Genomic DNA, 60,948 nt, shown 5'->3' on the forward strand with positions numbered 1-60,948 from the left:
CGTCGCGTGACTGTTGTCGTCGCGAGCACCAAGTATGTCCGCCGCGGCCAAGAGGTCACGGCTGACTACGGCGATGATCTGTGGTTCGTCTGCAAATGCCAGTCGGCTAGGTGTCGCCATCGCGATATTCAAGACGAGGAGGACCCTTGAACAGAACAGCGAGAGGGATGGAAAGGTAGTTGTTTGTATAGGTGCATGCGTGAGGTAAATCGCGCTCAAAGACATTGAAGTGCCATATTCATCAATTTAACTGATGTTCCGTATTGAAACTTATCGAATAAGGCGATATGCCGCAGTGTTGACGTGGATACTGGCGTGCGGCTCCTCCTCAAGTAGATTCGAAGTGTTGGCGCGAAGGCTTGCCGCCAAACATCTCGCTTTATGTAGGCGTGCCGCTCTGCGTTTTGCGCGCGTAGATTTCGCGCGCAACACGTTAAAGCTTCAGTTATAGTGGATGTGTGCATGGCTCTCTATCCGTGGCTTTGTTGCGCTGGCGCCGAAGTGAGGACGACTGCGACGATCATTTTTCCTTTCGCCACGCGACAAGCACTCCACTACTCCGACCTACAAGCGGTACGGCTTCACCACGCTCGAACCTGCATCGGACACGCTAACTTACCCTTCGTTTTTCGATGCTATCGCTACTATAGATGGTTAGGAACACGGGTACAAGCAAATACTCCATGGGCGACATCGAACGGTTGTTGCTCCTCGTTGAGAAGACGCTCCCGTCATGAAAGGACGAGTAAGAGCGTCTTGCGCTATCCTACAACGCGAACCGGCCCCGAGGTGCACCCGAGAGAGACTTTGAGAGTTTGAGACGCAAGCTCACAGTCTTGTACGGTACTAGGAAGCCCACAGGTGTGCCGGACATGCCGCCACACATCAAGAGGGCGAAAGAGGTCAGGCAAGCCATCGACGAGAAGGCGAGCGTGGTCGAGCTGGACGACGGCGTTGACGACGACCATCGCGGCATCGAAACCAACTTTTGCTTCGAGGTGGATCCCGACGACACATTCTATTAGGACGACGAGAGGGAGGACTTGCCTGCACCTGCTGATCCTGGTGCTGCTGGCTCCGAGCGTCGTTGAGAATCTTCCATAACCAATGGCTCTGGTGACACGGAGTCAGCGGTTTCCGGTCGCTCGCCCAGCCGAGGGAAGTTCCAGGAGCTTCTCGAAGCTTCGCTGAGCTCCAATGAGCTGGACGATATTACACTAAGCTCATCACGAGCCACAACACCGCCTCCAGGGCCACTTCCATCGTCGTAGAACTGTCGTCGCACAGGTTCGGGAGGTCTCCCGCAGACCGCTGTCAACTACACAGCCAGTGACGCAGCAACACTGACGCACCAACCCTCGGATCAGGGGCGCACCGGCTCGAATCGTGACGAACACGAAGAGGCAAAGTATCCAAAACTGCTGCACTATTCAAACCGCCTTGGTGAATCAGATTTGACCGTTTTACGTGATACGGTGGGGGCCAAGCGATCGAGTGAAGATGACAAAGAGGTGCTCGAGGCTAGCTACGCAAAAGAGGACCCGCGCCATGAAAACCAAGAGGACCCGCGCCATGAAAACCACCACCGCACTCAAGACGAACCTTGACGGGATCGAGAAAGCTTCCAACTCAGCGGGTAGCAGCATTCTTGAAACCCTTTTATTTCTACGCGAAGGAAACGAGCGTAAAGCGGAGATCCATTGTGTGGATGATGAACAGCGCCGCCGAGACGAGCTGGTAGCCCAAGAAGCACGTCGGCTTGTAGAGAAGGCCGATTCCGACGAGCGCCGCCGCGCTGAAAGACTCGAAATGGAGGAACGGCCCGCCGTGACCGCAACGAAGCCCGATCCCGCACCCAGGAGCTTGTCGTGCTAATTTATGCGCTTATAAAGAAGGCTTAAAGCTGAGCAAGCTGAGCGACAAGCCCAGAGTTAATTACGAAGTGTTGAGGGTGGGTGATTTTAGAGCAAAATTCGCCGGATGGAAAAGCCTCGTTTATATTCCAAGCTCCCACTTGTCTCACTTCTGAAGAATTTGAAGAACGAGGGGGCATGCTCAGGGCTGATAGACGTAGCGATCGCAACCGACGGCGCCGGCGATGGCTCGCAATTGCCTTAGTGTTGCAGGAGGAGGAGGAAAGAAACCGTCGAACGCAGCAGTCTCGCTTAAGACTGGGATGGAATCTGGAGATGGAACGGCTCTTGTACGAGGGAGAGTTTAAACGTACGTACCGAATGTCGTCTGCCTCTTTTGAGCGACTGTGTGGCTTGCTCGTTGAGTTAGATCGCCCTGCACGCGCTTGGACGAATCGAAGTCCTGTAAGCGTGGAGAACAAGCTTCAGATGACGATCCGCTTCCTCTGTGGAGGCTTGGTTGACGATTTACGGAGGGCTGGCGGTGTTGATCGATCCTACTGCTATCGAATAATCAAGGATGTGATGCGCGCAATTATCGGGGTTCCAGCGCTGCAAATATCATTTCCCACGGCTCCAACCGAACGAGAATCTGCAGCGGCTGCTTTTTCGGCTAGGAGCAACGAACAAGTCATGAATGGCTGCGTGGTCGCTATGGACGGATGGCTTTGTAATATTCAGGCACCATCCGATAATGATGCTGGCAGCGCAGCGGGGGCGCGCCGGTATTTCAGTGGCCACTACATGCGTCCCGGAATTAACGTACAGGCATGCTGTGATGCCTTCAGCCGCTTCGTCTTTGTGGAAGCATCACATCCCGGCGGAGTGAACGACTCGAGAGCTTACGATGACAGCGGGCTTCCTCGCGTGATTGAAACCTTGGAGCGGGGCTTGTACGTTGTTGCTATTGCTGCGTATACAGCCACGAACCACCTCTTGACACCATTTACAGCGCTTCAACCGGATGAGATATACAAGGACTCCTTTAACTATCATCTATCCCAGATCCGCATTCGCATCGAAATGGCATTCGGGTTGTTAACTCGCAAATGGGGCATATTTCATCGCCCACTGCAACTTCGTTTGGCTACGGCTACGCTAGTGATCAAATGTGCAGCAACTTTACACAATTTCTGCATTAACGAGCGTCTGGAAGGTACGCGAGACCCAGTTTTGGAGGAGCTTCGCAAGATGCAACGCGATCAACGATGCTCTCTTAGGTCTTTGCTTACATTTGACCACGACGACACTATTGAAAGACCGACAACTAGCTTCGTTCGAGATGGATTAGTTGAAAAACTCCGTAGACGACACTTGCTACGAGCAAACTAGAACATTTGCATGTTCCCATCACTAACTTAGTTTTTATCCATCTCCGCCATCCAACGTTGAACGAGTCCATTGACCTTTTGCTCGAGCGTTTGCAACATTTCGTCACTGGCATTGCTCTCCTTGAGCATTTTCAATGTTGCTAAAGCACTTTGAACCGCAGTAGATGCCCTGGTTACTGAATTGTAGCCTGACGCTCGCTCCTCCAGCTCTTCTTTATGCTCGGACTCCAGCATGTTTACGATGCGATCGACTGGGCTAAGAAGACGGCGCTTCTTTCCACTGGAACTTCCGCTGCTTGACGATGAATCGACGTCACTCTCCACGGATCCAGGCAACGTGGACATTTGAGCCCTCTTTGCAATTTGACCTCTCACCCCTTCCAATTGATTCGGCCGCAGCTGAAGCCAATCGTGCAGATAGAGAAGGTCGATGCGACCCTGGCAATAACTGAAGAAATCCTGCTCGTTATGTCCCGAAAGTTTCGACTTACCACGAACTACCGTGTAGCGTGCAGTAAGCTTCTTCCACATATCCAACAGCTTAGCGCTTGAGTGGTTGACGGCTTGTGATGGCTGGATACCCTGATATTGTGGCCGCTCCTTCTGCTCCAAACCATTGTAATTCTCCCTGTCCTCGTTGTAAGCCCGAGCTACATCCAACCAATACTGGCTGTTTTCGTTGATGGAGTGCTTGTCGACGTTCGCTCTGTCTTGGTTTCGGTCCGCCTCAAACATGCGATCAACAAATTGGGGGCTAAACAAAACATTTATCAATCGAAAAGCATCATGCCGCTCCACGCGAGGCTCACGCTGCGACGTCTCCGGGTCATCTGCCTTAGTTTCTCCTTCCTTGCTAGGCCCTATGAGCGCGGCGAACTCCCCTTCCGCTTTATTCGAGCGATACTTGCACAGTAGGTCGATGTAGCCGGCCTTGTTGTCCACGGCGGACGAGCGGCGTTGCGGGTTAAGCTACAGCTTAACACACGCGGAGCGCAACTGCTTCGAGAGGTATGGCTCGAGAAGTGCACGCAAAGCCCCATCCTCGCCGTCTGCAGGAAACACATTGACGAGATCGATAATGACCTTGTCCATCCGCTTGAACTCTTGGAAGTCAGTTTGGAGACTGCGAAAATCGAGCCGCCTCGACGAGGCCCTCGTCCTGCCTGCGGGGAGATGTGCAGTCTGCAGGATGCCGAATGTTCCAGCATCCCACCTGTTTTGGCAGGATGTCTTACTCCAGTTCCCGCCGGACGGCAGGACAAATCCGCGGCGCTGATTGGTGGAGAGGCCAAGATCCTGCTGGATCCGGCGGATCTAGCACTAAAACCACCCACCCACTTTCTTTTAGTAGTGCTACTTTAGGAATTTACAATTCACAACCAGTCATTGTCAACTCGGTGTATTTCATCTTCTCGTTCATATCATGGCTCAGGATGTATTTATAATTTTGTTATCAGCTCGTGCATTCATACAAGTTATATTACATTCGATTCTCAGTACTTGTTCAAGTATCAGTACCCGTGCAGATCTCAAAGTTCATGTTCATTCACTAAGACCTCAGATTCCTACGTAATCTCAATCGGCAGTTCCATGTCTCCCTTAAATGTCGTCCGAATTTGCGAGATGCCGACCGTGCGAACGCGGTAGTTGGTCATCCGAAATAGATTGTTACGTCTGAGCCCTCGGAGCTCTGGATCGTAGGGTAAAGGGAGGTTGAGACGGCTGTACACCTTTTTAACACTTCCCATTCCCCATTCAGCTGCCTGCCGCGCAGACGCTATGGTGTTGTGTATCGTCCGTGCCGCGCTCCTGAGGGACGGTAAGATGCGCTCGAGATCGCCGTCTTTTAAGGGCGTCAGAATGCAGCCAGCCATAGTTGTAGAGCACGGGAAAGTAGAGTCCGATACGACGTTCATTCTCGTATCCGGACAGTCCATGGGATCTAATAACTTGGTGCGGAGCCCGAGTGATGTGTCCGAGTCTTTCCACGACGCGAGACAGCTGTGCTTACACCAAATAATGCAGCCGTCCGCTGCAAAGCAGAGCGCCCCCGTGACGAAGATATGCAACCAACCGTTGTATATTGCCTTTTGCAGTAGCCTTGAATCCTTCTCGCAGAAATATATAGTTTCTTAGATTCTTACCATCTATAAAGCCGAACTTATGCTTTAAAGGGGCTCTCGACCCTCAACGAGTATGGCGAGCTCGGCCTGACGAGGAGGAGATGGCCACGCGATCCTTGCCAGAGAGTAGCCCGTCAGGGCCCTGGACAGCGCTTTCTCTGCACGCCGAAGGATTCTCGACAGTGTGCTTGGTGGTACTTCGAACACCAAGCAAAGGGTACTCTGCTCCGTCGAGCCTACGTAAAAGGACAAGACGAGACCCAGAATCTGGTGGAGGCATCTTAGCTTAGGCGGCCGACCGCGAGACGTGTGATGAGAAATGTAGTAGTAGCGACTGAATTGTCGAAGGAGCTGTTGGAACGCCGATCTGAGAGTTAGAACTTTGCGAAAGGGCTTAGCTGTAACAACGACTAACCTGTTCAAGTTTGTAGTATTTAAGAAGTTAGCGTCATTGTACAGCACAATCCACGCCGAGGGACCCGACGTGTCAAGGCACTGCGTAGTTATGTAGTGTCTACTCCGCATGGCGGTCTTCCATGCCTCCTCCACTAGCAGCTGGTATACCTCTCGTCGGACCTCGTTCAGTGCCTTGCCATGACTCAAGAAAGCTTCGGTCAGCACCAGCGCGACGTCCGACTGGTCGTCCGCCATCACTTGAGCAAGACGCGCGCAAATTCGGAAGTGAACGTGAGCGCGTCTGGTGATGTCCGAAAAAAAATGACGGATACATTTGCTAATACAGCAAATTGTTAGAGTTACTACCTGATTCAATGCAATAGCATTCCGTCACAGAAATCAGAGGTATATTATTTGTGGTGGATCACTTTAGCGAAAAGTCAGCATTTATCTTCTTAAACTCTGACATATCTGCTGCAGATAAGTCACCCGTTTACTCTATAATTAGCAGGCGCTCACTGTACCGGTAAGATTTTTTTAAATTAAAAAGAGGAAGATAAATCTGCATGACTATAATAACTAACGATTACCCAAGTATCTATCCTATGAGAAAAAAAGACGCGCCTAGTTCTTCTTCGAATTAGTTAGATATCGATTAAGAAAAAGGCACGTATTGCTGTGCCCAACTGAGAATCTTTGTCAAAGTAAACTCAAGGTAAATTGCTCATCACTATTACAATTTAAAGATAAAGAGGACGGATGTCATTGGGATCTTTATAATTTGCTCCCGATACAAAGACTCTCTCATCTGGAGCGTGCAATGCTCGGCTCGCTGGAAAGCTCGGCGCTGAGCTTACCTTCGCAAATCGCATAGCTGCGGCTGCGCATCTGCCCTCCGTTCACTATATTTAACCCTCTTAATAAATCGCTAAACGAAGGAAAGAATTGTCCAAGAGCACTGCAAGCTGATGCACCACTATTCGCTACAGTCCTTGCACAGCATCAGAAAGGAAAAGCTTATTAATAAGTATTACGCTACCTGTATTGTAGCTCTTAATACATAAAACTTTAGGGGCACTGGATTATAAATTTGCTTCAATTCGCCAGTGCTTTGCATAATTTTACGCGCTGCAACGCACAACGGATGACAGTTTTGAATATCTTACGCAAAATACGGCATGTGTAGATAGATCGGATAGTACACAGCAGGGTTCCTCAAAATATTATTTATATGGATTTCTTTGTCTAATGAAAAGAGATACCTGCATGGTAGATCGGAAATCTGCAAAAAAAATAACCTGTGCTGTGACTTGTGGAGAATAAATATCTGCATCAAAACGTGATCACGTTACAAAATTAATGGATTCGGGGAGAGCTTACTCCTCGAGCGTTGGAAAGGCGAAATTATTGTGGCTGCCCAACAAGGACGATAAATTTCGTGAAGGGATGCACAAAATCCATAAATAAAAGTTCAAATTGTGCCAGCCCATAAAGTAAATTATTTTCTTAATGAATTTATATATACTTTCAGTATTTATTTTTTGAGGATCCCTGGTACACAGAACCCTCTTCCTTACCCAAAGAAACAAGCAAACATGAATTTACTATTTTAGTAGGTACTGCTTTCGCTGCGTTTTATAAATCACATTTTTTATATTTAGTGATCTGAAACGTCGTATGTGTATGTAAACGTAGAAACTACCTTGCATTCTTCGTCGAGCGTTTTCACTATTCGCGCGCTGCGCGATGCGCCACCGCTATCGTCGCGGTATGACGAGGAAGATCGATACGATAGCAACGTCATTACGAATGACTTGGACGAGGCCCAAGGCCGTCAGCTGTCCAATGAGCAGTGCTCGTCGTCGTTCCGACCCGTGGTCCGACCACTTGTTCTAACGTCACGCCGTGACTACGGCTTCCAGCCGCGGAACCCTGCCGAAGCGGCCCGCCTTGCGGCACAGCAGCCGCTGAACACGTACACGTGTGGGCCTGCGGCCTCAACTGCTGATGAGCAAGTGCAGTGGCACCGGCTCCGAGAGCGATATCTGACTCCACAAGTCACAACTCCTCAGGAGTATCAGGCGCGCCTACAAGTGCAGCTCAACCGCCAGCCGGCTCCCTCTATGCGAACCATTCCGGTTGTTCTCAGCCCTGGGGAATCCCAGCGTGCTTATGAAGCACAAATTCGAAGAGAGCTCGACGGCTCCCCTCCTACAATGATCTTCAATCAACTTTCTCTGAAACTGATGCTCGTCTAGAGAGACGTTTGCGCTTAGACTTCGCTAAGTCGAAAGCACGCCGACAAACACTGGCCTGATCACCACGAAGCGTCCCCACCTCTCGCTCATGCTGCGAGAGCCGCTCATTTCTATGAGCCAGCTGCTACAGCCACTGGTCGGAGCTTGAGCTCAGTCACCGATCTGTCATCCCCGCGCTCTAGCGGCGGGAAGCGCTCGGCGCCTGACGACGCGATCGTACGCCGTAGCGGCGGGGCAGTGGGTGTGCCCGATCAAAAGCGTCGACGACGTCAGGGCAGTCCTGCCGGAGGACAACCTCAAACTCCCAAGCGTTTTGTGAGCGAGGATAACCCCTCCATTTCACAAGGAGCTGCGTACGACCCTGGCGCCTGTGCGTTGCCACCAGGCGTTCCACATGCTCGCTGTGCTCGGCGAGCAGAGCAGGAGAAGGCCGAGCCTCAGCTGGACTCTCGCGTCGCGAGTCGCAGCGACGTGTTCGCGCTGGAGCAGCGTGTGGGCTCTTTGAACCAGTATCTTCATGATACGACTGACTCTCTGAGTCGCCTTGCGGATGGTCTCGATGAGACGAACCACCGTGGGGACTGGTTTGAACGACCACAGTCGGCTCAAACCGAGACGCGGACCTTGAGCGTCAAGTCGCTCAGCTGCAAGGTCAGATCGACTTGCTGTTGCGTCTTGTGGCCCCGCCACCTGCTGTCGTTCAGCCTGCCGTGGTTCGGCCTCCCGCAATTGCGCAGCCTGTCTTGGCCCAACCACCGTTGGCGCCAACGCCTCCGCGCTCACCTGAGCAGGGTCTTGATATGGCTTAAGCAAGCCAACATAGAAGACCGGATGCGTGCGCATCTTCTTCGGAAGGTTGAGCGTATACGCTAGGCCCTTCCTGGCCACGACCTTGAGCGGTCCTATGAACCGAGGTCTTAACTTCGTCTTGAAGACTGCAGACACTGCACGAGTAGGTAGGTTTTTCGCGTTTAATAAAACTTGCTCACCGACCTCAAAGCTCTCAACATTGCTTCTGCCCTTGGCATCTGCATGTTCCTTCTGCGTGTATTGGCTTTCGGCCATTGCGTCGCGTACCTGACGCATTACGCTCAATCTCAAAGAGACAAAGTCATCGACTTGCTCGCGAACCGCAACAGGGCTGACATCAGATAGCCGCTCGGCTATCCCTTTCCCATCAAGCCCTGAGCCACTGCGTGGCGGCGTCAGTGGAACGCGAGGGTTCACCAAGCCGTTCACATAGAACGGAGTGTAGCCTGGCGGAAGGTGCACTGCATTATTTAATGCGAACTCAACGAGTGGGAGCATCTGGCTCCAGCGTTTTGGCGCCTCAGCGCATACGCTTCGGAGGATATCCTCCACAACGCGATTCACGCGTTCAGTTTGACCATGGGTCTGGGGATGGTCCGCTGTGGACATGTCCAAACGAGTGCCGAGCACTCTGAAGAGGGCCATCCAGAACTTCGCGGTGAAGCGCGGGTCTCGATCCGAGACAGTTGCCTCAGGCAAGCCATGTTGGCGAAAGACTCGGTCTAAAAACAGCAAAGCTGTACCTTCATCATCAATGGTGTCCGACACCGCCGCTAAATGAGCCATCTTGCTCAATCGGTCTACAAAGACCACAATACCCGTGTTTCCTGCCTTATCATTGGGAAGGCCAAACACAAAGGCCATACTCATGGACTGCCAACATCCCTTGGGGACAGGCAAACTCGCCAATGGCGCTGCCGTGCTCGGCGCGGACTTCGTCCGTTGACACTTCTCACACGTGCGTACATAGGTGCCGACCTGCTTATACATCTTGGGCCACCAGTACATCGTGCTCGTCGAGCGATAGGTCTTCTCCTGACCTAAGCGCCTGCCCATGGGCGTATCATGAACCTCATAGATGATTCGATACTTTAGATCCTCATCATGAGGAACGACTACACGAGGGTTATTCTCAGAGTCGGTGCTGTAGTACAGCAGGCCGCCATCGAGCGAGAATCGATGCAGCCTCGCGCGTAAGCGCCCAGACAGTTCCTTGTCAGGGTCTTTAAGCTCTTCGCTACCAAGATCCCGTAGCAGCGCTACGCACATGCCGTCTTGTGCATACGCTCCGCGTATCAAGTCAGGCACTGACGACGTCACTGTCGTGACATGAGCTAGCTCGTAGTTTGGTCTGCGCGAGAGCGCATCGGCCACTACATTAAGCCGCCCCGGCTTGTACTTCACTCGAAGTTATATTTGGCAAAGAAGGAAAGCCATCTTGCCATTCTCTGAGAGGGATGAGGCGACTGTGTCGCAGTGCGTAACGACGCAGGATAAGTAGAGATCACAAAAGGCTTAGAGCCTAGCAGGTGTACCCTGAATTTGACTAGATCATACTTCATTGCGAGTAGCTCTTTGTCATTACTGGATAGTTCTTCTCTGCAGCTTTGAGCTGGCGAGACTCATACGCAATCAAGCATTCACGCCATTCGGCGTCTGCTTGTAGTAAAGCACAGCCGATTGCAAAACCGGAGGCGTCACAGACGACGCTAAACAAACTATTCGGGTCCGGTAGCGCAAGGATCGGAGCCTGGAGAAGGCTCTTCTTCAACGCCTCAAAGGCTCCGACGTTCCAGCACCATGGTGCGTCCTTCTTAAGGAGATCTGATAATGGCCGAGCCATCTCCGCGTAGTTCGCGCTGTACTTGGGCAAGTAATTGGCTAAGCCTAGCCACTTGCGTAAGTCTTTCTGGTTCTTGGGAACCATCCAGTCCACAATGGCCTTGACTTTGGCAGGATCTGCCCTTAAGCCTCGCTTCCCAATGAAGCACCCGAGGAAAGGTATTTCCTCAGCGCCAAAGACGCACTTGTCCAAGTTGGCATACAACTTATTAGTGCGCATGCACTCGAGCACCGCTCGCAAGTGGTCAATGTGGTTCTCCACGTCTGACTTTCCGTGCTCAGCACGACTATGGACAAATATATCGTCAAAGTACGTTTGAGCGTACGGTGGGGCCTAAGCAACTGCGTCACTAGACGATTGAACGTTGCTGGTGCGCTCGACAGCCCCTGGGGCATGACCAGACACTCCTAGAGCATATCGCTCGGAGTACACACCGCTGTCAGCGGAATGTCTATCGCTCTCATGAGCAATTGGTAGTAACCATCAGCCAAGTCGAGTGCGCTGTACAACGTACGGCCTACCATGTTGTTCTGCAGAACATCCTTGCGAGAAATCGGCGTTTGCGCCGGGATGGTGGCCGCATTTAGCTTGTTAAAAGCATGAACAATGCGCCACTTGCCGTTCGGCTTTCTGACATAGAACATGGGGTATCGAGTGCGGAGACTTACTCTCACGCACCACCCCTGCCTCGTGCTTCGCACGGAAGAATGTGTCAATGACGTCATACTGCTCTCTTGGCAAAGGCCATTGCCTTTTTATGCAGTATTTGGTTCCAGGAACCAGGTCAATCTCATGACACACGCCTCGATCCGGAGGCAGGCCCGGCGGTGGGTCTTTCGAGACAACGTCTCCATACTCCTTCACCACCGGGTAGAAGGGATCCGAAGGATCTTTGAGGATCGCCGATCTACTATTGGCGCTCAGCGCCTTCTTCGTGTCCTCTAGGACCGCGTCGTCCACGACGGATTAGGAGCTTAACTCCTCCTCAGGTCCCAGCAGGACCACCTCGGCTAGCTCGACTGCCTTTAAGGCTTCGCCAAACTCGACAATGGACATCTCGTCCAGCTCTAGCGGCGCATCTGCAGCGTTCAGAGTGTCAAGGCTGATGTCGCCTTCTATCTCCCCCGTCACTCCGTTCACGAGTGTGTACAGCTGTTCACAGTCATCACGCGGCGCATTACCGCTCGTCACGTTGGACACATCGTCCGACGTCAAAGACGTCACAGACGCCCTGCGTCTTCTTCTCCTCTCCCTCCAGGACCGAGCCCGGCAGGATGAGGGCGGTGTGGCGACATCTCCGTCACCACAACCGGGTGCAGCAGCACCATCACTCCTCGAAGAGGATACAGTGTCTCGCAAGACACTCGGCTGAAAGCCAATAGGTACTTGACCTTCACACAGTGAACTAGGTGTCACTTTACCTGCATCTCCAGGGCCACGCCCATGATGCCTCGATTCGCAGTCGACCGCGACCCTCGTGTAATGGGCCCAACTCCAATTACATCAGTAGGTAGATATTTCCTTAGTTATTACATAAGTAGGTAAAGTGGCACACGGGTAGCGTGTGCCAAGATGTCATCATCTGATTGGTTGATAGTGAGGAGCCAGACTCAAGTATTGACCAATCAGATATAGACATGTGTTTGAGTGGCTCACACGAGGCCAGGGGTAGCCGCCCTGGTCCTAAATAAATCAGAGTTGAATTTGACACAAGCCTAAAACTTGGTTTTACTATTGCGAGCTTCCTCCACACTATAGCGTAAGCTAGTGACGGTATCTCTTACCCCGTTACACCTGGTAGGGCTTTGTAGTCCTTCCAACGACCAAGTCTACGATGAGCCAGGTCCAGATCTCCGGGGCGACCCTGGAGCATGCTGCATTCCCCCATCTCACTCGCGTGGAGTGAAAAGCGCTTCACCGCCTCGTGGCGGTGTCCGGAGACGCTGTTGTCGCATCGCTGCTGAGCTCAGCGACGCCCGACCAGCAACGTCTTGCAGCACAAGCGTTCATGGAGCGCGAGCTCGCCGATGCGAATCGGCGGGTGTCAACTCCCTCGCGTCCATGTCAGAATGACGTCGTCAAGATGGATACGTCTACGTATGCTGGCGCCGGTGAAAACCGGCTCCCGCATAACCGGTGGTTCCGCGAGATCGACATCGCTATCGCCTCGCGACGCATCGAGGCGTCATCCGCCAAGATATACTTTAATGGAATGGGCCCTCGAGAAGCTGGTTGTCGACCCCGAGGCTCTCCCGACTCTGGAAACCCTCCAGAGCGACTTGCGCCTCGCGTCCGATCCCCCGCAAGATGAGTCTCGCGTTCGGGCAGAGTTATTCGCTCTTCGGCAAGGGCACAAGTCCATGCGTGATTACGTCCAGAAGACGCGACATCTCGCGTCATGCATCGTGACCAAGCCAATCGACATGGCCTCGCAAGCCCACGTATTTGTGTTCGGCATGCGCGAGGGTATGACCCGCTACTGCCTCACCAGAGCTGAGCCCTCCTCTCTCGAGGAGGCGTTTGCACTCGCGATTCGAGAGGATTACATGGTCGCTGCATCGTACGCCGCAGCCATACCTGCGGAAGCCCGAGAGTCTATCCCCGAGCCCATGGAGATCGACGCCATCAACGCGTCGAACGATCGACGTCGCGGGTCCTACCGCGGTAGCGCTGGGCAAAGCAATCGTTCCCTCATTTGCTTCCGCTGTGGAAAGAAGGGTCGCCGCGCGGCGGAGTGCCGCGCGCCAGCTCCCGTCGTCTCTCACGTCGATGCGGAACATTCCTCGGTCGCTCATTCAAAAAACGACCAGGACCAGTAGGTGCGGGGCGCCCTACTGGCTTTAACAAAGGACCGGACCCTCCGGTGGCAGCCCAACCTTCGAGCCCTCCCGTACTCCAAGCACACACCAATGCCACCACTACGCCGGGCGACTCGAGATTGATCATTGTCAGCCTCCACGTCACCGGTGCCCGGCGACCACTGCGCGCGCTCCTTGACTCAGGAGCGACTAACAACTTCTTTCGCGCGTCGTGTTTGTCGGTACTACCCAAGAACGTCCGCGTCCGGAATGGTCCGGGCGAGATCCAAGTCAAACTCGCAGATGGTAAGGCTCGCCACGTTGCGCGGCGTGACGTGTCCTTGTCGTACACGTTCGACGGCTTCCGTAGCAAGGACGACTTCTTGGTGATCGAGATGAACTACGCGTTTGACTGCATCCTGGGCATCCCTTGGCTTGCGCGATATCAGCCAGAGATTGACTGGCTGGCCCAATCAGTCAAGCGTCGACATGGATTCGACGTGAGTGAGGTCTTCAAATACCTCTTCGTAGCGCTAAGAGACTGGCCCCACGTCACAGTCGTGGACAAAACAGCAACGTTACAGGCAGTGTACAGAGCAAGCGATGGCCCTCTGTGCATGGCTTGTGCTACGTTGGTTGGACGACGAGCTCTCGCGGTTTCGCGAGGTAGATGATGAAGTGGTTGAGCAGAGGCTCCCACAGTACAAGACGGTGGTCGAGCAGGGCTCCCCCAACACGAGATGATGGTCGAGCAGGGGCTCCCACAATACGAGACAGTGGTCGAGCAGGGACTCCCACACAGCGAGACGGCGGTAGAGCAGAGTTTTCCGTCCAACGATGCCGCTGTTGAGCAGGGGCTCCCGCGTGCTTCCGGCCCGGTCGAGTACGGTCTCCAGCGCCTAGTGGAGGGTGATGCATCGTCGAGTAGCAGTGCGTCAGACTCGAGCGTAAGCTCGAGGAAGTCAAAAAAGAAGTCGAAGAGACGACCCCTGAAACCTCGTCGAGACTCCACGACCAGCGATCGCCCGCCAATGGAATCGGTCAGCGCGCTGGAGTACGTGGAAGGAGGCCCGAATCGGTCGCGCAGCATCGCAATCGCGAGCCCGCCGCGCGCAGCGGCGGCGATCACACGCCTTCCAGGCTTGTCCTGGAAGAACTTTCTTCGAGATCTCAAGGCTGGAGGCGTCGAGCAAGTATGCTTGGTCACCGAGGGAGTCTCGGTGGATGGGTCAGCAAATACGGTCGCAACGGACGGTGTACGTTCACGTCCGCTAGGCGCTGAACCTAAGTCTGCTCGAGAGGAACGATCCCAAACGCAGTCTTGGGAGGCCTTGCGGGAGTCAGCGAATCCCGTATACGACACCGCCTGCGAGTACGCCGACGTATTCCCGGATGAGATCCCCGCCGAGCTATCGGCGGATCGTGGGGTTCAGCATGAGATCGACCTCGCACCAGGTACGAAGTACTGCGTTACCAGACAATGGCCACTTCCGCGTGATCAAGTGAAAGCAATCGATGACTTCTTCGAGGGCCGCCGAAAGGCGGGCCACGTGCGTGAGAGTACCTCTCCCCATTCCAGTCCAACGTTCTGTGTGAAGAAAGCTACAGGGGGATGGCGTATCGTTCACGCATTCAACAAGTTGAATGATGCCACTATCCCCGCGAAGACTCCGATCCCTCGGAAGGGCATGGTACTGGACTCGATGGCTGGCAGCGTCATCTACCGCGCTATCGACCTGACCGATGGATTCTATCAGATCCTGATGAGAGCATCTGATGTGCCTCTCACCGCCGTAAGTACACCGAGCGGGATGCTCTGGGAGTGGCTCGTGATGCCACAGGGTCTGAAGAACGCGCCTGCCACCATCAATCGCATGGTCTCCAATGTGCTTCGCCCGCTTCGTGACTTCGCGCCGAGTTACTTCGACGACATCTTCGTGCACAGCCACGCTGAGGGCAACCTCAGTGCCGTGGAAGTACATCTGAAACACCTGAGACAAGTCTTCCAGGTGATGCGAGAGAACAAGCTCTACGCAAACCTGAAGAAATGTGTCTTCTGCGCACCGGAGTTTCCGGTGTTGGGATGCTACGTGAGCAAGAACGGTGTGCGCGCGGATCCCGAGAAGGTATCGTCTATCTGTGCTTGGCCAACGCCGACAAGCCCCACTGTGTTGCGTGAGTGGCTTGGCATGGCCTATTACCTCCACAAGTACACGAAGAATTACGCTGGGTTGATCCAGCCGCTGTCCTCGCTGCTGAAGAAGGACGTGATCTGGGAGTGGAAACCGGACCACCAAGCTGCATTCGACTCGGTGAAGAAGGGCTTGGCGTCTGCGCCGATCCTGAAGCTCGCTGATGACTCAAAGCCATTCCACGTCGTCTGCAATGCGAGCGATTTTGCCACCGGCTGCGCGCTGACGCAGTTCGATGATGACGAACATGAACGCGTTATCAGCTATCAGTTGCGTCAGCTGAAGCCAGCCGAGAAGAATTACCCAGTCCACGACAAGAAGCTCCTGGCAATGCGGTACGCTCTGATCAAATTCAGAGTGTACTTGCTCGGTAAACAGTCGTTTGCGGTTTACACTGATCACGCATCGCTGCGGACAGCGATGAAGAGCCCTCACTTGTCGCAACGGATGGCCCGTTGGCTGTCATTCTTCTCCGAGTACAACTTCGTTGTTCACTACAAGCCGGGCAAGAACAACATTCTCACCGACGCGCTGTCTCGGTGTCCGGAATATGATCCCCGTGAAGCGCTAGGACATCAGTTGGCCGATAAGGACGACGACGAATGTGCGGTCTGCGTGTCGTCAGGCATCCACTTGACGTTGACCACGCCCACGCTCCCGCTGGGTGACGAGATTGCTACAGCGTACGATGATGACCCTATATACGGTGTCATTATGAAGCACCTGTGTGCTCCTAGTAGTGACACGCTAAGTGCCCTGTCAAGGACCACGCGGAATCAGATCGATCGATATCGACTGAACCGCAATCTGCTCAAGTTCAGCATCGACAGGTTCGATGGACCTCGAGTCGTCGTCCCAAACGACGCTGATCTACGTGCGCGCATAATTCACGAGTATCATGACGCCCCAAGTGGAGGACATCTCGGTCGCGAGAAGACGTACGCGACTCTGTCGAGAGACTTCTATTGGCCGCACATGTACAAGTGGGTACGCAAGTGGGTCCGCACATGATAAACTTGCCAGCGAGTCAAACCGTCTTCGACGTCTCAGGCCCCATTGCGCCCTCTTCCAGTCGCCACGGAAGCCTGGCGCTCCATTGTGATGGACTTCATCTTCGGTCTTCCGCCCGATACAGCCGGGCGCACGGGTGTACTTGTGTTCGTCGATCGATTCAGCAAGATGGTCCATCTCGTTCCGGTGGCAGCCTCAATCACCGCGGAAGAGTCCGCGGCCCACTTCGTCGACGTGATTTTTCGTCACCACGATCTGCCGGAGTCCATCGTGTCCGACCGCGACCCGCGGTTTGCATCCGCGTTCTGGTCACGTCTCTTCGGGCTCCTGGGAACAAAATTGCTGATGTCGACTGCAGCACATCCGGAGAAGGATGGACAAACAGAACGCGTCAATCGAGTCCTTGAAGACGTTCTTCGCAGCTACGCGACTTCGTACACGAGCTGGAGCTCGTTCCTACCGCTAGCCGAGCTCGCCCTCAACAACGCCGAGCACTCCTCGAAGAAATTGACGCCGTCCTTCGTGAACAACGCTCGACACCCACGTGTTCCGGCACTTCTCGCCGTGGGCCACCCCACGGATGCTGGCGGCTCCACCCTTAGTGGGGGAAGATCTCTATCGGTCGACATGGATGCTGAAGTTGCGGTCAGTCCTGCGGACAACGGGTCCGTGTCGTGGTCATCACCGATACGTGAACCGGTGTCTCAGCACGCACCGGTAGCCTCACCGGTGCCAACAGGCCTGCCGGCGCACTCGACGTCAAGTTTATCTTCGGGTGTAGCCAGTGTGAACGCCTTGACTCGCTCTCCGTCCAAGCAGTCCATCGAGCGTCCTTGGTGTACTGCATATCCGATAACGAGATGGACGTCGCAGAACTTGATCGATCCTGGCAGCAAGATTCGCGAGCAGGCAGTTACAACGGCCAATTATACACCGAAACCCTCGGTGCTTCCTGACGATCGCTCGGCAGTTGCGGAATTCGTCATGCAAAGGCAATCCATCTCAAGGTTCGTCCAGCAAAAGGAACAAGCTGATAAGCATGGTCGAAAGAACGTGGATGTATTCAAGATAGGAGATCGCATTCTCCTATCGACCGAGAGAATATGAGCTTCTGCCGTAACCAACCTCGGCGCCAACAAACTTGCTCCACGCTTCATCGGTCCCTTTCGAGTAACCAAGTCTGTGGGCGACGCCTACACCCTGGACATCCCGTCGTCACTTAGACTCCACCCGACTTTTTACGTCGGGCGACTGAAGCGGTACTTCCCTGCGACGATTCCTGACCCGAGCCAGCAGACGGAGCATGCGTCGGGCGACCAGCCCGACGAGCCTGACGCGTCTGCCAGGCACGATCTTCCGCCAGTTCAGCTCCAATCTGAGTGTCCAACGCACGGTTCGAAACAGTCTCCACCTCGCCCTGAACGTACAGGGCGTACGCCGTATCATCGTGAAGACCCACCACCGATAACTGACTCGGTGGGTGATGAGCGCTGGATTGTGGAGCGTATCGTTAACCACGAAGATACCCACAGCTCGACCGCTCAACGAAACGTCCGTACTCGTGTTCCTCGCGCGGTTCCGACCGCGCGCCGCTACTTGGTACGTTGGCTCGGTTATGTGATGTAGGGATTTCCAGATTCGACCATACGCCAACCTACTTTAGATCAAGAATCGGCTCGGTCTATTAACCCAGAGCTTAGGAACAAAGGATCACGGTAAGTACTCGGCGATCTGTCCGGATGATGCTATCCGGATAGCCGCTGAGCTCAACGGTCGCCTGAACCCAGCTGAAGGGTCGGTAGATCCGAAACGACTACATTTCAGTAGATATTTGTAAAAGAAGCATAGGACTAAATAGGGGGAGCCGAAAAGGCTTCCAGAAGATAACAGAGCAGAATTTTCCCAGTCCGAGACACGTGTACACTGTTCCGGTAAGTCCCTGCATAGGGCTGGATTATGCCTGCCGTCAATACTCGAGAGGCAAAGCTTGTAGGGTATTGACTGGTAGCGCCAAGAGATTAGGTCGGTCCGGGTAGGACAAAGTCTCGCTACGCGCGAAAAAAAGCCCCGCACACTCAGCGGGCCGGTACGTCGGATAGCCCGGGTGCCGTAACACTTCTAGCTGAGCAGCCTCTGCGCTCGGTAACCTGTAAAAGCGCTCGCGCGCCGTCGTCCATCCTTTGGTGGAGGGCACAGGGTTGTGAACGAGCTCAGCCGAACCAAACTCGGCGGAGACTCGGAAGTGATCTGACTTGGTTAGTCGGAAGCGAGACACTCGTCTGTCCCGGAAGGGCCGAACCGCGAGGGGACCACCCTCTGTGCAGGCCATACAACCGCCGACCTAACTCGGCGATTCGCTGTGGTTTGTGTAAGGAATCCACATCTGACGGTATTTGTGTGCTCTACTACACCACAACTGGTGCCGCGACCCGGGAACAGGAGTGTGTGCTTGATTTGTAGGTGCCAGCTAACCAAGTTAAGAGGAAGAGAAGAGAAAGAGAAGAGTGAAGATGGTCAAGGGATCAGCAACTCCGAGCGACGGAAGCCCAGCGACGGCTGGAGGATCGCCTCTCGCGGGGTCGGACCCGGCGGATCAACGACTCATCGCCATGACGATGGAGGTGGGACGAACCGTCCAGTTCGACGAGGATGGCCAAGACCAGGAGAGCGAGAACGGAGATGCAAGTGAAGGAGAGTATGAAGAGAAGGCCGAGACCGCTGAGCTCGGAGAAACGAAGACTACCGCCGAGCTACTTGGCGAGGTGGAAGAGTTGACGCTGCAGGTGGGACGCATGGGAGCCCCACGTCCTGTCGAGCGCAACTTACCGCCGAGCTCGACGAAGGTGCGGACGATGAAGAAGATAAAGAAGAACATGGCGTTGCTCAAGGGGGCCGTCTGCCCCTTATTCCGAAAGCGACGAGGAACGCCGATACGCCGAGCGCCAATAAAGTGTTGGCTCGACTCGGCGAAGAGATGCGAACGAGATCGGAATGGATGATGATGCTCGCGCCTGTGGCGATGGCGCAGGCGAAGTGGCCGATGTTGGGTCCCGAGCTAGCTCAACCGGTGCGTGCAGCCAGCATCAATTAGTTGGTGGAAGAAACTGTGTTGCTGCTGAAGGCGATGGGCTATCGGTGCAACAGCCGACCAAACAGCCTCATTCTGTACGACTGGAGTCTGACCCGTGGCGGAGCTGAGCTCTGGCAATGGAAGAAGAAGTTGAGAGTGGCATTTGGATTGGAGAAGGCCCCTTGTGGAACGAAGAAGGTGTACAGCCGAGTAGCCGAGCTCAAAACACTCGGCGAAGACCCAAGCAAAATTCCTTTGCCGAAGCCCCCGGAGACGAAGAGACGTGAAGTGTTCCGCGCTACGCAAGGGGCTCCGTACTTCGAAGACTCCCACATGCTGACTCTGATGAAGCTAAACCCGACTCAGCGAGCTGCCGAATCGTGGACAATGGAATGTAGGTCGTTATCGTGAATTGTATGACGCTGCTGACGAAGCTGGGGCTTTCGAGGAGGACGAGGAGGATGAAGATGCCTTCGACGTGAGAGGAAACCGTGAAGAGACCGTGAAGGACGACATCCGAAACTTGAGCTTTGACGCGGCTGAAGAAGACTCGACGCAGTACCTTAAAGTCCGAACCCACGCCTCACTCGACAAAATCACCGAGCTCGAAGGAAAGCGCTACCGTTCTGACGCGTCGCTCCAGTGGCTCAAACGCTTCATCTACGAGATGAAGAGCACCAGGATGCCCCAAAGTGCCTGGTGCAAACCTTTCTCGCTATGCTTGGGACGCGCGGCGAAGAGTTGGTATATGCAGCTGCCGAAGAAGACTCAGCGACGTTGGAAACTACTCAGCGAGACGTTCTTGGACTATTACTGCTCACAGTATGACCAATCCGCCCGCACTCGCTACTACTCGGCGAGACGGAAAGTCAGCGAACCGATCTGCGACTTCCTGATCCGACTCAATGGGTATGCTCGGACAGCCAAGATCCATTACGAGAAAGGTGGCGCCGACGAAGCTGACCATGTCGAGCACTTCTTGTTGCATTGTGGTGATGACGATGTGATGGATTTGATGTACCCCTTGCAGTTGGAAGACATCAGTAAGGTGGAGCAGATAATCAACCGTCGGATCATCGACGAAAAGCGCAAGAAGCAACGCGACCGACTCGCGATCGCACGAGGTCGAGCCGACAAGCGGCAGGATCAAAGCCGCCGAGATGAACGCCGAGATGAACGTCGAGATGAGAAGCGCAGTCGCAAGAAAAAAACCGCGACCGCCGAGTCACTGTCGCTGACGCTGACTCTGATGGAGAGGAACTCCTCGATCAGAATCCGCCGAGTCCGTACAACTCCGAAGACGAATGGGATGATGAAGACCAGTCCGGAGGCTACGACTCAGCGGAAGACGACGACTACATAGACTCCGGCGCTACCAATGATATGGGAAATTCACCAGACCGCCGAGATAACTCGGCGGGAGACCGGAATGGCTCGAATCGAAGCTGGGGGAACTCAGCGAACCGACCTCCGCGACCGTACAACCAACGAGAACAGTCGAACCGTGGAGATGGATCACGCGACAACTCACAGCGTGGACCTTGTGCAGCTTGTGGAAGAACGGGGCACTCAGCTCACTACTGTCGGCGACGCTGCAAATTTTGCAGACAAGTCCATGCAGTCGGCCAGTGCGAGCTGTTTCGTCAATACGAGAAGTTGGCTGCGTTCGTGAAGAATTCTGTCGACAAGTCGCAAATGCCAGAAGACCTGCAAAACTTTACTCGCCGAGTAATTTAAACTCGGCGGCCCGCCAACACTGACTGGGTTGGAATATGCCGGGCTGCCACAGTCAGCTGAATCTGCAGTCGAGGCGAACTTCTTGTTTGCCTTTGTAGGTGAAGCAGGACGGCCCGAGGGAAGAAGCGGGGATAACAATTGGATGTGTGAAATCGACGTAATTGAACGTGAGCTCGGTGAGTTAGAGGATAGCTCCCGAGCGATTGCAAGTGTAACTCGGCAGTCAGACCAGGCTGCGCATCGTACCAGAATCATGAAGGTGCTTCCAGGAGAACGGCTGGGATGGTGGTCAGCGCAGACGTTTGATCGCCGAGTTAGAATGAGAGCTCTCGTATTGGAGGCAGTGAACGACCGAAGGACCAAGATACTATTGGACACCGAAGCAAATGTCTCGGCGATTAGTGAGTACTTTGCGAGGAAACTGCGTCTCAAGAGAGTAGCCAGCCGAGATAGGCGAATCGACCTACAAGGAATAAGTAAAGACAGAATGGTGACAACGTCACGAGCAGTTGTGAAGGTGACAATCGGCTGGGAAGTGGCATACGAGTTTAAAGTATGGATAATTCCTCATCATGCTGGAGTCGATTTGATTCTCGGCACTGACTTCATGATCACAGCTGGGATCCGCCTAGATCTGTACAACTTGGCGGTCAAGCTACCCGATGAGATGGTGATCCTACTCATCCGATCAAGTAATGCGCCGACCAAGACCGAGTTCGGACCAAATGTTCCATGCGGGCCACCAGACGGGTTAACAATCGAAAGTCGAATGACCGCTAAATTCAAATTGCCCAGGCGGCAACCCAGTGAGTCGACGCATGACTTGTGGGTGCGACGGACGAAGGGTTGGATTCCAACAATTGTTTATAATCGCCGAGGAAGACCAACCCATGTCCTGATTACGAACGTACGACCAACGTCAGTCTGGTCCCCACCTCACTTTTATGTGATAAAATGGCAACCACACGGAGTACTGGCCAATGAGGGATATGTCCGCGTGAATTCGGCGAAATACCGTGACTGGCAGATATTGGCATTTGAGTCAGCGATGGACAAAGATTTGCTGCAGAAAGAACAACGACTGTACGAGGACTGGTTGTCACACCAGCCGCCAGCTGTGGAAAGACGCAAATACCCCATTCGACGGCGGTGGAAAAACGACCCCCTCCAGTGGAAAATGGACCAGAGTTAATATGCGCCGAACGCTGGAGAAGGATCGAAGCTGATACAGAAGCCGACGAAGACGAGAGGCGTCGCGGTAATGCCGACGTCATATCGACTTCAGGGGTGACAAGGGGTGACCCGGCTATAAACTCAGCGTTCAAGCTGGAAGACGTCCGAGCGGATCGTACGCCGGTGCTACACGATGGCCAAGATGTTCCCTATCATCTGTCCAAGTTTGAAGACGATGGCGCCATTTCTGACGTCAGCACAAACTCAGCGGTTGGAGGAACAAGTGCAGTAAGGGCCAAGGAAGACGTGACAGCAACGGAAGACTCAGCTATAACGGAAGGAGACCCTGAAGAACGCTCGAAACACGCCCTACGTGACGCCCAGCCCGTTATTGACAACCGAGCCAAGTTTGGAGTCATTAGACCAAGTATTGTGGGCGAGGGGAACTCAGCTGTGAGCACCCTGACCCCTATAAGTGCTGGGATTAACCATGTGGTGACGGCGAACTCGGCGCTCAGAGAACCAGCCGCAAGAAATGACTTGGGAGCTGTTCCGGTGTGCCATAGGATGACCGACTACGCGAGGGACGAGTGTGGACGCGTGGATGTCTGTCCTGCCATCGTAGCAGACTCAGCGGTACAGCGCCCTAGCGTGACGACTGCAAATGCCAAGCTGGAGGTATTACTTTCCAGAGATATTGAGGCTAACAGTGAAGGACTGAGCTGGACGGTGAATACAAGTAACCACAGTGATGAAGGTGAGGCACGAGCCAAGTATGGAGTCGATGGGTTAAGTTCTGCGGCCGTGGTGAACTAAGCGATGGGTACGCCAAAAGCCTGCATTATCCAGTCGGCGGCGGTTAGCTCAGCGTCAGTGGATCTAAACACTGAGAGTGGCCACACATTGTCGTCAGGATGTCAGCTATCCCGAAGACGCGTTTGCAAGTACGGAAGCTAGTTCTTCCGCCGCAGCCAGCTTAGCAGATCAGCTCTCCGACGCAACAGAGGACAATGATAGGCGAGGAGGTATCTCTACATGAAGGAATAAAGCCAAACCACGACCCAGCTACGGCAGACTCAGCATTGAAGACTATGGAGGCTGAAACCGGCTCGGATGTGGTTAGACAGCATGACGATGATACCATCTACCTCGGAGACAAGTTTGAACACGCAGGAGTCAGATCGGCCATCGCAATGAACTCAGCGGATACGGGCCCTGACGTGGACGACAACTATGATTTATCAGAGGTATCACTGTTGGGAGGTACGGTAACTGAGGTCGGAGTAATGAACTCAGCGGCGACGGTGTTCGACCCCGGCGGAATTGACTACGGTTTAGGACAAGCTGAAGATGATGAATGCAGCTCGACGAGAGACCCAACGGAAACCCTAAGACACACTACTTGGCGATCGCAGCAACCGAAGACGAGCAGGAGGATGATGTTGACGACGGTAAGACCGATATCTTTGAGCGGAGTGGGACAGATCTGGAATTGACGGACTACGCTCACGAGCTGGCTTTCCTTCCCGACCTCACTGAAGTTGAGCCTACAGAACTCGACTATGGCGCTCCAAACGTCAAGTCAAGTTGTCATACGCCAGTACAGTCGGCTAGGTTGGTGGCAAAGCTGCAAAGGCACGAAGGAATAATGATTTCAAGTGGTAATGCACTGCCGCCTTTAGCGTACGGAGCATTGTGCGACATCGACGTTCCAGGACACGCACCTATCTAGCAGAGAGCTCGGCGGATACCTCTCCGCCACTTGAGCAAACTGTACGAGTTGCTGAAGGGGCTGCTTCGAGCTGGGTTGATATCATTCTCGGGCAGCCCTTGGGCCTCGCCAGTGGTGATAGTGCTCAAGAAAAATGGTGTGGATATTCGGCTATGCATTGACTATAAACTAGCTAACGCGATTACGACGCCGATGGAATACGCTATGCCACTAGTCGATGACCTGCTCACCGAATTGGAGAGTTACTTGTGGTTTTGCTCGCTTGATGCTGCGAGCGGATTCTGGGCAGTCTTGATGACACGCCGAGCTCGGCAGATCTCAGCGTTCGTCTGTGCACTTGGACACTTTGAATGGTTACGCATGCCGTTTGGATTGAAGAATGCGCCTATGATTTACCAACGACTGATCGACAACACTATGGGGATACGTTCAACCAAAGGGAGGATGGCAGTTGTTTGCTGAACGAATGGCTATTGTTGAAGCCGAGCTGGGAACTCGGCGAGTCGAGCTCGGCGGAGTCAGCGATTCAACGCCAGGTCAGCTGACGAAGTTCGAAGCGGACCACCAATCACAAGCTGACTGCGATCCGGTCCAAGATCTGGTCAACGGACCGGACGGCGACATGTTCGCTAATGGAGAACCAGACCGGTCTCATTTGATTCCGGTGTTCAAGCGGAGGTCGTTTGTCGATGATATCTGTTTTGGAGGGGAGACGTTTGACGCCTGCTTGGAGACACTTGACCGACTACTAGCCCGGTTCACAGAGTGTCGAATTAGCATCAGCTTTACCAAGAGTATCTTTGTCCAACCCAAGGTTGATTTCCTGTCGCACGAGATTACGCCGAGTGGCATACGCGCTGATGCGAAGAAGATAGCCGCGATCGCCGAGCTCTCCTTCCCGAAATCAAAGAAGGGGATGCAAGCTTTCCTCGGTGCACTTAACTGTTACGGCCGATTTATCCAGAACTTGTCTGTTTATGGAGCGGTACTCTATCAGCTAAAGGACACGGACTTTGGTCCTGTGGGTGACTTGGCGTCAGCAAAAGCGTCATTCGCCGAGCTCAAAAGACGGGTAGCAGAAGCTCCAATTCTGCGCCATTTCGACTCGGCGAAAGAAGTCCAGATAATGTTGTACGCCAATGACTGGGCACTGAGCAATACCATGATGCAGCCGCACGACGACAAGCTGCACCCAGTTTGCTTCTGCGGACGCGTACTAAAGAGAATGAACTCGGCTATCATCCCGCTGAGAAAGAAGTAGTCGCGCTGTTACAATTGCTGAAAGTGTGCTACACTCTCTTGGCGGGAAAGACGCTACACGTCTACACCCGTTTCTCCACGCTGGAGTGGGTGTTTAAGTCAAAGTCGTTGTACGGTCGCGCAGTCAGTTTCGCATTTATTGGTCGCCCTACGATTTGAAGGTGAAGCGAGTACGTGAACGAGATGTAGACTTCGCCCAGTTGCTCCAGGCGTTGATAACCCCGTTTATCGGACTCGACGATTCCTTAAAGCACCTTGCGCCTCCCTCCAAGAACTCGGCGACTGTTTAAATGGACCCAGAGCTGCTATACGCCCGAATACCAGCTGACTTTGCGGGATGTATGCTGTCATTTGATGGCTCAGCGAAGACAGCTAAATACGGCGGGTATGGAAGATGTTCGTGGATACTGTGGCGCCTTCCGAATTGGGACATTGAGATCGCTGCGAGTGCGTACCTGTCGTCCACCACAGTCAACATCGCCGAGTACACCGGCATAAACAATGGAGTCTTGGCGGCGATTGACCGAGGGATAACTGACCTGATTATCGTGGGTGACTCACGGCTTGCAATCCAGCAATCCATGGGGGTGAAAGCATGCAAGAAGGAAACGTTGCAGGTGGAGCTAGCTCGACACAAGGATCTCACGAAGCAACTCAACTCGGTCCGGTATCTACACATAGCGCGACACTATAACGCAGCGGCTGATTCTCTCGCTACGGAAGCACTCGAAGCTAAAGCTGGACGAGTAAATCTCGGGACGGATAGGAAAGCAGAACTGAGAATGATTAACCGAGTAGCCGAAGAACTGTACGCCATAGACAACTCAGCGGAAACCCCGGCTGTCACAACAGTCACTCGTAGCCGAGTACGCCGAGTTCACTTTGAGGGAGAGCTGGATGAAGACTCGGCTAGAGCAAGAGGATGAAGTCAGGATCACGAAGCCATATCAACAAATCCTGGAAAATCCGCGTTTGAAAGCAGTGGAGATGAATTCGAACAAGTCAGCAGGGCGTCAACTCGGCGGACTAACCACACGACCTCGAATGTCGAAACAGGGTCGCAGATGGAGTCAGCCCAGACAGCTCGGAATGCCAACGACATTGATCCAGTGACAGTTTAGACTGAGCGGAGACGACGAATCGCGAAGGCACACGATGTAGAAGTCAGGTGGGTCGATCTGAAGGCGTACCTGAGAGGTGAATTTGAGGACCTTACACACCGTCGAGCTCAGAATGCCGGCAAAGTCGCAGAAGTCTTTGTACTCAGCGAAGACGGCCTGTTATACCGCCGAGATGAAACTCGCCGACAGGGCGAGCTCGGCGAACCGAACCTCTCGTTGCGATTGGTGATTCCGTCAACTATGGTCGACGAGATACTTCATAACTGCCACAACTCGTTCGAAGGAGGGCATCAAGGCATCGTCAGAGCTTACCACCGAGTCAAGGCCGACTACTACTGGATTGGTCTTTACGCCAACGTGGTGAAACATGTTAGGGCCTGCGAGGACTGCAATACCAGTAAGAGTAAGCCGCAGCTGAGAGGTTACTCGCCGGGAAACGTGGTGTCAGACCATCCATTCCAAGTCGTGTCAATGGATTTCGTGATTCCCCTTCCTCGAGCTCAGCGGGGCAATACTTCACTGCTGTTGTTCCAGGACCACTTCACGGGGTTCGCTATCGCTAAGGCTATGAATGACACCGGGGCACTTGAAGTGGCCAAGGTGTTTGAAAATTCGTCTTCAGACAGTTCATGGCTCCGTCTCTGATACGGCACGACCGAGATCCAAGGTTTATGAGTGAAGTATGTCAAAAGTTCTCCGAGATGATGCAGTCGAGATCAAGAGCTAAGCTGCGTTATTGACCACAAGCCAACGGTCAACAAGAGAGGTCAGTCAAGACAATGGTTCAGACTATACGGGTCTACGTGGAAGACCCACTTCAAGCCGACTGGGATGATATCGCCGAGAAGATGGTACACGCTATCAACAACTCATGAGACTCGACTCGGCGAGAAACCCCTTTCTATCTGGTACATGGTTGAGACGCCAAGTCTACACTCAAGACTATGACGAGCTCAATACGACGTGGACAGGGACGCCCAGTCAGCCCGGCAGACGCAGCTGAGTGGCGCCGAGAAGCGAACAGACAACGAGAAGTTGCCCTTCGATTAGCAGCTGAGTTCCAAGTGCGAGAGAAAGCACGACGAGCTCGAGAGCACAACGAAGCACTAAGCAAGAAGGAGAAAAGATACATTCCCAACACAGCCGATGACGAAGATGGAGTTGCAGAACCAGGCGATGAATCCACCGAATCTATGTTCAAAGAAGGAGACCAAGTCTGGTTGTTTATGGAGCGAGTCAAGTCGGGCCTGACCAAGAAGTTAGCCCATCGATGGTATGGACCATTCAGGGTGAAGAAGAAGGTGGAAGAATTCGCCTATGAATTGGAGCTACCCGACAAGAGTGGATTAAGGTTCTACCCAGTGGTCCATGTATCACGTCTGAAGGCAGTCACCGAACTCGGCGGAAGACCAAAGACGAGGCTAATCGTCGACCTCGAAGAGACTCAGCGATTTGATTCTGACGAAGAATTACTGCCTGAAGATAGCTGGGAGTCAAACACAAGTATGAACAAGTATGAAGTCGAAGCAATCCTCGACGACGAGCTACCATTATCCACGAGTACGTCCCGGTCACAACGGAGGTTTAAGGCTTAGTGGGTCGGCTACGATAAGCCTACTTGGAACCACTGTCGAATTTGTCATGTGCAGGTTTCCTGTTTGACTATCTACGACAGACGAAGTGTGAAAACCGTCTGCAAATGATGCAAGTTGCAGATGAGAATTAACAGTTATTGCACCAAATGTTACACCAACTCAGCGGACGACACAGGCCGAGTTGAGATGGAATGCTACTGTGTCGAAATTACATATACTGAATAAATACGAAATGAAGTCCTGAACGATACCTACGGGACACCCAGTCAAAAGAATTTAAAATAAAAAGTTGGCGATCCGGACTCCAAGTGAGTTGAACCCGACGGAGACAACTGGGAGGAGCTCAGCGGACTCGACGATTGGAGGCGTGGCGGCGCAGCAGACGTCGCTCCTTGAGAAACTGCGGAAGGAGATGCAACATCCGCAGCCGTGGCACGAAGTATCATCGCCGTGCTAGCTAAAAAGACCGACGCCGAAGCAGGTGGAAGAAGAACCGGTGCCTGAGAACCTGACTCGGCTGAAGTGGGTTGAGGCGGATCCGTTCCACTTGGGAGTGGAGTGCCGAACAGAGGCATACTCGGAGACGCGCCTCGGAGATTGGGAGAACCCAACCCGTCGTCCGCTGAGTCGTCATCAGACGCACTCTCGTCATCCGAGCCGAGCTCATCGATTGAAGACCCAGCGAAGATGTTCGTGACCGTTCTCGATCTCGTTCACGGTCTCCGCGGGGTGACCCGCGGAATTCTTCTTCTCAAGCAGCATGGTCTCATACTCGTGGACCACGTCCGGAACGTCGCGGAGAAGGTTGGCGCGGGGCTCCCACGTATCATGTTCTGGGGGATAACTGTGGTGTAGTAGAACACACAAATACCGTCAGATGTGGATTCCTTACACAAACCACAGCGAATCGCCGAGTGAGGTCGGCGGCTGTATGGCCTGCGCAGAGGGTGGTCCCCTCGCGGTTCGGCCCTTCCGGGACAGACGAGTGGCTCGCTTCCGACTAACCAAGTCAGATCACTTCCGAGTCTCCGCCGAGTTTGGTTAGGCTGAGCTCGTTCACAACCCTGTGCCCTCCACCAAAGGATGGACGACGGCGCGCGAGCGCTTTTACAGGTCACCGAGCGCAGAGGCTGCTCAGCTAGAAGTGTTACGGCACCCGGGCTATCCGACGTACCGGCCCGCTGAGTGTGCGGGGCTTTCTTTCGCGCGTAGCGAGACTTTGTCCTACCCGGACCGACCTAATCTCTTGGCGCTACCAGTCAATACCCTACAAGCTTTGCCTCTCGAGTATTGACGGCAGGCATAATCCAGCCCTATGCAGGGACTTACCGGAACAGTGTACACGTGTCTTGGACTGGGAAAATTCTGCTCTGTTATCTTCTGGGAGCCTTTTCGGCTCCCCCTATTTAATCCTATACTTCTTATACAAATATCTACTGAAATGTAGTCGTTTCGGATCTCTACCGACCCTTCAGCTGGGTTCAGGCGACCGTTGAGGTCAGCGGCTATCCGGATAGCATCATTCGGACAGATCGCCGAGTACTTACCGTGATCCTTTGTTCCTAAGCTCTGGGTTAATAGACCGAGCCGATTCTTGATCTAAAGTAGGTTGGCGTATGGTCGAATCTGGAAATCCCTACACCACAACTGCCCCGGTTATGATACGAGCCGAGCTGGTGAGTGTCTTAATCCTTCATTTGGTTCTGCCACTGTTGGTCCGTACTCGGCTGATGACGTCTCGCGGTTCTCCACCACCCTGTTCGGTACGTTCGTTGCTTCCGCTGTCACTCACTTGGCAGCTCCTTACTCTTCGCATGCTACTCCAGCACAACTCGCGGCGCCACCATTCTCCTCCAACTCCTCGTCGAGGTGAAGGCGCGCCAGCTGAGTCGATTCCTCGACCCGTCGGCATTCGTGGGGTCAGCGACCGGCCTGAAGCTGGGTTGGTCGACTTGACAACTTCCCATGAGTCTGATACGGAGTCGGCGGAATCTTCTCGCGTGCGCCCTCCTGGCCCACCGAGCTTGCCGGGCGACACCACTTGGGGCGCCACCAGTCAGTCAACCTCGGCTGCTCCAGTGAGTCTTGACTCCCTCATGACCAGGGTTAACGAGCAGGGGTATGAGCGTCGAGAAGAATTGACCTTCTTGGCGAGGCTCATGGCCTACGGATTTACTCGTTCCGTGGAGCCTTCCGATCCCGCGCAGCGGCGAGCGATCTTGCATGCTTCTTACGCGGGGGAGCTGTTGGATATCTTGAAAGGCAACTACGCCGCTCTTGATTATCCTCAGATCATTGGCGATCTCCGGGCCGACAATCAAGCTGTTCAAGAAGAGAACCGCGCATTGACTCGGCGACTGGACTCTCTTGCTCTCAGCAACGTCGACTTGTCCACTCAGCTCTCATCGGCGCGATAACAGGTGTCCCGATTGAAGGCTGTTGCCACGCAGTCTACTAATCTCCTTGCTTCACTGCGAAAGGCTGTAGCCCTGAGTGAAGCGAAATTTGCTCGGGCTATCGCAGCTGAGCAAAGCAAGGTTGACGCTGCGCTGAGTCAGGCCCAGCTCCATCATCAGCAAGTCTTGGATCGAGACGCCGAGATCGCAGTCCTTCTCCGATCTATTTCCGAGAGGGATGCGGCGTTCGTCACTCTTCAGGGCATCGCTTCCAAGCATTTCGAGCAGCTGCAGGAATCGGTGCGGTTGTACAACTCCACCGGCGCTCAACCCTTGCGGCACGCTCAGTCAGTGATCGCTGAGCAGCGGGCTGTGATCTTGCGGCAGAAGCGGCTTATCCGTCGGAATGGTATTATTCCGATGCACGACCCTCACATGGCTGCAGCTGGCGGTGGTTTGCAGGTTCCTGGACTTGATCCGTCCGACCTTCTTATTAACGCCCGGCTGTGTCGTGTCTTGGAGGCTCGCTTCCCTGAAGCTCTTCACATTCCGGCTGGTGAAACTCGGCGGTTGGAGTTGATTGTCCATCCTCGCCAAGACGCCCCAGTGGCTAGTTCCGCTGTTGGTCCTAGTGTGGCTCCTCCAGCTAGTCAGGCTTCTTCTGCGACTTCATCGGCAGTATCGGCTGTGGCTTCTGTCAGCTCAGCGGCGGCTACGAGCCAACCCGAGCCGACCCTCGCCCAGCTTCACCGTACTCCTTTGGCGAGCCTGACCTCGACTCAGCGGCTTCGACGTTATGCCAATCCCAAGTCTTTAACTGCTGCAGGTCCTCGTCATCGTCCACCGGCGCCGCATCCGCCTCAGCCGTACGCTTGTCCACTTCCCGGGGAGGATGGACACAAGGCTATCAGTGCCCTTTTGCGCTCAAGTTCTCCTCAAGCTACCGTATCCGATGGGGGCAAGCCTCGCTCTGGAAAATCCCGTCGTCGGACTCGGCGGAAGAAGGTTCGTCACCTCCAGTTGAGCTCCGCTACACAGCCCGCTGTCTCTGCTCGCTCCGAAGACGACGATGACGCTTCAAGCGAAGCTGAATTCGAGTTTGAGTTGCGAGAACCAGCCGCCGGCACCGTTCCTGCGATTAATTCGACGACTTCGGTGGGTTATTCGTCTTCCGGTCCTCTGTCGACGTCGTCAGTCGCGGCTACTCACCCACCGCCGGTATCTTCTTCCGATGTCGTGGCTTCGCTGCCTGTCCCGGCTACAAGCGTTTGTGCCCCAGGCTCGACTTCGCCCATCTCCGCTGGGTTGACCCAGTCAAGTGCACCGCTCAGCGTCGTATCAATGGTGGTTGGGCACTCCCAGTCGTCATCTGGCCGATCCTCTCACGTCTCTCTCTCTCGGGGTCTGAGCGTATCCACTACGCCGACTGGCCTAGTGACTCCGGCCGTGAGTGTCCTCAGACCGTCTCTCCCTGCGAGCTCGTCGGTGTTGACGTCCCCGTCTGGGCGCCCCATCCGGAGATCTGCTGCGACTGCTCGCACTGTGACTGCTCAGCTGCTTGAGGACCTTGACGCGTCTGACGACGAGGTTTTAGGGCCTGGCGACGGTTCTGCACCGTCCGCCGGCTCGACGAATCCTGCCACTGGGTCTCTCTTGGATCCCATTTTTTTATCCGAGAACTCGGCGGGTAGTCCTTCAGGTTCTGACTCGGCGGCCGAAGGTGCTCGTCGTTCTGCCAGAGCGAGAAGCCTTCATGCGGCAATCTTCGGCTCTGACGATGAGATGAGTGATGAGTCCTTGCCGCCGAGTAATCGTCACTCTTCGCGACATTCATCGATGGATTCTGGTGACGGGACGACGCCTTCTACCTCTGCGTCGGCTTCGGGGAAGCAACAACGTCGCAGCGTCGTGCCCCGTCAAGTCCTACCGGTCACCGATCGAAGCGGTCCAAGAAGCACAAGAAGCACAAGGAGCATCACAAGAAGCACAGGCACTACAAGCATCGGCAGCCTGCGTCAACTCCTGATCTTGCTCCTGCCCAATCTCTTTCGGCTGCTCCTTCGCCAAGTGTGCTCCCGGTAGCGTCGGCTCCCTCTCAGCCGAGTTCGACTGCATCACGTCCGGCTTCGGTCACTCTGCCAAGAGCTCTTACACTCCCGCTGGCGACGATACGGACCCGCGCCTCGCAAGCAGTTTCCAAGGATTGTCGCTTGACTCTTCACATGGCTCAACTCCGCGAGGTACCATTTATGCATTTCGGCTCAGCCCGTTGTTGGAATGCGTTATTGGATACACTGAGCGGAGGGGTGCAGCTGGAGCTCATAGGTGGCAAGAGTCGTGTGCCACCCACACCGTGTTCTCTTGACGGCATATGAGCTTTCATGGCTGTCTTTTATCCGAGTCATCCTTGTCAGCGTCGCCGGCGAATGTTACCCGAGCTCCCTTTCTTCTTTTCTCCGTCGGTGCTGGAGGAAGCTCGGCGGTGCTTGGCTTCTCAGACCCGACCTCGAGCCTTGATGCAAGTTCTTGGGGGTATGTGGGTGAAGCTTCGTGGCGACAGTCCTTTGGACTCGGCGGGGAGGCCCATCAAGACAGATGGCCAAATGACCCGTTACTTTGTTGCTCTCTATGAGCGTCGTCATTGGGTCGTCGAGTCAAGTGTGCTGAAGGGTCTCCATCCTGACGTCAACCCGATTGCCACGCCCGCTCAGCTTGCTGAAGTGTACGAGCTGTGGCTGGTGTACAAGCGCGAGCGCAAACGCCGTAGTGATACCCTACGATCCTTGGTTGTCGCTGTCTACGACCAGCTTTACTCGGCGGTCACCCCGAAACTCGGCGATGAACCTGCTCCTCTTGTGGATGCTGAGGTTTATTTCGATTCGTCCGTTCCCCATTACTCTCCTGTTAGCCTTTCGTGGGTCCATCCGGGAGAGACTGGGTTCATTGTGCTCACCATGTGGATCTAGCCGAGCCCTGGCGAGCTTGGTGACTAACTGACCCGGCGGTCCACCCGTATAACACATGCTTCCGCGCTCGGAACGTGGACTTCTTGGTTTTCGCTCCGCGTGGTATGGACCCTCAGGTTGTTGACGACGCGATTGAAGAAGATTTCGATCTCGCTGAACAAGCGCCTCCTGCGTACGCTCAGGGTGCTCCACCTTGGTTGAATCGTCAAGGTATCCGGGCGACCCGAACACGACGATCTCCCCCAACTGGGGCGTCTGCTTCGTCAGCATCTTGATCGGGGACGCGCGACCGGGATTTGAGTTGGTCGGCGCTCGGTTCAGTATGTACGCGACGTACTGCACCGCGTCGCCCCAGAAATTGAGCGGCAGGCCACACGCAAATATCATGCAGCGCGCCATGTTCATGATCGTCCTATGCATCCGTTCCGCCTTCCCGTTGGAGGCCTGATTACGCGCCTCGCTGCGCTGACGGGCCACTTCCGTGTTCTTGCAGAACATGTCGACGTTTTGGTACTCGCCGCCCGAGTCTGTGCGCAAGACGTGGATTCGGCAGTCAAACCGCTTCTCAAAAAACGTCAGGAAGTGCTCGAACTGCTTGGCTGCCGCATCCTTTGTCTTCGCCAAGAAGATTCGGCAGTAGTTTGTCTTGTGGTCGACGAAGTTCACGAGGTATCTATTCTGCAGCCTGTCGCGCGGAGTCATGGGCCCCTTCAGATCCGAGCAGATGACTCCGCCGACTCTGTCGACTGGCGAGTGCTCCCCGGTGTCCTTCGAGGACTGCCGGTTCTTCGTTTGCTTGTTTTGAGCGCAGGTCAGACAGTTGACTCGCTTGTTATCCGACAATGCGATGCCTGTGCTCGGGTCCTTTGCCAGTCTCTCCACCGCATCGTAGTTCAGGTGGCCTAACCGCCTATGGAACTCCACCAAAGTTCCCTCCTACACATCTCCACCGGAATCCGTCGTCTCGGCGCCTTTGTGGTCCAGTGCGGCCATGATCACCTGCGAGAGAAGTTCCCGTCTTCGCTCCACTGTACCTGCCACTACCAGCACGTTCCGCCGTAGCATAACGTCGAATACCACACGACCACTCCGATCGGCCACCACACGTCGTCCGTTCTTGTGCCCCAGCGTGCAGCCCTTCAGGTCAAGCTGACCATACGATATTAGATTGTGCACCACTCCCGCAGCGTAGTACACCTCAGTGAGCTTCTCCGTTTGCTTAACTCCACACGCAGTGACGCACAGAGTGACAGATCCCTTCTTTGTGATGATTAGCGGGTCCCCGTTCGGCTGCAAACACTCGGCCTCGCAGTCCTCCACTTCGTCCAACCACGTCGCGTCGTTAACTAGATGTCTACTGGATCCGCTGTCCAGGATCCACACGCCGTCTGATTCGTCCACCGACTCACTCACCGCCAAGGTGATGTCGGGCTTCTTCCTGTCCCACCCGACCAACTCGGGGCACGCCGCACGCAGGTGGCCCACCTCACCGCACTCGTGACATTTCCTGGTCTCCTTTCGGTGCTTAGCCACCGCACTCACGACTTCTCTGCCAAGGTTCTTGTGTTTCGCAGGTTCCAGCTCCCAGGACTGCGCGAATTGTGCTAACTCCTCTGCGTGTTGCAAATAGTTGGTTCGGTTGCCGTCCACCTTGGCCATCAGTACCGTACGCAAGTCCTCAGACGCGTACTGCACGATATTGTTCAGAACGAGGTAGTCCGAACCGCCTTCGGTCGCCTCCGAAACGGCCGCCATGTACATGAAGTGCTCGGGCCACGACCGTTTACTGTCCTTCGGTGACGTGACGAGCTTCACGGCTTGAGCTGGCGTGATGGTCGTCTTGAAAGTCTGGAGCAACCGCTCCATAACGTACTGGAGCGTAGAGAGCTGGTTCCACCAGCTCTCGAGCTGCTTGTTGTAATAACGCTCGGCCTTACCCGAGAGATAGTGACCCAGCAAGTCCACCTTCACGTCCTCGGTCCACTGAAACCCGCAGGCCGATTCCGCCAGAGCGACTTGCCGTTCGAACCTCCGCCCCCATTCCAAAAACCCAGACCCTCGGCCGACGTATACCTCTGTCCCATCGAAAGGCCTTATCTGCAGTCTCTTCCGGCGAGCATCAGGGTATCGGATGCCGCCGGCGTGCGCCGCCGCTGGAAACCTTCCAGCGCCAGCCGGCGGTTGTGCCGCTTGCGGTTGTGGCGCTGGTGCCGGCTGCGCAGCTTGTGCTTCTTGCGCCGCCGCGTAGAGGCGCTGTATATGGGACATCGGCATCCCGCATCCATGCTGCTGCTGCGCGTGCTGTCCGAAGAACTGTGGCATAGCTGTCGGTCTGCGAGGCGTGCCCGTGAGCGGCGTCTGCGGTGAGCCCTCAAGGTAGTCGATGTGCATGGGGTTGCCTCGTCCCAGTCCCGAGTCGAGCAAGCTGACGTTCATGGCTGGCGTCGTTGGCTGGTGGGCGTCGCGCGCACGCTTTCCCTCGTCACCCTCGAGCTTCTTCTCAAGCTTCGACTGCGACTCCTCGAGTCGATCCAGCCTCCCAGCGACGCCACGCAGCAGTGCCATCATCTCTGCTGCGTTATCCCCAGCGTCCATGAGGTTTCCGCCGAAGTTGTTGCCGTCGCTCCTTTCGTGGGCGGCAGCGGTGCTCTTCTCTTCAGCGACATTCGCCATGCCAGTCCGTGTGGTACCGGCGTCGGGCTCTGGTGTTGGCGCTGACGCGCCGTCACGAGCAGCCTTGTCTGTGGCTGTGTTCATAGGGCTCAAAACCTCTTAAAAGTCGACCGCCTGGTCGATCGCGCCACGCGCTTCTGAGGGTAAGTACGCAAAAGCGAGAGTGAGATTGTATCCGCAATTACCAGCCACTAACTTATCTGACCATCACTCCTACAGTTCGCAGCTGACGGCGCACACCAGATCCTGGTCCGAATCCTCCTTCTTTAACACGACGTTAAGCCCATCACCTCGTCCTAAAGGAGGAATTACACACCTGGGTCACAGACAGAAACAAAAATGGTCTCCGCGTAAAGGATAAACACATCCGGCTACAGGAACTCAATATCTACCGGCGGTTGCAGCTAAAAACAACAACTTTAACTGAAGAACTGTTCCATATCTCTTCTGGAGGTTCAAAGACAGATTAAACCTCGTTTCTCGACGCCATACCACCACGAGAACGCTATTGGCCGGCGCAAAAGACATTTGTACACAGCTCATTCAGAAAGCGCACAATTGATTGAGCAGCACAATATCAAACCATGTAGCGTGCTCAACATAGATCTAGTGTCTCGGTACTTTGAAATTGAGCCAAAGAGAGCCATTACCACAAGAGGCAGCAGAGATGTGATACTTCGCAAGGGCGGTAGCAGCCACAAGTGTTCTTTATGGCTGGAAGAAATTTTAAAACCTCACGTTCTTTTTCCAAGTTGAAGAAGAAACCTCGAGTTGCCGATGGTGTATTGGTGGACGTCAACTCCACCAGTATGTGGAGCGATGTCATCTTAGTGGAGCACACCAACAACGTTATCGTAGCAGAAAACAAACGAAGTTTTACAAGGACCTGTCTTGTACGGTATTGGTTCCAACGCTTGCCACGTCAAGCTGTTCGACGAGCAGCGTATAGTGCTCCACAACATTTACGTGTTGCTGGTGCCGCCCAATCTGACCAGCATGTTGCAACCTCTCGATATTTCTATTAACAGAAGCTTTCAGGCCTTTTATTCCGATAAAATGCTACACATACATTGAGAGTGCTCTCGAGGATACCAGTCTCCAGACGAAAGCAGGCAATCTCAAAGTTCCCAGCTACCTTCTGCTTCTAAATGGATTCTCGACTGGATAGAAACTAAGACAACAGCAGACATTCAACAGGCGTTCCAGGTGTGGCCTCGTACGGTCTACAGGGACCCGAGGAAGAAGAACTTCGCGCAGCGTGCGCAGCAGGGAATGGTCGTGGGGATCGGTGAAGAGACCAAATGGTACCGCGTGTACCTGCCGAAAGACAAGGTGGTCATCACCACACAACATGTAAGGAACATTGAGACGCTGGACAAGAAACAGAACGAGAACGTGCAGAGGCTGTACCTTCACGACGATACGGCAGAGACCGAGGAGATGGCTGTACGCCTGAGGGCTGGAACAAGTACGGGAAGCGCGGCTGCGATCGCGAGCAGTGCTAAGACGACAGGCGAAGTCCCGACTGATAGCGCTCACAAGCCCAGCAAGAGAATAACAAAGAAGGCCTGGAACCGGGAGCGTCCTGTAACGCGGTCGGTAGGCAAGCGAGAGGCTGAGAAGACGGGCGGATCATCACAGCAGGAGGAGGCTGACAAGGATGTCGTGAACAACGTGCTGGAGGTGGATCCAAGGAGCTATCGCGAGGCTATGCGTAGTCGTCGCAGGGATCAGTGGGTGAAGGCAATGGACGAAGAGCTGAGGGCTCTGGAGGCGAATGGGGTGTGGAAGCTGGTGCGGTTGCCCCGTGGGGTGCGCGTACTTCACACAAAATGAGTATTTAAAACCAAAAAAGATGCCGAAGGGGCCATCGAGCGCCTGAAGGCGCGACTCGTAGCCTGTGGGAACGAACAGGGATTCGGCGTTAGCTATAGCATCACCTTCGCGGCTGTCATTGACATGACCAGTGTCAAACTGATATTCGCGCTGGCCAGAAAGTGGCGGGTACCGGCCAAGCACGGGGACGTGCCCAACGCCTATGTGAAGGCGGACAAGGAGGCCGAGCTGGACATCTACATCCACTTGCCCAAGGGATGACCATCCCGGAGGAGCTGAAGAAACAGCTCGGCGTCACAGATGACGGTGAGCTGGTACTCGAGCTAAGGAAGGCTCTCTATGGGCTCAAGCAAGCTGGACGACTGTGGAGCAAGTTGTTGCACAAGAAGATGGTGGAGATCGGTTTCGAACAGAGCCTTACCGACATGTGTCTATACTTTAGGAGACGAGGAACGGCTTTACTGGTTGTGGGCGTCTACGTGGACGACCTGTTGGTTACGGGCACGGAGCAGAAGGAAGTGAACTCGTTCTTCCAGGAGCTGGCTGTGCTGCCCGTGAAGGATCTAGGGATAGCAAGTAAGTTCTTGGGCATGAGGGTGAGCTACACGGAGTCGGAGGGCTATGACTTGGACCAAGAGGTGACGATCATCGACATGTTGAAAGCGCACAGCATGGAGAAGGTGCACGGCATGCGTACACCGATCGGAGTGGAATGGAACGAAATTCAAGCGTCTGAAGGCGCGGCTTTACCTGTCTCAGGAGGAGACGAGGTGGTGACGGTGAAGAAGTTTCAGTCCTTGGTCGGCAGCCTGATGTGGATTGCGCGTTGTACGCGGCCGAACGTGGCCTTTGCGGTGCACAAGGTGTCGAGGCGCACGCACAGACCGACGGTTGTCGACTGGAAGTTGGCGAAAAGGATCATGCGGTATTCGGTCGGCACGAAGGAGCTGCGCCTCCGCATGAGTGGATATAAAGAGCCGGACGAGTTGCTCGAGGTGGTAGCGTACACGGATGCGGACTACGCGGCTGACAAGGAAGATCGCAAGTCAGTCACTGATGGCCAGGTAGCGATGGACGGAATGCCGATCAGCTGGACTTGCAGGAAGCAAGGGGGCGTGTCCTTGTCTACGATGGAGGCCGAGTTCACGGCAGCGTCGGTGATGGCTACGGAGCTGCTGGGGATCCGAGAGTTGCTGGGCGAATTGAAGGTTGAGCACGTGACGCCGATGGCGTTGAGGTGCGACAATCAGGCAGCACTCAAGCAGCTCGATGGAGAAGGCTCGTCGGCTAAGGCGAAGCACATAGATGTGCGGATTAGGCTCGTAGGTTGCTACACGAAGAAAGGTGTGCTGAAGCCGGAGTATCGCGAGACTGGGCGCATGCCCGCGGACTTGATGACGAAGGCTGTGGAGGCACCAAGACAAATGGAGCTCAGAGCCGAAGTCGGGTTGCACTGAAAGACGAGGGCGCTAGCGCGGGGTGACGAGAACCGTAGACCGGAGCTGCAGTTTGCCAGCGTCGGCGAGGAGGAGTGTTGAAGAAGGAGGATCCGGACCAGGATCTGGTGTGCGCCGTCAGCTGCGAGCTGTAGGAGTGATGGTCGGATAAGTTAGTGGCTGGTAATTGCGGATACAATCTCACTCTCTCTTTTGCGTACTTACCCTCAGAAGCGCGTGGCGCGATCGACCAGGCGGTCGACTTTTAACACGTCCTGCTCCTGGTAGTCGACGAAGCGCTCGAGTCGCACTTTGACGGTCTCGTGATGCAGCCTTTAAGTCGTCGATCGCCTTGACCTACCCACGGACCAGAAAGTTTGTGCTTCTTCGTCAATGCATGGTAGCCGCGTCCCTTGACGCTGTCCTTGTATTCTAAGGCGACGTCCAGCTTGACCTTTAGGCTGCGTTTCTTCAGTGTGACCATTATAGTCTAAATTGGCAGTTTGAAAATGTTTAACAAACAGTATACTGCTGCAGCGTCGAGAAGCAATGGACAGCACAATAGAATGGGTGGAGGACATTTAAAATCCACTATTTTAGGGGTGTTGTAGTAGCATCTGCTGCTGGTACTGTTAGGTGTACTCGAGGGTGCCATGCATTTCGACCCAGCAAAACAATTCGAACTGAAAGCCTAGGCGGTTGATGCGGGGTAAGACGGTTGTAGTATTGTGGTTTTCATCAATTTTGCCGCCCGATTTGCTGTGTTATCTCGGGGCCCGATTTAAATAAATTGGGCAGGGTGTAGGGTAATAAGGCTTGAATTAGCTATATGTGACCCTACTTAAGGTCTTAATGACGAGGGCGACGTCATCTCCAGACGACCTTACCACCCACAACTCAGTTTTACTTATTGAGGAAGAGGTAAACACTAAACGTATGCATACTGTAGCGCGATTGCCGAGTAAAAGGGTGCTATAATTCTCCTATGGCGGTTAGACTGGAAGTGTTCTAGCAAATGAGTTTGGGCAGATCACTTATGCCGTCCAAAGACGGCAATTCTGGCACTTTCCCTTTAATCTGAGGTGCCCATCGACATATCCGGCCCCGAGATAGCAATCTTACCTTACCCCTACTTTCTATTTCGACGGCGCTCAGCAAATCGGATCCGATATAGTGGATCTCGGATCATCCGCTTTATGAAAACCACAATACATGAATCTCTGCTTTACTTTCAAAAACCTCAAAACCTCATGAGCACATCTGTTTTGTATGTTCCTTACAAATCACAAGTTTAATCAGGGCCCCGATCGAAGACCAACAGCGCGCGCGGACACAGCGAAGAGCGAAGACCCAAGCGGCATAGGCAGCGAGTCGTCTCGAGCGTCTCGAGCGTCCCAGCGGTCCTCCACAGTAGCGCTAGGTAGCTCCCCGTGTTCGTCTTGAACAGGGGCTTCTTCTGAGGCTGGTACGATCTCCATCCGTGCTCGGTAAGCGTCGCTACAGCGCATTCAAGTCTGTCTATCCACTGTCAAGGCCGCGGAATTGCGTTTTTCGTTCTCTTCAGCTACTCACAGCACTGCAGAAGGAATTACAGAGCTCTACTGAGCCTTAATCTTCTTTTCTGCGGTCTTTAAAGCCTCGTGGGAGCTTTAGAAAGAGTAGAAACTGCTTTTTCCGAGCTTAATCTAGGCATTTCAACGTTAGAAATGGAGGAGAGCGACGTGTACATGCGAGAGGAAGGCGACCGCCCCATGGAGCACTCGCCCCGAGGCCGCTACATCCGCTTTGACATCCGCTTGGGCACAGGCGCCTACAAGTCCGTGTACAAGGCGTATGACACGGACCAGGGCATCGACGTGGCGTGGAATGCCATCGACATTGGTCTCTTACCTAGTACGGAGAAGACGCGCATCATCCAGGAGGTGCAGCTGCTGCAGAAGCTCGAGCACAAGAACATCATCAACTTCTACGGCTCGTGGTTCTCCAAGGAGAAGAACCAGGTCGTGTTCATCACAGAGATCATGACGTCCGGGACGCTCAAGTCGTATATCAAACGTGTGCAGTTCATCAAGTGGAAGATCATCAAGCGCTGGTGCATCCAGATCCTCGAAGGCCTGCACTATCTGCACAGTCAGAACCCGCCGGTGATCCACCGAGATCTCAAGTGCGATAACATCTTTGTGAATGGAAATACAGGCGATCTACGTATCGGAGACTTGGGATTGTCCACGCAGCTGGCTGTGGACAAGAGATCCAAGGCTCAGAGTGTGCTAGGGACGCCGGAATTCATGGCGCCGGAGCTGTATGACGAGAGTTACGATGAAAAAGTGGACGTGTACGCCTTTGGCATGTGTGTACTGGAGATGGTGACCAAGGAGGTGCCGTATTCCGAGTGTATCAATCCAGCACAGATCTACAAGAAGGTGACGGCGGGGATTCGACCAAAGGGACTGCAACGTGTGGTTAGTCAGGCTGCACGCGACTTTATTGAGTTGTGCTTGTCACGTGGAAATGGTCTGGTGGACGTCACGGCGCAGTATCTGTTGGATCACCCGTTTCTAAAGGCGCAAGACGATGATAACGACATGGTGGAGTGTCTGGATGAAGACGCGTTGGAGCGAGAAAGCAAGGAAGAACAGCAGCGGTTGGAGAGGGTGGCGGAGGAGTCATTTGCGGTCGAGTTTAACATGGAGAGCGGGTCGAAAGACGGCGCGGTTGTGGTGGTGACTGAGCGACGTAAACAGTTCCCGTCGCTGTCTTTAGAGCCGGAAGACATGTCTGCTGCGTCTTCGGCGAGTGGTAGCACGTCGGCTCCAGGTAGTGGCGGTAGTATCATTGCAACTGCTGAGGAGAAGACAATCGGAACACCTGGATTAGTCCAGATACCGCCAGCTGGAGCTCCAGCACGTGACAGTATCACTCAACCGCCTTCTCCAGTGACAGATCGCAGTGCCTACGGATGACGTTGTGCCAGTTCCTGCGTCAGTCAGCTCAACCGTCGACTGCAACCACCAGAGCCAGTGCCACGATGACGCACTCGCCGTCTCAGCCTGTTATCAGCGAGATGGTTGTCGCTGATGAGCCTTTGTCGTCTGGGAAGAAGAGCGCTGATGCTCATGTGGATCAATTCCTCGCGACCTTGCCTGGTACCGAGAGTGCCATTCAGAACACGCGGATAAACATCATGGGCGGTAGAGGACAACGCTTGGATCTCGAGAACGACACGAATCCCAGAGTATGCGGAGAGTCCTGTTGACTCTCCAGTAGCCAATGGGAAAGAGACGCCGGAGCACTCGCAGTCGTTCACTGGAGAACCGTCAGCGTTGGCTGTCGATGTGCCCAAAGTTGAGCCTCCTAACTCCGCTCCAGGGCTTCTGACGCCGTCTCAAGCGCCTCTAGCTCCAGTGCCGTCGATGCAGCTCCCCGAACCTGTCGTGGAGCCGCAGACGAATCTCGTCCGGCGCGCGAGTATCCACGCACCTTCCGACCCTGCTGTAGCTGCGGCATTGGCGGCTGCATTGGAACCTAAAGCGTCTGTACCCGTTCAGCCGCCTCCGACTACTCCACCGGCGTCCAGCACGGCCAACGCTACCGCTCGGAAGCGCGTAAAGCGACATGACATCAAGGCTGCCAAAGACCCTGACAATGAACACAGTATCCTACTGAATCTACGCATCATGATCGACGGCAAGTCCAAGGAGATCAAGTTCCCGTTCAATTTATTCGCGGATAGTCCGCACGAAGTGGCGTGCGAGCTGGCGGTGGACGTGGGAATCCTGGAACCGGATCTGGAAGATATTGCGGATTCGATCCGTTTTTTGGTGACGGAGGGCAAGATCAACAACCTGTCGGATGTGCAGGAAGACGTGTGGGAAGAGGCCCCCGAGCCTCATTCGTTCTCGTCCAAGCCGTTCCCGAATGTATCCAAGATGTCGTTCGTGCACGTGCCTCCGGGAGCGTATCAACCGCAAGCTTATATGATGGGTGCAGCTGGCTTAGAACGCTCCCAGAGTGCTTCGAATGTGTCAACTTCAGCAGTGCCAGCTTTGGTGCTTCAGAGCGTGTTGGGGACCAGTGGGACGACTGCTTCTACGCCAGCTAGTGTAGCTCCGGAGCTGGTGATACCTGGCTCACAAGAGGCGCCGAATACTGCGAGTCTGAAGGACCCATCGTCCACGTTGATGGTGCTGGATGGCAGCATGCCAGTGAATAGCAGTAGTAGTACAAGCGCTCTTCCCTCGTTCCCCAGCAACGACGTGGCTCGATCACCACCGCGTCCTGGTCTCCCACATACCGCAAGCGAGTCAACACTCACCAAGGAAGCCTTGCTGAATATCTTGGAGATGCAGGCACGTGGCGTGTCATTGGGATCGATCGCTGATCCGTCGTACGTCCAGCAGATTCATCAACTGGAAGATCGGTTAAAAATCGCGCGGACATCGTTCAACGAGCAGGAATCGTCTCTTGAAGCGGCAATCCGAAGTGAGGAGGAGAAACATCAGCGTGAAGTAGAGCGGTTTCGAAAGAAAATGGAGGAGTTTGACAAGCAGCGAGCAGCTATCGCTCGCCAGCAGAATGGAGAGAGCGCTGTGCTGAGCGACGCCAATGGCTCGTCGACCGCATTGGACGAAAACCTGCGATTGCTAGGAGAGACGACGATGCAGAACCCCTCGACTATGCTCGTGGAATTTGACCAAGCTGTGGGTCTCCCAGTCGATGGATCGGATGAAGAGCCTTCGCCTCCGCCGTCCGGAGCGTCTGTAAACTCCGAAGCTGCATCGTCAGTGCCTGTAGACGAGCTGATCCCGGCAAGCTATTTACAATCAGCGGCACCGTCGACAGCAGCAACGGACACGACGGCCATGACAGCGACAGGGCTGTCGTAGTAGAGAAAACCTAGCGCAGCGTGTGAGCGAGTGCTGGTGTGTCGGTGTCCGTTGAAGCTGTCGAGTGCTTACTTAGATTTAGTCGGCTCAGACGTGAAGAAGTCATCACCAAAAGAAGGCGCCATGGTGCTAGCCGCAAGCTCGCCAACGACCCGAGAGAAAAACGCAAAGGGTATTAGCGGAGGGGGGCTGTAGCGAGAGGGAGCGATGGCGGAAACATGAATGAGGGGAGTTCGTCTTGTTATTGTGAGGAGAGGGAGAGCCGTGGTGGATGTGAAAATATCAATTGGCAGCCAGTCGGACGTTTATTTTCCCTGTCGTCGCCTCAGTAAACGCGCTTGGTCCGAATACATAGAAAACATGCGCGACTTTAATGTGCATTTTGAGATGGTTACGGCGAGTACTGTTTTGAGGTGGTTATGGCAACTACTGTAGTATTTTTTTTTAGTAGTTCAAATTTGTATTTTTAGTTGGAGAACAAGGAAAATGCGAGACGTCACGCTCTGCTTGGTGCTGTGTGCAGGTTGCGTCGTTGAATTCTTGTCTGCTTCTTCGAGCAAGGTGAACTTGACTACGGTTTATGAGCTAGACGTAAGAATTATTTATTTATTTTTATTTAATAGGCTTCGTATGGGATTTATGGTGCTATTCAGTCGCTAGACACTACGACAACTGTGGCGACGCTTCTTCAGCAATGTTACGCTGGGTTCGCACTCAATGGCTGCAAAGATCTGAACGCAAGTGCAGGATTTCATAAGGCTTATACTTTCGAGACCCAGTTTACAGATCCGCATTTGACCAACCAGCAGTATTGCTTACAGTGCTGTACGAACCCGGTGCCGCTTACCGGAGCTGACGAAACGTGGAATTTGTCGTGTCCGCTTAATGACGTCCAACGACTTAGCGTGAGTAAAGGTCGACGAACGTATCGCTTCGCACGACGCAACACGCTTGATGACGATGCGACCATTGAGTGTATTATGCCTTCGCGTAACGTGTCGACATATCTGAGTGGCTACAAACTGGAATTGGTCGTTATTGAACGTTCCTTGAATTTCGGCGCGGAGTTTTGGCGTAGCGTAGTACAGTGTTCGGTCAGTATTACGGAGAGCGAGGACCCCCCTGTAATTTTCAGTGAGGTGCTTCACCTCCGATCGATCCCTATCGCTCAGGAACGTGCCACCGCTTGGGTAGTCCCGACTGTGCTCGCTGTCCTTGGAGTAGCCAGTATCATGGCGATTCCAGTCTACAAGGGCAAGTTCAGAGGCCAGAGATGTGTGCATTGCGGCTCATGGATGGTTGTAGGTGCGTGGTCTGCATCGTCATCAGCTGTAGTATCTACCCACCACCAGCAAAGATTTATGTCACCAACGGTAAGCCATTCACACTCAGTATACAACAGGACAAACAAGAAACTACCGGTACCGAAGAAGTACTAAAACCGTGGCAAAAGTATTTGCATTTGGCCAAGGCAAAACTCACTAAAGAAGTCGACTCAACTTCGACATGATAGGCGTGAGCTACGCCTTTATCTGCGTCCTTGTCTCGCCTTGGTCGTCGGTGTAGCGTCAATCTGATCGAGTTCCGGTAGCAGCTCCTCTAATTTCTTTCGGTATTCAAAGTCTTGAGCCAGTGGGTTACGCTCCAGGTAGAGCGTACGTAGTCCCGACAGCGACATAAGGTGTTCCACGTCAGCATATTGCGCAATCTGGTTATCGTTCAGCCACAGATCCTCCAGTTGCGTTAGCGCCGCCAGAGTTGTCGGGATGTTGGTGATACGGTTTCCCGCAAAATCCATCGTCGTCAGGTGTGTCTATAGAGATAAAAGAAGACAACTAAGCAAACACGCACTAGTACGTCAAAAATCAATGCAGCGTCTTACCAAGTGGTCCACATTCTCGATCTTCTCGATACCGTTATGACTGAGGTACAGTTCTTCCAACTCGAAGTTGGTCGCAAAGCCTGAAATCTTCACGACACGGTTGCTCTGCACACTGATGATCTTCAGCTTGGCCAGTTTCTCCAGTCCTTGGATAGTAGTGATCTTGTTTTTACCAAGCCACAGTTCCTTCAGCTCTGTCAAGCCATCCAGACCCTCAATTGTCCGCAATCTATTCGCTCCAAGATCTAGTTTCTTCAGTGTCGTCAAGGTTTCAATACCTGAGATCTTCTTGAGCTTGTTGTTGGCCACATAGAGCTCCTCAAGCTTCGTGAGATGGTTCAGGTCGGGGATTACGCGGATCTCGTTGAACGACAGGTCCAACACCTTGAGGTTCACGAGGTTCTGCACACCTTCGAGCGTCTGGATTTGGTTATCGTATAGCTCCAGGTGCTCCAGGTGCACTAGAGACGCTACGCTTGCCATAGACTGAAGAAGGTTAGAGCGGACATGGAGCCTCATAAGGTTTGGCAGGCTCCCCAGCCCGTCTAGCTCCGTAATCTTCACTCCTGCCGTGCCCACGTAGTAGAGTTCGTCGTCCTGCACGTCGTTGAGATCCACACAGCTCGAGAGCGTCACCACTTCTCTTTCCTCTTCATTGTCATCTTCTTTGCTCTCACTCTGAGCCTCCTGTCGTTGTTGCGCGCGCTCGTCCATCGCCGCCTGCAGCGCGTCAGTGTTCACCTGCTTGGGCTTGGGCTCCTCATTGTCGTGCGTCATTTTCAGGTCAAAAAGTTACCAAATGACAGTACCGGTTTTCTTACTACTCTGAAAATAAGTGAAAAACTTAAGGTTTACCGGTAAGGTAAAAAAATGTTTTGCAACCGGTTTGAATACCGTTTTTTAAGAAGGTGCACGAAACAGCCCGACCTCGCAAGCGCTGCATCGACCATGGAGGGGATGCTTAACTACTTCGTGCCTGAGGACGGAGACTCGTCCGATCACCTCAACGTTGTTCCGCTGCCGCGTGTGGATCAGCTGCGCCTACAACACGTCAAGAAGGTGCGCTTGATGGCTGCTGATCTCGAAATGAAGGAGAGATTTTCTCATATTGTGTGCAGAGCTTCCCGTTGCCCGGCGACTTTCACTTCCGCTTTAAGACGGCGTTTGAGGGCACATATGGTGCGTGTCGGAGCTAATATGGACAGTTGGGAGGAAAAGAAGTTCAAGTGTGCTGTGATATCTTGTAGTGTGGCTGGACGTTGTGAATGACGCCGACCCTGTGCCAGACTTCAATGGACTCGTCGTCTGCAAGATTTCTAGAGTGCAGCGTGAAAGCTCGACCCGTCCACCGGAGAGGACGGAGGCATTTAAGGCCCAAGTGGAAGCACCAGACCTCATCGAGACGTCGGAGCCCCCACCGTCTCCCAGTATGGGAATTTTTTTTACCGGGATGTTAATATTGAGAGGAATTCTAAACTGTTCATGTTTGTACAATACAATAGCCAAGCGAGAAGAACCCCAAGCTGTGCAAAAGACTTTCAACGACGATCTAGTTGGACTGGTGGGTGAAGTTATTCGTGTTTATTTTCTTACATGAAAACATTTGTATTTATTTATTTATTATTTTTATTTTATTTCATTTTACAGATGGCAGATCCAGTACCGTCACCGACTCCACAGGCTCCTTCAGCCCCCTCACCAGTCCCACCGGTGTGTTTTGTGCTTTATTTATCTTAATTTTTTTTTATTTAATCGTAACTCACTTCTCCACTTGCAACTCTTAGCAGAAGAGCCCCGCTCCACCTCAGGCAGCACGCGACCCATTCGATGTCTTCGCTGGCAACAACACGGCCCCCATGCGACCTACACCGATATCTGCCAACTTGACGGCGACCAATGCACCTCGGGGTATGTCGCCGACTACTATGGGAAATCATGGAGGGGCATACGGTGCCCAGGGAGGTTTCAACCCGATGGGGTCTGGTGGTCCCTCGTCGATGGGTCCTCGAGGTCCTAGCGCCATGAACATTAGCCAGATGCACATGGCTATGGGTCAACCACAGGGAGGCATGCAACAGCAACAGCAACAGCAGCAGAATAGCTTCCAGGGGCTTCAGTGGCAGGGTATGGGGCAGCAACAACAGCAATCTCAGCAGCAGCGGAACCCCAACCAGAGGTGGTAACCTAGATACCAACGGAGCACACAGACTCGAAGACCGACGTTGTCCTACAACTCCAGACACCAATATATTGAAGCCATTTCCACATAATACCGGTATCCAGCCTTACAAAAATGCTCTTTTACTGTATTTTAGTTTGAACAAGCCGGTTAGAAGGGGTGTCTCTTAATTCGTACAGAGGTATCTTGAAAGGTTCCTAAACAGTCTCCTTCCTGTATTCCACCATCATGTCGGTCGAGCCGTCCCGCTACGGCCCGGACTTCCACTGCGTCACCGTATCGCGAGATGTCTTCGAAGTCCGCTCACACTACGCAAATTTGCGCCCCGTTGGCGGTGGCTCGTATGGCATCGTCTGCTCCGCCGAAGACACGGTATCATTGCACTCTTTCGCGGCATCCCAAAGATTCGGATCTAATTATTATTATCTAAATATTGCAGCTTCGAGGACGCAAAGTCGCCATAAAAAAGATCACAGATGTGTTCGACGACCTCACCGATGCCAAGCGCATTTTGCGCGAGATGAAGCTGCTCCGACACCTCGGAGTGCACGAAAACGTCATCAACGTACGATGCCATGCAATTCGTCGTACAAATTGAGCAAAGAATAGCGAATTTTGTCGACTAACGGACTATTTTGCTCAGATTCTGGACGTGATTTTGATACCGCCCAACGTCATGGACTTCCATGACATCTACATCGTCACGGATCTCATGGAGAGCGACCTGGAGCGGATCATCAGCTCGTCGCAGCCTCTTTCAGACGCACACTTCCAGTACTTTTTGTACCAGATCTTACGTGGTATGAAGTTTGTGCACTCCGGGAACGTGCTGCACCGCGATCTCAAGCCGTCAAACCTGCTGGTGAACTCCAATTGCGACTTGTCCATTTGTGACTTCGGACTGGCACGAGGAGTGGAGACGGCGCATAACGAAGATCTGACCGAGTACGTCGTCACGCGCTGGTACCGAGCGCCAGAACTACTCACAGACTGTCAGAACTACAACGACGCAGTGGACGTCTGGGCCGTCGGCTGCATCTTCGCCGAAATGCTTCGTCGTCGACCATTCTTCACAGGACGAGACCCGTCCGATCAACTACACATGATCATTCGTGTGCTAGGATCACCTACTGAGGAGGAAATGGCCTTTGTGCCGCATGAAGCTGCAAAGCGAGCTATCTTGCAGCATGGATTTTACCCAAAGGTACTTGTCGAAGTCGACATTTTATTGGGTTCTTTTAAGCTGATTTGACCCAAACGTGTTGACTGCTGTAGCGTCCGTTGATCGAGTTCTTCCCGGATGCGAACCCATTGGCAGTTGACTTGCTGTCTCAGATGCTCAAGTTTAATCCAGCGGAGCGTATTTCCGTCGTGCAGGCACTAGCACATCCGTACTTGGCGCAACTTCAAAACCCCGTACGTGGATGTGTGTTATTACGACGATAAAAAACTGATTTTGGGTTCTTAACTGACTTGTGTGTTTTACTCTGAAGGCGGACGAACCCGTGTGCACCCAGCCTTTCAACTTTGACTTCGAACGCGAGTCGCTAGACTTGGGCGTTGAGATGCCCAAAGAGGAACTACAGCGACTGGTTTTCCAGGAGTGCATGTCGATTCATCAGCTAGAAACGCACCACATGTAGAAAGAGCCGATCGAGTGACTCCTGTAGACGCCAAACGAAGGCTACGGAGATCCAACACACGCACTTTAGCGGCGAGTACCTCTTGACGGGCTCGATAAGCAGCACAATGCAGTTCATGTACTTCACTAAGGCCATTGGCCACATTCCCACCTGCGATATCTATCCAAGCTGGATTCCAAGTTGGAATTTCCAACTTACATCGCTACTACATGTAGTAATGGCTGCTAGGAAGAATTGCGCGGCAGCACGCCACTCCCGGCAGCATTTCATTCAGCATCGTCGCCACACAGGCCGAGGAAGGAATTCCCTATCTGTAGTCGGGATTCCCGACTCGGGAAAGCGGTCAAGTGGGCAAGGGGTCCCCGTCTGACTCATTCGTGCAGGTTCTTTGCGACGCGATCTGCCTTGTGAGCACATGCATGTACATGAACATACTTGTAAACGAATTCGACAGAATTCGGTTGGACCGAAGTCGGTAGACGTCCTCATTGAGGAATGATTCAATGGATCCAGTTAGAATTCTTAACCCTTTACAGTAACAGTACTGTAGTCATGTACAGCTGAAGCCATTTTTGATTCCATATATGTACCACCTTGATACGTATCATACGATACAATACAGATTTCAAGTCTTTCGATGCTCGGTCAAACGTTGCACCGCGCAGCGGCTACGACCACGGATGATCGGACGGATAATAAAGTCAAGGACATAAGACCTACTACCTCCGCTCGGAAAAAGATAACCATTTGTTTTTTTTTTGCGCGGCGCTCCGCCTCGTTCATTTGAGCGTTTATTAATTTGTGAGAGGCTGGCTAGCTAGCTTTATGACCGAGAGCTGACAGTGAGAAACTAAGCAAGGCACAGGCGTTCATGCTCCGCCGTGCAACTACAGATACAAAAACGGATCTAAGACGGCAACTACATCGCCACATTCTGAAGGGGCGCTCAGTGGGGCTTCTGGAACTTCAGCGGTAGGCGGTGGGGTGCTGCTCGCAGCATGTACGCGTTAGCATTGGCAAGTGTGATAGCGTCACAAGGCAGTGACGTAGGGAGAGTGCCAGCTCGTACTTGCTTGTCCTTGTGCCGGAGGCGCGCCAACTTGTGCGTGCGTGTAAGTAGTGGACGGGTCAGCGCACGCCGTATGTAGCCTTCCTTGATCACCAGGTAGCAGCTCATGTTGGACGCGCGCTGAAGCAGACGCTGGTTTTCGCGCTCATTGACAGGAACTGCAGCGATTCTCTCGCCCAGCGCAGCTCGATCCACCTTCTTCCTACCACATGCGCTCTTCCTTGACTTGACCACGGCTGCTACTCGATCTCCCATCGAATTGATTCCACGCCTCCAAATTCGTTCGTCAACTTGGCGGCCCACACGGAAGTACGCTGCAGCCCGAACGATCTCTCCATGCTTGAGCACTCCTCCTACGCTGCGAAGCAGTAAGGTCTCCCGAACGGCCTGGCGCTCACTGTCTGTGATCTCCCCCAGGTGCCAGCTTTCAAAATGAAAGCTGGGCGCGGGAGCCAGTCTGGTCGGGGAAGCGCGGGAGATTCGAAATCCAAAAAGTGATCGGCATAGAGGGGGTATTGTTTTGGGTAGGCTGTAATATAATTTGAAATGGTTATCTTTTTCAGAACGGAGGTAGTATGCTATAGCGATCGCCTATATGTACACTTTGGTTTAAATGTCGATGGAGATGTACATGCCTAGTCATCGAGACGTGCCGATACCTTCCGCCTAACTTATTTACTGCGGGCCCAAGGTTGCATACATGGAGTTAGCATGCGATCGGCACAGCCCTTTCTTCTTGACGTGCTTGGTGCATTCAAGCACGCGACACTTGCGCTTGCCGCCGTGAGCCGTGCACAGGACCTGTGCCACAGGTCCTGCCGCACCACGCCTTTCTGGCAGCCCTTGACGCTACAGCGTCTACCACCGCCGTGGCGGATGCACATCCCCATGCTGCGCTGGATGTTGGAGCACCCAGCAGCGCGACAGATACGGCCACCGCCATGAGCCACGCAGAGCCCCTTGCTCTGAGCCCCGCGCGTGCAGCCTTTGCGTTGGCATCGGCGTCCTCCTCCGTGACTGATACAAAGACCGCGCGTCACGGCGTTGCTGGAGCACTGCGGGAAGGCACACAGCTTCTTCTCGCGCTTGGCCTCATGGCATGAGTCGAGTGATGCCACGTGATCCGCACGCGGCGAGTCCGAGATACGCATGGATCGACCGGCTTGCTCCAGCTGGTGCATGGAGTCGGCCGAGTCAGCCAGTGAGCTCAGCGAGCTACGGCACGGACGGTCGAGCCACTGAGTCAAGTCGATTGACTCGGCCGCCGTACGCTTGAGGTGGCGCATGAGCGTGGGCGCGTCCATGGAGCTGCTACGCTCCAGCCGATTGTGCTGCATTTCCTCCGAGCGGTGCGGCAGACTGCCGCGTAACGTGTCGGCGTCGCTACTGCATGACTGGGTGCGGATGTAGGCCTGCGGCTCAATGGCCGGTTTCCAGCTCTGCTCGACGGCGAGTAGCGGCACGTTCTCTTGCGGTGGCGTCGCGGGGTTGGATCGCGGTGCGCCTGGGTTCGTGTCAGACGGACAGGACGAGGCGCGAACGTACTGGAAGGGTTGACATAGATCGGCGATGGACATGACGTGGTGGGTGGTCTCCTGGTGTGGCCGCTTCAGCGGTGGGATGGTCTCGGAGAAGCTACCGGAACGCTGGATAAAACTACCGGCATTTTGGTTCAATGCCGGCAGACTGGGTCGGCTGATCTCATCGTCTTGACTGGAGAAAGGGGATGGGCCCGCCCACTTCTGAGGCGACAGCGGTGGCGTGCCGATGCTCGGAAGCCGGAAGGACGGCGACCGCACGATGCTGGCGCGCGGGCTCTCGAAGTTAAAGACACCGGTATCGCGTGACATGCCGCCATAGACAGCGCTGGGCGGCGACATACTACGCTCAGGACTGCGCACACTGAGCTTTGGAATGTAGCCAAGTGTCTGCTTGGCCATGAAGCGCGTGAGCTGGTTGTGGTGGTTAAGCGGCACCAGCACGTTGCTGGGCACGCCGCTCGACGCCGGCAGCGATGTCGGTGCCGGGAGCGGCTCAACGCTACCGGCACAGCTCACGTCCGGAAGATCGGGCTTCCCGTCCATGGGAGGTTCGTGGTCTGGTTCCCCACTGGCGCCAGCTCTGTTGACCATTGTTGCTTACGTTCTCACTCATGTGGTCTACCAGGCCCATCGAAAGAGCGGCCAATTGGTGTCGGAAGAGATTGTCGAGTGTGCGGTCTCGACGCTGCCGAAGAGGGAATGAGGGTCTGGAGCTGCCTTTCGGCGTGCCCGATATCTTGCAAGAGGGAGACTGAAACGCCGCTGCTGGACCAAGAAGGAAAAATATCGAAGAGCTGCTGGACGTCAGCCCGCAGAAGAGCCGCTTGTTTAGCTGAGACTACGTATTTGGAGACAGGCCCGAGGGAACCCACTCCAATGACGACGGAGGTGTAACCGCAGCGAGTCCACATTGACGCCGCGAGCTGCATTGACGAAGGCAATATTTGCCGCGTCGCGCCTGTCGCCTTTCGATGGTGCCAGGTCGGCGAGTCGCTGATGTCCCCAGCGGGCGTTTTCGGTGAAGCGTTGCCGGGCTTGTTGAACTGCTAACAATGGAGTTGTTGGAGCGAAATTCCCAGAAGTTTTGCCGTGTGGCGTAAGACTGCATCTTTCCACTGGCGTTCGGTCTACCCATTTACATGCTAGACTTCAACCCTCGAGGTGGTTGCGTCGAGGTATTTAATGGCGGATACTGTAGCCACTGAATTGGAATTGGATCACGGCTAGCGAGTCGCTATTAATAGTAATACGTTTTCATGTTCATGAAATAGCGACTCACTATAATAGTAGCGAGAATCAGCTCGCCCTGGTTGCTGCAGAGATTTGCACGATAGAGATCGCTTTGTGCAAGAGGCTTCATTTTATTATTAATAGCCAACTTACTAAAACTTGACCCGAATGAGAGCAGACCATTTCCAGTTGCATGCACGAGCCACAGCGGCGCTTGATCTTCAAAGCCAACTTCCGAATGGACAATTTACAACATACATATATGTAGTACAATGTATTCTCAGTAAGTATCTCGCGGCTTTTTGCAGGACACTATTAAATGTTCCAATCAGCAGCAGCTCGGACCTACCGCGCAACAAAGACGTGCGATAAATCCACAGATAATATTTAGCCAATCATACAGCGCTATTGAGGAGGAAGATGGCTGCAAGCAACCAATCAAACCTATTCTGCAATCAAAACAAAACCTCTTACTATTTATAAAATGAGTATAAAGTCGTTCTGAAAAAAGCCTCTTCGGTCCTCTACATGTATATATTGGTTGACCTGTTATCACTAGATTCATTTCTTAAATCACAGAAAATGTAATGATACCCTCTTAAGCGTATCTCGTAAATAAATTTGGTACTAAAATAGATTGGCTGACCTCTTTTAAGCAATATCCGGTGGAATGTTGCCACGGGTAACATCGAAACCCAATCACCCAATAAATGTTGCTTGAAAAAAATTGGGTGAAATACATCTATATGTGGTCTCTTTGTAGAAATTAAAATTCCATCAAAGAGAGTTTCAATTGCTAAACGATGATTCAATAAAACTTTATATATGCACACTGGCCTCTTGATTTCGATTCTTATTAGAGGCACTCGTCTTTACAATCAGCTCCCGAGACGGTGCACAACCATTTAGCTCGCATGGTTATTCGAGTGTTTTGCGCATAGAACCCAGAGTTTCTCCGTGTGAAAGACGGCGTTAGTTGAGATGTGGTACTATCCGAGCGCCGCCGATACGCAGCGGAAGGTTTTGTTTGATCACCCTTAGGGCGATTCCTAGCCGGGATCGTGATCTCAAATTCTACTCCCCAATTGATCAATTTTACCCTTTGGCTTAGATAATTTTGATGATGACACAATCAGCGCGATCCGATGGCCGGATCGCATCACAGTCACCACAATGCTCGCACCAAGATGGATGGAGGATGCGCACCAAGGGAGGGTCCGCCATCTTTACCTACTCGTATCTCTCGTTCGTGTTGCTGTCGCCGAGCCTCCGGATCAGCGCTCCGACTGCATTTTTCGAAGTGAAGACCTTATCTCATGGAATCGCGATCCTGATTAAGAACGACACTTAAGTTTTTTTTTTAGCTTATTCGTCGCTCCAAAACCGCTGCCTCATGTTTTACATTTTTCATTTAAATTGTTTAAGAACAGAACGAAGTAAAATGCTAAAAGGTATGTTTAGATGATGCTAAGAACTTGTCGAAAAACGACATTTCTTGTGTAGACTCCATCTTCTACCTCATTTCCGGATAGTTAATGAGTGCTTGAAATTTTGAGCGTGATGTAGCCCTTGATAGGGCGACGTACAACTGGCCATGTGCCAAACATGGTGCAGCGAGATATAGCCCTAGATGTAGAGCGGTTTGACCTTGGGCCGCGTTGATTGTCATTGCAAAAGCTGGCTGTACAGGGAGCTGCATTCGACGTAGGCAAAAAGAAAGCCCTCGAGCATCTTCGTCGCTAGCAAAAGCAATCCGCGAAATTAGAACATGCTGACCCCGCCGCTCTCCATTCATGATTGTAGCATGAATAATATGTGGCATTAGGTCAACGATATTCAGGCGCGTACCGCTACTAAATGTTTACGGAATGAAGAAACTTTTGTTCTAAAGAAACTTCCCGTCATCGTCTTCGATAGAGTCAGCAGATACGTATTCACGAGCGGTCACTCGAAGTCGACCCGAAACCGCCTCGTTAATGCGTTGGACAAAAGTTTTAGCTGTCATCAAGATTGCGCGGTTTGCAAAGTACATGTCTGTAGCGACATCAGGATCGTTCACATCATACTCATTTTGGCCAATCCTTTAAGAATCTCACCAGGCGCAATATCAGCATCTTCCTCTGGCTCGTCCGTAGGGTTATTCAGTAGCATGTCGCGGGGTAGTTTCATGAACCCTCAGCCCAAGCCCGGTCGATTTCGTGTCTCCCTTCTCCGACCGTCAGCAAGAACTCTGAAAATTGATCATGTCTTCAGTGCTTGTCATGTTATCCGCTGTTTGGACGCACATGCCATCTCAACGCCGCACTTCTTGGAAATGAGACCAAATGTCGGATAACTTTAGACAGGCATCACTTGTTTCCGCAAGCGTGCCTCTCTTCGCCACCTAAAGAAGTTGCAAAAATCGCCAGAAAGAACAAACACCTTACCTCAAAAGGCTCGCGGGGGTTGCTCAAGATGTCTCGTAGCGTCCGATCAACGGCTTTAAATGCGTGCCGATGAGCCACCGGGGTTTTACCAAATTCGCCTTCTCGATCAAGTTTTGGAAATGTGACCGCTTAATTATAGAGCAAGTCGAGTCCTTGTCTAACTTAAGTGGTATCTTAAAGGCGGAATGTGCCACAATCCCACTAGACGCTACTGCTAGAACGATTTAGCCGTCGAGCGGCATCCTTACCAGACTGTGTCGAAGTAGGATGGATTTACCTGCCCCCAGGTTCGTCAATGAAGAACAGCTTTTTGCCAACCACTGGATCGCTTACTGTGACAGTAATTTGATCACAGATTACTTGCTGCCCAGCATTGAGTCGACTTTCAGCACGCACAATTTTATCCAACGTAGCCGGTCGTATCCTGTTAGCTCGCGGCAAAAGTGCGAGCTGTCCTGAAGAGACTGGAGTACTAACCTTGGATGATTGCTGAGTCGAGGAAGGTCATATTCCTAAATGGAGTACCGGCTAACTCGCAAAAGGTCGGTAATAGTTTTACCGTCTCAAAGATAGCAACGGCGTCCCGAATTGAATGGAGCATGTAGCGGTATCTGTATAGAGAGTCCTCAGACAAATCCTTGTAAAACTGGTCCCACAAACCGCGAGCACTGATATACATTGAGTACACCAAAAGCGTAGCAAACAACTGGCGAAGCTGGTAGGGCATTTGATACGCAGCAGCCTCGGTCATACACGCGACCCACGCTTCGTCATTTTGAAGATAGCCGGCGTGCAGGGCGGTAGTCTCATATTTCGGGTAAACAGCGCAACCTACCGTCCTTAAAACTTCGAATGAAGTAGGACCTTTGCGATGACACAGCTTCACACGGAGAAAACCGCTCAGCATCCCAAAGAGACACGTGAATCAGTCTTCCTAGCGTTACTTGGAATTTGGTACAGCGGGTCCATTGTTAAACATTCCAAGTAAACTTTTCAGTATCTTCTGGTAGAGCATTGATTTTGCGATTTGATTTTCCAGGGCGTCGCTAGCACAAAAATCGAGGAATCGAGTAAGCATCGTGTGCTCGCCATTCGCAAGAACAGTTTAGATCTGTCGCTGGACCATAAGGCAATCGTCTGCCACTCTTCCAGATGCACTGTGAGCTGCACGCCAGAATGGCTCTTCCCATGAGCGGTAAAGACGAGAAGCCGCATGCAAGCTTTAACAGGAGATATGTATCGTGCGTTACGATAGTGTTATACCTCATTTGACTTGTAGCGCCGTCTACCCATCTGCTCACCATCCCCCCTCACGGCTTCAGCCGTCAGTACTACCTTGTCGGATCCCTTGCTCACAGATTTGAATAGATACTTGACAGCCGTGATAGCCGTGCGAATCTCCACGCTAATGTGACAGCTGTACTTCTGCGAAGAGTACGGGCTGTAAGGTACAGCCCACTGGCTCGCCGTTGCGATATCATACTTCCTACCTCGAAAGTATAATACACCCTCCCGACCGCCGGCGACGCCTGTAGACCGGACACCCATCAACACTTGCTCGAGTAATCGCCGCCAAAGGTTTCGAGAATCCCTTGGAGCACTTGCCGTCCTTCATGCAGGTGCACAGGGGATTTAAGTGTCCACATGGACCATGTATTAAGCACGTCATTACTGTCTTGTATAAATCTGGGTTGCTGACTTCATCGGGAATCTCCACATAAATCATTTTTGTCGATAATATCTCGTGTCCGGCGCTCGGCTTCGCCCGCCAAAACTATCAAGATATAAGCGTGCGGGAGGCCTCACGTTTTAGCATTTAACAACGTAAATGCGAGCTTGGACGCGGCCGAGTACTCTCTCATCCAAATCCTTCAACGGGTTTAGCTGCCAAACCCACGCAAGTAAATCAGGACGATTCTGAACAGTATAGCCGCTAGGTATCCCGCTGGCAATCTCCTACCACTCTGGATTCCACGTCATCATTGTAAATATATTCGGCTTTCCGTACTTGCGAACAAAGATTATTGGGTCCTGATAAGACTTGCACATCTACCTCGGCCCACCGGTGAGTGTCGCTTGTAGAATGATTTTCTTGCCAATGCGCTCTAAGAAATGCCGTTCCGTAGTCGAGTAAACCCTGGGGTTTCTAAACGGCGGGTTTCTCGATTGTACTCGGAAATGAGCCCTCGCCTAAAACCACGGTAGTCTCATCCAGATATGCGTCTGCAACGCCGATATAGAGCTCCGGTCGAAGCGTCTGTTGGTTGTGAGAAACCCACCGCAAAATACCTGCTCCCCTTTCGCTCGCTGGTCGATAAACTACTGCTGGCACCCCCGGTCACCGTAGTGTAAAGCGGCCTACCGTCATCTTTCGGAAATAGTCGATACGCAACAAACTCTCGCAGATACATCTTAGTTTTACTCCGATACTTATGTTCGTTGGCGTAGGTATAAGTAAATGTCCACCATGCTCACACATCAGAAAAAGCACGTAGCGGGTCATAGTTCGGGTTGGTCTCAAAAATACGCAAGCGTCCGTGCGGCTTGGTGTACAGCTGTAGACCCCGATGCTTTTTACAGTTTCCATCCTCGACCATTACGACACCAGCCGCGTTCACAGTAGGTAGATTGGCAGTCCCCGTTCTACGCTTGTCAGCATGTAGATGGTACACCACGTTAACGTAGACGTTTCCCTCAGCCATATACCTTCGGATTGGCTCTCCATGGTTGTGGTATTGATGGGCAAATGCGCTATATGTAGTCACCACTAGTCCCGGAATCGTCTGCTTCCCATGGTCGAATTCCCAAAAACATCTTTCTTCGCAGCGTTTTTTTGCCTGAAATCATTACCTATGATGTAGATCTGCACGAACCTTGCTGCATAAACGGACAGGATCTGTGGTACATGCGAGGTAGGAGAGAGCCCAAAAAATGGCCCATAGCCCCTTGGATTCTGTAGGTGTACACTCCTCGCCGCCCTTGCACCGAAGTATTCTCTCTTGCACCTTGAGCTACACGGCGATCATTGTGAAAACCCCCGCTTAAGGTAAAAGAAAAACCTTGGTTGAACGCGCGAAAATACTTCCTGAGCTCGCGACCCCCAGAGTACTTTAGAATCACAGGAGAAACTCGCTTCAAAGCCCGTAGCCGTACTCTGCCTGCGAGGCAACATGCCATTTGAGATTTATCTGGCCATTTCCAGGATTCACACAAACCAGACGGATACATATCACGAAGCTGAGGTCGGCCATATGAAACGTTCTTTCCCGAAATCCGAGATCTATCGAATACGTCGTGGCTACAGAGTGCATGTCCCTGTGCACACGTTTCCGTCGAATTCAGGCCGCCTCTTTCGCCGCCTCTTGCACTTAAATGGCTTAAGCCGAACGGGCATCGGCGTGACGTTGGCGATTACTTTCATGGAGATGACCTGCTTCGTCTTGCGTAGTGTGTCCGCGTATTTCCCTGCGCAGTTCTGACTTCTGTTCCCTTGCTGTAGGCCAAGTTCCGTCTGCAAGGCCGGCACGATGCGTGCGCTGCCGTTCGGTATTGTAATCCTCTCCACAGTGACCGCAGCAAATGATCCTTCAGCTTCGTGCGGATGCAAATTCTCCAAAGCTTTGTTTAGTTAAAGTCGTTGCTGGTTCAGTTTTGCCAAACGCAGACGCTTAGTATCCGAATTTTCCATACCGTTTTTCGCCCTGTTTACTTGCTCATTTACGCGCATAGCTTCTTCAATCCCAGCCCTTGTTCGACGTCGCCTGACCCGTCTGGTACCACATGCCGGTGGGGGGGGATGTGTGGATTTTCAGACGGCCCCACATCTACATCAGTATTTTCAGCATTGTGTTGCAACTGATGGAGCTCGATTAATTGACGTAGCCTTTAATTATCGAGCGGATCAGGGGGCCTCGGAGAGGAGATATTTCCGGTTCGCATGAATGAGGATTAGCTATTCCCTTCGGTGTGCAGCTGCAACGTCGACGCGACGCTCAGCTCTCGAGAGCGGTTCTGCAAGCGCTGACGTCTGACAAGGCTCTCCTCTTATTCGAGGGGCGAAGCGTATCGGCGATCCAGCACAGCTTCCTCAACATGAGTACCAGATTCGTCCGTCGCCGAAGCATCGGCAGCCTAAAGGGCACGAGCGACTTGGCGGCGATTCAGTCGACTACGCGCTTGCCTCCTATTGGCGCCTCTGCGTACGCGGACCTGACGATCCTCGGCGACCGGCGGCGCTGCGTACCTAGCCCCCAAAGCTCTCCACTCCTCTTGGGTGATCATGGGGTCCAAGGCAAAATATGAACTGAATGGTGACACTGAGAACTCACACGACCATTACAACTCCCAATGTTAAATGTGACGCACCGATGTATGCGCAAGGGTCTCGATGGCTTGAAGAATCCAGCCGCTAGGAAACAAACC

General features: G+C 53.3%; 6 protein-coding genes across 6 annotated transcripts; 4 read left to right on the forward strand and 2 right to left on the reverse strand.

Moving 5' to 3' along the window:
• Nucleotides 1–41,013: 41,013 nt before the first annotated feature.
• On the forward strand, nucleotides 41,014–44,870 carry PITG_13997 (serine/threonine protein kinase; the record flags this gene model as incomplete). Its single annotated transcript, XM_002899604.1, has 5 exons — nucleotides 41,014–42,487; nucleotides 42,688–42,861; nucleotides 42,905–43,164; nucleotides 43,219–43,731; nucleotides 43,810–44,870. 5 exons carry the CDS (start codon nucleotides 41,377–41,379, stop codon nucleotides 44,554–44,556), a joined length of 2,805 nt encoding a protein of 934 aa, XP_002899650.1.
• A 380-nt stretch (nucleotides 44,871–45,250) lies between these two features.
• On the forward strand, nucleotides 45,251–45,995 carry PITG_13998 (uncharacterized protein; the record flags this gene model as incomplete). Its single annotated transcript, XM_002899605.1, has 3 exons — nucleotides 45,251–45,262; nucleotides 45,336–45,831; nucleotides 45,886–45,995. 3 exons carry the CDS (start codon nucleotides 45,251–45,253, stop codon nucleotides 45,993–45,995), a joined length of 618 nt encoding a protein of 205 aa, XP_002899651.1.
• Nucleotides 45,996–46,084: 89 nt separating this feature from the next.
• PITG_13999 (protein phosphatase 1 regulatory subunit, putative) lies at nucleotides 46,085–47,211 on the reverse strand (the record flags this gene model as incomplete). The annotated part of the gene is made up of 2 exons (XM_002899606.1): nucleotides 46,085–46,369; nucleotides 46,439–47,211. 2 exons carry the CDS (start codon nucleotides 47,150–47,152, stop codon nucleotides 46,085–46,087), a joined length of 999 nt encoding a protein of 332 aa, XP_002899652.1.
• Nucleotides 47,212–47,395: 184 nt separating this feature from the next.
• PITG_14000 (uncharacterized protein) lies at nucleotides 47,396–48,708 on the forward strand (the record flags this gene model as incomplete). The annotated part of the gene is made up of 6 exons (XM_002899607.1): nucleotides 47,396–47,497; nucleotides 47,557–47,617; nucleotides 47,686–47,865; nucleotides 47,941–47,999; nucleotides 48,086–48,152; nucleotides 48,251–48,708. The coding sequence occupies 6 exons, from the start codon at nucleotides 47,396–47,398 to the stop codon at nucleotides 48,619–48,621; spliced, it is 840 nt and encodes a 279-aa protein (XP_002899653.1).
• A 137-nt stretch (nucleotides 48,709–48,845) lies between these two features.
• Nucleotides 48,846–50,063, forward strand: PITG_14001 (mitogen-activated protein kinase, putative; the record flags this gene model as incomplete). The annotated part of the gene is made up of 4 exons (XM_002899608.1): nucleotides 48,846–48,989; nucleotides 49,057–49,182; nucleotides 49,261–49,821; nucleotides 49,893–50,063. 4 exons carry the CDS (start codon nucleotides 48,846–48,848, stop codon nucleotides 50,061–50,063), a joined length of 1,002 nt encoding a protein of 333 aa, XP_002899654.1.
• Nucleotides 50,064–52,004: 1,941 nt separating this feature from the next.
• PITG_14002 (uncharacterized protein) lies at nucleotides 52,005–53,501 on the reverse strand (the record flags this gene model as incomplete). Its single annotated transcript, XM_002899609.1, has 5 exons — nucleotides 52,005–52,097; nucleotides 52,154–52,766; nucleotides 52,851–53,132; nucleotides 53,208–53,401; nucleotides 53,472–53,501. The coding sequence occupies 5 exons, from the start codon at nucleotides 53,499–53,501 to the stop codon at nucleotides 52,005–52,007; spliced, it is 1,212 nt and encodes a 403-aa protein (XP_002899655.1).
• Between the last annotated feature and the right edge of the window lie 7,447 nt (nucleotides 53,502–60,948).

The sequence above is a fragment of the Phytophthora infestans genome, genomic scaffold (assembly GCF_000142945.1).
Source record: "Phytophthora infestans T30-4 supercont1.30 genomic scaffold, whole genome shotgun sequence".
In the NCBI taxonomy this organism is placed as follows: Eukaryota; Oomycota; class Peronosporomycetes; order Peronosporales; family Peronosporaceae; genus Phytophthora; species Phytophthora infestans.